Genomic DNA, 61,406 nt, shown 5'->3' on the forward strand with positions numbered 1-61,406 from the left:
AGGGGAGCAAGGGACGGGACCCCCCTTCCCTCCGCCGTGCCTCGGTGGTACTATCCCCTGCCCCCCCCCACACACACACACCCAAGGGGCCGGGCCTCCGCCCTTGCAGGGACCCAGAGCTGGTTCCAGGCCTGTTGTGGCTGGTAAGAGAGACCAGGATGCTGACTAGATGCCAAGCCAGCCTGGGAACGCAGCCCCGAGTTGGCTGTATCTCAGGCCTGCCCTGCGTGGGGGGGCTCTGCCCCTTAGAGCAGAAGGGCTGCAGGGCAGTTGTGGGTTAGCGCACAGGTAGGCCATTGAGCACCCAGCGTTGTGGGTCTGTCCCCCCCACTGGCCCCTCCAGAGCAGGAAGCCTGTCTCTACAGCTTGAGTTGAAGAACCAGGCTCTATAGCTGGGGCTGTAATTCTTTGCTGGGCACAGAGAGATGTTTAACTAACTGTTTAATGGGCTACAGACTCATGACTGAACGGCAGCGACAGTGGTCATAGCGGGGCACAGAACAGAGAATCCTTATAAAAGAAGGGGGTGGGTAGCCACTGACTCGATATTGGTCCATGTATTGGTGGGGATCCATTTTCTTAGAGTGTAAGCTCTCCTGTGAATGTCACGCCATCTGACTATTCTGTCCAGTACTTTCTTCTGGGGAGGTAATATGAAAAGGTTAGGGTTGCTACCTGGTATTCTTTCACATAGGCTGGTCTCTTGTTTACTTTTCTTGATTTTATTCCTTTCACTTAGTTATCAGATTACCATCTGATTTTACCTGTAGCTAGGAGACATGTTACAACACTTTCAGAATACTATGAATGTACACAGGCCTTTAAAAACATATGATTCATCTACAGTATACAAATCTGTGGGTGGTATTTACAACTTGTTTGTCTCCTGACAAGGTTAATACTCAGGGGACATGGTGGAGTCCCACCTTGAAGCATTGATAGACTAAACTGCTAGAGGCTTGGCCAGAGGAGCATTGTAGCAAGACGTAGTTAGCTCTTGTGCACAAGATAGAACCCTATTTAATGATGATGCTCTTCCAGCATGGTATGGTGTGGTGGTTATGGTGTAGACGTGTTCCAGAGTTAATGCATCTTTTTAGACGGGCTGTTTAAAAAAAAGCATCTCAGAGAATTTCAGTGGAGATTTTGGTTGGGGGATTTGATGTAAAACTTCAGCTAAATAAAATTCCACTTACAGAATAGTGTGTAGTTTTTGCCAGATTTCTTCAGCTGCAGAATAGAGCTCAATTCCCACAATTTTATAACTTTCTTCTAAAAGACGTAAAAATGAGAATCTGTTTTGAAAAGACTCCAGAAATACAGTAGCATAAAGAATCCTTAGCTTCTACTTTGAATCAGTTCCAGGAAAAAAAAATATTTTGAAAACAGCTTGCTGAATTAAATCTTAGTGAAAAATGAAAAAGGGGGGTTGGGCAAAATGTGTAAAATACTAGAAAGATGTCCTTTTAATTTTAAAGGAAAACTTAAAAAAAAAAAATTGCCTTTCCTGCTAATGTTGGTATAACTTTATCTACTGAAGTCTTTACGAAAAATTAGTTATAGCTGAGTGATATGTCTGCATTAGGTTTATATTGGTTTTGAGAGAATCTGTCACACTAGCACTGCACAACTGGAAAATAATGTTAAAGATCACACTTTCAACTGGATATGAAAAACAGTCTACTGAACACTAAGCACTTACTCTGCATTGATACTTTTAGGCTGAACAGTAATTTAAGAGCTTGCAGTCCCCAAAATGGTTGTTTGCTGAAGAGTTTGAATTTGGCTTGATATTGGATATCTGATTCGGTAGTAATTGACTACTAAAGTTGACCTCTCTGACTTTCCTCCTTTGAAATATAGTGGTGAGATGACTGGCATTGTTTGCCACCTACTGCTTTGGCATCCGAAGAAGTGAAGTTTTTACTCACGAAAGCTTATGCCCAAATAAATCTGTTAGTCTTTAAGGTGCCACCAGACTCCTTGTTGCTAATGCGTTTAGTCATTCAAGTGATGAGTGACTGCAATCGTCCCTCGTTTTAACACTGAACAAAGCAGTCAGGGATCCAGTGAATTCTTACATTATTTTTCTTAAAATTAACGCTTTGCAAGGGAATTCTTGCTACAATACCTTCCTAATTATTTCTTTTGTCTTGGCTATCTGTGTAAATATATTGTCTAGAAACTTTTCCCCTCAAAAAGTATGTCTCTAGTTTTCTATTTTAATCCAGCTTCTATTTCCTTTGTTGATAGCGTTTAGGAAAATAAGAACACACTTTTGTGTTACAACTAGAAATGATCAAAGTAGACTTACTTAAAGATAAGCTTGAAAGCAAAAGGGAAATTTGAGTTAAGCATATTTCTTTTCTGCATGCTATGCTAACTAGGTTGTGGGAGACTTTCAGCACAGAAATAAGTTTGTAAGTAACCTTTTAAAACTTCTTGCCTTGAAACTCTCCTAGTACTTTCTGGTTCCTTGGAGTGATATCAAATAGCATCATGCTATGACATCACAAGTATAGATTACATATGTTCAATAAGACTTCTGGTGTTTGTGGTCTTGCATTCTGGGATACATTGGTGATCCAGGAAGTACCAAGAGGATTTGAGAGGCAATTAGTTTAATTTTTGTTTAAGCAACTTAACAAACACTTCTGTGCAGAATGTCTCTGCAACAACCTGTCTGGTCGAGGGCATTCAGCACAGAAACTTATTTAATTCACAGTTACTTCGTGGTTCACCTTTAATTTTGTCAGTTTATTTGAGGGGTGTAATGATTTTGATTCATTGACCTGTTTGTGAAAACAGAGTTCCATGGCCCTGCCAGTTTTTTTAAATAAATCTCAGAATTAGGGCTTTCAGACAATGACTAAAGGTTATCCAGACTGTAGAAGAGTTTTTTTTAATCAAGTGATTTACAAACAAAGCCAAATACAAAAAGTGGTTATGAGAGGAGCATACTCTAGTATATGAAAGTTGACTTGGCTCCTGCCTATCTGTTAAATGTGGCATTAGCAGAGCTATTCTGTTGCTACTTGCTCGCCCAGAAAGGGCAGTTTGGAGGGGATGTATTTGTAGTTTTAACTGGTAAATGGTGCACATACTGAGTGATTGTGGTTTGCATTGTTGTGCAGTCCAGAAATGGTGGGGGAATGTAGAGGGGATTACTGGGAACTGTTTCTTGTTTTGTCCCCATGGCATTTCTGGGAAGATAAAGTTGCCAACTATTTATGCACGATACAGTCAAGAAAACTTGACAGAAATTTGAGCTTGAAGTTTCTGTTTTTAATATAGTTGTAGAAGAAAAACAAATATCAGATGGATCACAAATGGTAGCCAAACCTTCAACTAGGCTGTGAAGGCAGTATTTGGCGTAATGGAGCTATTCCTTTATTCCTCTGTCAGCCTTTGTAAAATATAAATCCTGTAATGGTGTAGGCTTTGAACTACCAACTAGTGGTATAGTAGAAGGAATGAATCAGGGCGGTAGTAGGAAATGATCTAATATTCCTGGTTCTTGAGTGGTTTATAGAACAGCTAGGTGATATTGAGTTACAGATATTCTGGCTCCAGGAAAATATTCTTAGAAGCTTCCAGAAACTTAACAGGTAGATGAACAAGTTAATTTAGCCTTTCCTGAGGTTTCTGTGACTTTCTTTACATAATCTCTTAGCTTTTGGTACATTACATTCCTAAAAATCAGATTCTTGCATCACAAATTTTCAGACTCCCTTAATGTTTACTATTGACAAAATATCAGACATTTCTATTCACTTGCTAAATCTTTTCATGCTGCTTCTGTCACTTACAGTAAACTACTACATTTACTCACTTTATTTTGGCTACCATCTTTGTATGCGGTGTTAAAAAAAAATCTCTTTGTGAATTCTAATTGTGTCAAATGATTATTAGTAGTGAGAGCTTAGGACACTAGGGATCCTTTGCCTCTTTTGAGAACAGCCACATGAGTGTTAGCACACTTTCATTGAAGGTAGAAATAGGAAAGACATCTGGATTATCAAGCTCATCTTCCTGCCAGTGCAGGATTGTTCCCATTAATTTTTCTAGTGGCTGGTTTAATTTGGCTCTAAAGAGACCTCAATTGAAATCTAATCACTCTAAAAAATGAGTTAAAAATAGTTTCAGGTGCTATACCTTCCTTTGAGTCTCTTTGACACTTCATCGTTTTGCAATCACACTTTCCCATTTTTAAAAATCTCTTTCCAGTTACTGTTTGAAAGACCCACATAAATAGGGGAAATTGACTGACTATAGGCGGGAAACAGTGAAACTAACTACATACATTAGACGACAAATGTTTTTCCATTTGTCTCTATAGTAATCTTGAGTTTTACTTGTAACATTAGTGGTAAGCAATCTTCAGACTGACATGTAATGTTTAAGTTGATGGTGTACCTTTTGAAGTTCCACCATTCTTCAGATGTACCGTAATAAAGTTCCATTCTTGGAGTCTTGTGCTTCCAATGTGAGATCTGCTGGGACATCCCCTTGCTAAGAATTTGGAGGGCTCTCCACTATAAACTAACCAAAGTGATTTGTCCATTGAGTGAAATGCCAGCAGGAATTGTGAAAAGTTAGTTTTAAAACGTCAAGTCCTTTCAGAATGGTCTCTGAAGGTTCCTTATCACTTGGGGCTGCATGTGCCATGACCTTGAAACCCTCGAGCAGCTACAAGCCTGTTATTTTTTACTTTATTTTTAGTAACAAGTAAAGTATGTAACTTTAACCTGACCGTTTTCATTAAGTTTTACTGCCACTTATATAAAAAACACTTTCATTTAGTGATTCTGATACCATGAATCAAGTCTCTTAAAATTTGTTCTTGTGGTCTGTCTTCAAAATTATTCAATGAAATACATCCTTGTATACATTATTCCTTTTAGTGTACTGCAGTTTGCTGCGTTTCTAGCCCTTTGAAGAAACCAGAATGCTAGGTAACAATTGGGGAAACAATTCAGTAGCCAAATTAGTCTTTTTCCTTCCACTAGAGGAAAGGGTTCTTCAATGATACAGTGACCCCCTTCCCCACCAGCTGACACAGTTAGCAAAATATCATGAAAATTTGCCAGTCAAGGCACAATTTCACTTACCTTCCTAAAAAAACTAAAGATTTTACTGAACCAGCTCCTGTTGGTGAGAGAGATGTGAGACACGCTTTCGAGTTACACAGAGCTCTTCTTCAGGTCTGGGAAAGGTACTCAGAGTCCAATCTTGCTTGTTGATTTCTGTAATGTGAATGACCTAGTCATCGGCAGAACCCTATTTGAACATGGTGAAATTCACAAGCTGACATGGTGTTCTCCAAATGGCAGAGATAAGAACCAGATTGACCATATCATGATCAATGGCAAGTGGTGATGCTTGCTGAGAGATGTGAAAGTGAGAAGGGGTGCAGATGTTGGCAGCGACCACCACCTTGTGACAGGCTCCATCAAACTAAAACTGAGAAGCGTGGGTCCACCAAACAAGGGACATATTAATTATGATATTGGCAATCTAAAGTCCCTTGAAATACAGAAAGTCTTCGTTCTATAGTTAAAGAACAGGTTTCAAGCACTTGCAGACCTTGATGAAGAGGAGGGGAATGCAGATGAGGAGATCAACAAGAAGTGGGGCAAAAGTAACAGCAATTTATAAACAGAGCAGTGAAGCCTGTGTAGGCTACAGGCAGAAGAGAAGGAAGGAGTGAATTACGCCCAGCACATGCAACGCCATAGAAACCGGACAAGCCCCGAAGACAAGTTGTAAAGACACAAAATCCCAGAAGCTAAAGGACAAATACCACGAGCAGTATAGCAAGGCACACTGGGAAGTCAAACACCTTGTGAGAGTGGACAAACGGCGTTATATTGATAATCTGGCAACACCAGCAGAGGATGCAGCTGCTCATGGTGAACAAGGAACAGTCTACAAAATGACGCGGCTTATCAGTGGTAACCGGCAGACACCAACAAACATTCTCATCAGGAACAAACAAGGGCACCTAATAACAACCGAAAAAGAACAAGAAATGCACTGGACCGAGCATTTCAAAGAATTGTTGATCAGGGAGCCACTTAAAGAGGAAGCAAATATCCAGGAGGCAGAAGATCTTGATATCAACACAGACACCCCAACTAAGGAAGAGATCATTCAAGCCATCAAATCCTTAAAAAAATGGGAAAGCTCTTGGCAAGGATAACTTGAATGCAGAATTGTTCAAGGTAAATTCTAAATTAGCAGCATCTGTCCTGGCCCCTCTATTTACATCAGTCTGGGAAGGGGAAAAAGTGCCAGATGAATGGACCAATGGGGTTATAGTGAAGATACCAAAGAAAGGAACTCTCAGTGATTGGAATAACTTGTGTGGTATCTCACTTTTATCTGTGCCAGGCAAAGTATTGTGTAGGATCATAGTCCAGCGTATATCAGATCGCATTCTCAGAAAAGAGCAAGCTGGTTTTTGGAAAGGGCGTGGATGCACAGACCAGATCTTCACTTTACAAAACATAATAGAACAGTGCTTAGAGTGGCAACGGCAACTCTACATAAATTTCATAGACTTTGAGAAGGCTTTTGATAGCATTCACAGGACCAGCCTATGGCACATTCTGTGGGCATTTGGAATTCCTTTCCGTATAATCAACATCATCAAAAGCTTCTATTTCAACTTTACCTGCAGTGTTGATCACAGTGAGCTCAGTTTTGAAGTCAAAACAGGAGTACGTCGGGGTGTGTCATGTCTGCAATCCTCTTCAACGTTGCCATCGACGGGGTAATGCTGCGTACAACAGAAGACATGCCAAGAGGCATTTAAATGGACACTCTTCTCATCCCTTGAAGACCTGGACTTTGCAGATGACGTCGCTATCCTATCACATACCCAACCCCATATACTAGAAAAAACAACTCGACTCAACGCATTCAGCCAGGAAATTGAACTGAAAATCAACCGCAATAAGACTGATATCATGACCTTTAATATTGCCTCACCATCACCAGTACGGATAGAGGATTATGTTCTCACCAATGTAGAAACATTCACATACTTGGGCAGCACCATCAGCCAGGACGGTGGAACAAGCCAGGACATCCAGAACAAAATCAATAAAGCCAGGAATACCTTCAGGAGCTTAAATATAGTCTGGAAATCATCAATATACAACACCAACACCAAACTTAAGATTGATCAGAGCTGCGTACTTTCAACACTACTTTATAGTGCAGAATGCTGGGGAATGAGAAAGTGTGTCATGTCCAAACTGTCTTCATTTCATACAACCTGCCTCAGAAAAATCCTCCGTATCTTTTGGCCCAGAACAATCTCAAACCAAGATCTATTGACATAGTGCAGCCAAGAGGATCTGAGCACCATCATTGCCCGGAGGCGTTGAAGATGGATCAGTCATGTGCTTCAGATGGAAACTGATTCCATCACCAGAGTAGCAATAAGATGGACACCTGAAGGTAAGCAAAAATGAGGCTGCCCAAAAACAACATGGCGAAGAGCTGTGGAAGTCGAGCTGAAAAACCCGGGGCACAGCTGGGGAAGTATTGAAAGACTTGCCAGAAACAGACAGAAGTGGAGGAGCGTCGTCACTTCCCTAAACGCCAGAGATGTTATAGGAACGTGATGATGATGACCTTTGCCATACCCGAAGAAGAGTTCTGTTTAGCTCGAAAGCTTGTGTCTCTCACCAACAGAAGTTGGTCCAATACAAGATATTACCTCACCTACCTTGTCTCTATAATATCCTGGGCCTGACGGACTTACATGGCTACAACAACTCTGCATATAACGATTTTACTAACTTATAAAGTACTCTGCATAAAATAATTGTTTAATTTGCTGAAAGGAACATCTTTTATAAAAAGGGAAATCTTATCAAAGTTGCTGTGCAGGAAAAGGGTGTCTTTAAAGATACCACGTACACAGAATTCACACTCTTGTGTCTCATGCCTTCTGTCATACAGAGAAGCTCCATAGGTCTTGAGACTTTTGGACCTCTGATGCACTGGCTGGGTTTGAGAGCTCTGTCGTATTGAGCATGCTTCAGCCTCAGAGGTTCCAGAACTTTCCAGCTTGTTTCCTTTATGACAACAGTTCCAGTCCTGTCACAGCTCCAGCTTTGCTGGTTCACCAAATTCTTCTTGGAAAGAAAACCTTGATGCAATATATGCACTTACTTTAGTGGTTTTCACTGTATTTGAGATTAGATTGCAACCACCGAGGAAAAAAGGATGAACTTGTCTAAATTTTTAAGTACATTTTTCAGAATTTAGCTTCTCTGACGCATATGGCAGGCACCATAACTTTCATATTTGCATGTTTTCTAATGGACCAAATACTGTAATTCTTAAATGTCTGTTTAGCTAGAGGTGCCTGTCAACAGATGAAGTTGGCCTGCATTTACATGAGAAAATTGTAAAGAACAGATTCTTTAGCATCTAAATTGTTTTAAGACAGCACTCCAAATTGATATTCTTCAAGGTAGGGAATGTGACTTTTTGTGTTCGTTGCAGTGTGACGTTATTGCAGTGTGTAAATGGTTTGTGTGTACCCACCATTACCACTTTGTGCTTGCATTTAAATATTACCTGGTTTTTAGGTTTATAATATAAAATTTTCAGAAAGTGAATAAGGAAAAGTTATTTACTTGTTCCTATAATATAAGAACTAGGGGCCACCAAATGAAATTAATATGCAGCAAGTTTAAAACAAATAAAAGGCAGCTCTTCTTCAAACAGTGCAGTCAACCTGTGGAACTCCTTGCCTGAGGAGGTTGTGAAGGCTAGGACTATAACAGGGTTTAAAAGAGAACTAGATAAATTCATGGAGGTGAAGTCCATTAATGGCTATTGGCCGGGCTGGGTAAGGAACGGTGTTCCTAGCCGCTGTTTGTCAGAGGGTGGTGATGGACGGCAGGAGAGAGATCACTTCATCATTACCTGTTAGGTTCACTCCCTCTGGGGCACCTGGCATTGGCCACAGTCGGTAGACAGGATACTGGGCTGGATGGACCTTTGGTCTGACCCAGTATGGCCGTTCTTATGTTTTTGTTCTTGTGTTCATTGGAGTTTGTGTGACCAGAAGTAGTAAACATCCCTACCGAAAATGAGACTGGAGCACTTTTTTTTTTTTTTTTTTTTTAATAGAGAGTACTAGGAAAGGTCGTTCCTCCCAGGATGCAGTGCTAGCCAGTCGGTGCTCTCCGCTGCTGAATATTTTTGTGTTTGATTTTTGGTTGAGTACAAAACTATGGGGAGATGAATACATTTTCAGACAGCTTGGAGGAGGATCTCGGTCTGGTGTGGAAGGAGCTTGCACACTTTCTTTTTAACTTTAAAAATTATTTTTGATTAATGTCTCATTTCTAGTGGGGAGATAAAAGGATGGAAAACAGTCTTGTTAAGTAAAAACAATGAGGCGGTATTGTGGCACCTTACAGACTAACGTTTATTTGGGCATAAGCTTTCGTGGGATATGCCCAAATAAATTTGTTAGTCTCTAAGATGCCACAAGGACTCCTAGTTGTTTTTACTGATACAGACTAACACGGCTACCCCCTCTGAGTCTTGTTAAGACTCCTTTTGGTTTTCTGGGTGTGATGCCCAGTATTTTAGCAAGAGTAATTAGGACTTTTAAGGTCTGGCTACACTGCAATTAGACACCTGTGGCTGGCCTGTTCCAACTTGGGCTCAGGCTAAGGGTCTGTTCAATTGCAGAGCCCAAACATTGGCACTACAAGTTCAACAGCCCCTTAACCTCAGCCCTGTGAGCCCAGTTAGCTGGCATTGGCCAGCGGTGGGTTTTTAACTGCAGTTTAGACATACTCTTAAGTTCTGTTCCCAGCTCTCGTGATTCAATGGGGCACCTTGAGTTACTTACCCTCGTTTGTACCTCCATTTCTTAATCTGTAAAATGGGTCTACCGCACAGGGGGTTACGAAACTGTAAAGGGCTTTGAGGTCCTCCAATGAAAGGTGGTACATAAGTGCAAACAATTACATTAGCACCGTGTATTGTCTGTTACAAAATGCATGAACTCTGGCTTTACAGGAGCCATAATATTTTTTCATTGCATGCTGGGCTGAGGGGGAGGAACTTCCAAATAGTAGTTTGCAACTTTGTCTGGTGTTAGTGGTAATATAGTAGTGCTAAGGCCTAGGATAGAAGTGGATTGCTTCTCAGCACTTGACGTTAGTACTGTCAACAGTAACTGATTTCCCCTTGGGATGGGTAGGGGGAGCAGAAACAAAAATGGGATTCCCCCCCCCCCCCAAAATAGCAAAATGTAGTTTAATGTAGGATTTTTATTTTTATTTTTAAATGTTAGGTTTGTGTTGGCTGTGGGCAGTGCGGTCTTCGATGCAATGTTTAATGGTGGAATGGCCACAACTTCTACAGAGATTGAACTGCCTGATGTGGAGCCGGCTGCCTTCCTAGCTTTGCTAAAGTAAGCCTCTTTTATTGTACAGTGTAACTAACTTCTAACTGGGCACAGGTAATTGTGAACAAGAATATTTCAAATACAAATAATCCATTGTATCCGTTGGTTAAAACGGAGATAGTCAAGTAGCTTATATCAAATTTTTTATCTCCATTGTTATCTGGCACAACATGGTCTTTAAATACTAATTTTTGTAAATCCTCTATTCCATAGCTGATAAACCTTTTTAAAACAGCCATTGTTTACGTAAGACCTACACAAATGTCTTGCACTTCTGCTGGTTTTGCCGCACAGGTTAACGAAGGACATGTCTAAATAGTGTTTATACCTCTTTAACCGTATTGCTTTAGAAGCTGATATAGCTGAAACAGTGTGACCCCCTGGCTTGAACACAATTACACTAGGATTGTAGTAATAAGCTATATTGATAAACACCTTTATAACAGTACAGTTTCTCAGGCATTGTCTACGCTGCCTCTTTATACCACTGCAGCTTTGTCGCTCAGGGGTGTGAAAAAACACCCCCGTGAGCACTGCAAGTTTCAGCGCTGTAAAGTGCCAGTATAGACAGTGCACCAGCGCTGGAAGCCTCTCCCTTCAGGGGGGCGCTTTAACGTTGCTAGTGAAGTCATATCCTCAGTGTTGAAAGATTTAACTATATCTGTCAAAAATCACACGCTTTTCTGAAATCATTAAATTGGTACTAAACTGTGTTTACATCAGGCCTAATGAATCCTGTTCCTAGAGCTGGCTAGATATGGATGCTAGCGCTCTTCAAAAGCAGAGGGAAGCATATAGCGCTCTTAGCATTGTCTGAGTTACAACCGAAGCTCGGTTGGAAACTGGAGGAAAACCTGTTTCCAAATGAAAGGATTTAATGGTTGGGTCTCAGCTGGTCGAGTTCTGTTGAAGTCAGTGAAAACATAACTGATGCCAGCTGAGGATATCTGGCTCCTAGCCTCTCGTATTGGATAATGGAAGTAAGATAAGAGAACCCCAAACCTATAACATGACTTGGCAGAATTTGATTTTTATTTTTCTGTAAATTCAGCCATTAATGTTTTTTAACTTTTTTTTTTTTTCTGATTTGTATCGATTTTAATACATTTTCATAGCAGGGCTGCAGGGCCAGTGCCACTTTGCGCTTGCAAGGTGGGCTGTGGTCCTGGTAAGGCAGACAGGACTGCGAGGAGGAGGAAGAAACCCCAGCTATGAGAGGAGGACTCCCTACTGCTGGATAGCTCTTGCCCCCTTTGCCCCCCTCCCCATGGGGGTGCAGATGGCTCCCTGCGTTTTTGGGGGTGGGGGAGGCTGTTTTTAATGACTGGTATATTTTTTCATCCATTTCTGTGTCAGGTGAAATTGACATTTACTGATGACCAACAGTTTAAATCAAATTCTGCCAACCCTACCTATAACCTAATGCTCGAGTGTCCTTTTTAAAGTTGCCAGAAAACATGGAAGCTCCTGTGGCTTTCGGGTGCATGCTCACAGCTCTCGCTAAAGGCATTGGGAGTGCTTTGTGCTTGTTAAAGGGCCACATTTTACCTGCAAAATTGACATCTTAGACCTTGTGTGAGTACTGATACCTAAGCAAAATGCTGTCAGATGTCCTAATGAATAATTTTTCATACGTTGGGTAAACATTAATACGGAACATCAAGTTTACACATGCAATGAACAGTAATTGTCTTGTTTCGGTAATCTGTGTTCTTTAGCTGACTTAATTGCTCCCATCCTCTCACTTTGACACACGTTTCATCTCTCAGGTTGTCAGGAACACTGCCTATATATAGCTTTGGAACGTATATATATATTTTTTGCTTCCCTTTTCAGAAAAAGTGCTTCTGCCTTAGATAAGACATCAGAGATAAAGCAGAGCCTTAAAGGCTAAAAATATTTCCCTAGAATGAAGGGTTAGAAATCCCCAGGACTCCCTTTCAACTGACGGATATGATTTAAGATGAAAGCACCTGGAAAACACCCCCACCCCCCCCCAAAAAAAGCGAGTGCTTCCTGCCTATGGAACTAAGACCCTTTGATTGGTTCAACTTCAGTCCATATCCAGCCAAACAAAGCTGGTGTTTAGTTTTAACATCTGATTTTTAAAAATAAAGCCAAACTAAAATAGCCATTGAGTTTTTAAGAAAAGTTAAAACTTGAGGTTATTCACTGATATCGTCTGAAAGCCTGAGATTTTAGTGTGGTTGCCGAAAGGCCAATAAAGTGGTCTTCCAAGGGAGGATGATTTGAAATGATCATTCACCCGATTCCTTGTTATCAATCAAATAACAAAAGAAAACACTTTTTTTCTTTTTTAGCTATAGAAAAGAAAAATAAGGCTTGGATAATGTAATGACTCTTAACACTTATAGTCATACTATAAGGTATGGATGAATAAAGTTCATGCTTTACTTGTGTGGTGCAACAGAGTTGTAGATAACTTTAGACATTGACGGGGTTCTTGCCTCAATGGGCTGTCAGTTTAGAAGTATCAAGGGAAGATGGGAGGAATGTTCCCACTATGAGCAGGCTGAGCAGTGAAGTTTAAGTGCTTTGTTTAACAATTTTCTTGGAATTTAGCACTTGTCTTCATGCTAATTTTGAAGTGGAAGCAAGTGGTCTCCTGGATGTGGTTCAGGGCATGAGCTGATACCATGAGGTCAGGAAGAATTTTTCACCAGTGTTCAGGATTGCACTTTCTGCGATCCTTAAAGTTCAGTTACAGGCCACTGTCAGGAGCTGGACTCCAAACTTGGTGGACTAATGATTTAATGTGTGGTAGTGTCTGCTGTGTCTGCATGGTAGACCTACTCTCTTGCTAATGTTTTCGTTAACTCACAATGGGCTCTTGTTTGTTTAGTTTACGTAGCCGCAGTCTGCTTTTCCATTTGGATATTGGCTATTTTAAATTTTTCTTGGCTCTTAGCAGTGTAGATACTAGAAGTAAGACTGACTTCTAAACTTTTCTCAAAGCCCATTATGTATCCTGGTGTTATTTCCTTGGCTTCATGCATTGTTTCTGGGCTTGGTACTAAAACAAAACAATTAACACAGCCACAGCACTGGAAAGCAGTGTTGTAGTACAAATAACTGGTCAATTATCTTTTTAAAACTAGATTGCAATAAAAGGATGCTAGCGTCGTAAAAATAAGTTTGATGTGGGAAAGAGGGACAAAATACATAAACCAGTGGCTTGATGGTGTTAATAACAAATATTTATTTATAGAGCACCTTATAGTAAATTCTCAATGTGCTTTACAAACCGCCTCAACCTACTTTAAATTACTGTCCAGGATCTGACTTTACACAATAGTTTAGTTTATATTCTTAGAGGAGCCTAGCAAATAAAAGGTCAGCTTAGTGACCCATTCTGAGTTTGAGTGAGGGTTTAGCTGCAGACATCTGCTCTCCGGCTTTCTTCAAGATGAGAAGGCGGAAGGCGTCCCAAGTTCTGCTAGAGGTGGGAGCTGGGAATAGAAATTTAGACCTTTTATAGCTGCCATCAAGGATCTTTAGTAGCTTTTTTATAATTGGCCCTTTTAACCAGGCAGACTGAACTTTGGTGGCTGTCTCTTGTGGCTAGTGCTACGTGCAGAGAGAGGTGTCTTCAGAAGTATTGGCATGAGCATTATAACGGCAGCACAGCACACTGATATCATGGTTTGGGTTCTCTGCCTGTCAGGACAGCTGGGCTGTGAGCATAGGAAATGCCTTACCTTAGTCTAGCCACCTGCTGTGGTGATGGGCTTTTTTTGAGCCATATGCTCCCCACCCTAAGCAGAAGGAGACTGGATTGTAAGTTCCCCAAGGCGTGGTCCATATCTGTGCGTTTGTACAGTGCCTGTAGAGGGGCTCTGATACCGAATGGGACCTCCAGCTGCAACTATAATATAAATAATGTCCATGGCACAGGGCTGCTAGGGTAAGTTTGGAAGACCTGGCAAGAGCCCACTGGAGAGGAGTACTCAAGCATTATAAATAAACTAACTGTAACTTCATGTGCTCAGTGCATATTTGTCACTAAATACATTCATGCTGTTGGAATAAATGTAAATAAATTCTGCATTAAACCCCTGAAGTTTTAAAGAAAATCAGACTGTTTTATTTACTACTCTTCTGTCTTAGGCCCAGTCCTGTGCTAACCTATGCAGGTGGTCTCAATGAATTCAGCAGGACACAACTCTCAAGTGTCTTCAGGATTGGAACCTCTCTTCTGTGCTGTAAATTCTACTAGACTGGAGCTCTACCTCCCTTGAGCAACTTGCTTGGCTCAAGAGTGTCCCTGTATGTCTAGGCAGTGTGTTTGTGTATGAGATGAGGGAGGGTCAGGTCAGACCTGAACCTTCATGAAGGCTATTGGTTTTTCGCCTTATGAAAGAAACTTACTTTCTCATCACTAACTCACTTCCCAGTAGAATGGGTTGCTTCCTTTGGCTAGGTTAACCTTCCAAGAGAGTCTAAAGCAGTGTGTTCCCAGCCTTTGTTGCTATGAAGAGTGAGACCAAATCTGAGATCTGACCTGGGGGCTTCATTTACTACTAAGCCATGGCTTGATTTTTTTCATTGTAACTAACTGTTTTGCTTTCTATTACCACTCGGTTAATTGAGTGATCTGACAATTGATACAATTTGCTAGCTCAGCAATAGTGAAGTGGAACATAAGGTTTCCCATTGAAGAACCATCACAGTAAGGGTGTGTGAGAGTAATGCGAAAAATAGGTGAAGGAAATATCACATTGCATTAGGTGTAAATCTTTGTTTGAATGTTTTTATACCACAGGTTTGACCAATAAAATCATTCTTATCCTCTGAATTCGACTTGAACGCGTGTACATAGCACCTTCTTAACAATTAGTGACTAGTCACGCCATGGTTGAAGCTCTGTTCTCATTTAGTCTTTTAATTGAGCAGTTTGAAACACTTCAGCTAACTTGGCATGAACAGGCCAAACCCAGGCCAGGCTAGAACAGTTTCTGACCATGCATCAGGCATACGTTTTTTTAAACCATTTAGCATGAGACGTGTTTATAGTTTAAAATCTCTCTTAAATGCTCCATGTATACACTACCTTTAATGGGATAGTCACAGTTATTCCAAACCGGAATGGTGGTTGATCATGGTGGCAGAGTGGGGAAGAGTAATAGCTGTAAAAGTAAGAAATTGCACCAGCATGATGAGAAAACACATAATGGTCTTTGTGAGTTAGAGTTTTCTGTCCTGGCCCTTACTGCTGTTTTCCAAGTAGTTAAAGAGGCTTACAGAGCAGTACTTGTTTGCGTACTTCCAGATTTCTTTATTCGGACGAGGTTCAGATTGGCCCAGAGACTGTTATGACAACACTTTACACAGCTAAAAAATACGCTGTCCCTGCACTTGAAGCCCACTGCGTGGAGTTCCTAAAGAAAAACCTCCGAGCAGACAACGCGTTCATGCTCTTAACACAGGTACGTTCTGAGGCTATTTGCATTTCAAGTTATTTTAAACAGGCGCAGCAGCTTTATATTATCTAGGATGATAAGGATGTTTTGGATACACACACAAAAGAGGTGGCATAGCTTGAAAATGAACGGCTTACTGTGCTCTGGTGTATTGTTTTAGTCCAGAATTCTCGCATGACTAGCAGGAGTTTTCTTGTTAATGAAGAATGATGTAGTCCTTTAAATAGTAAAGCATGAATTGTAAGTGCTTATACCAATTGCTGTCAGTATTCCAGAAAGAACCTTTTTGGTATGCCAAGTGCCTTGTTAATGCCATGATGGTGAGACAATAGTAAATTGCTCTGTAACAAGAGAGAACTTTACTGGGCTTCATCTGCCTGGAACAAGTGTTGTGGTCTAAAGAAGTGAAACTATAAAGTATTCACTTGTTCAAATTTAGGGCAACTCCAGGAATTAAATATTCACTGTATGGAGGCCACTGGCAGCCATCTAGAAGGCCCCTTCTTTGAAGGACTTCTTTATAATACCAGGATCCCCCCACTTCTGAAGAATGCAGAAAGCGCTCGGCCTTTTTCTCCTTAGGGAAGGAAATGAGAGGTGAGTAAGATGGAACAGTTATTTGTTGTTGCAAGTAACTGGATGGTGGCTTTTTTCCTCAACAAGTGCCAGCTCGGATCTCCACTGCAGGTGATGTGCACAGATGTGGAACCTGTGGATAGTGGGGTTGGTTGAGGCTGTGTGACCCTGCCAGTGTCCTCTTGTGAGGCTGAGCTGGGGCCTCAGCTGTTATTCTTTTCCTTCTGACTGCTGTAGAGAGCAAATCAGCCTTTAGTGGGTCCTTCATTACATCTGCTGATTTATTTTGGAAAAGTTAAGTCTTTCTGCATAGGAAGCTTTTTGTTGGTATAACTGAAAAAGTTAATATTTATAAAATTCTATGCCAGTTTTTAGCCCCATCAGGATTTTTGCTCCTGTTTAGGGATCTGAGCCTTTCCTGGGCCACTGAAGGCCTTTCTAGACATGGCTGAGGACAAATCCATGAGTTTCAAACCATAGTCCTCCTGTGATGTCACCCTGCACGTTCTGGATAAACACACTTTGCTTGTTCTGCTTCAGGGCAGGGCATGTCTGACTGCTGTTCTGTGCAGGTCTCTTACTGGTCACATATACAGTGGGAAAGCCGCCTTAAGAGAATGGGAGAAGGGATTACAAACAGAAGACCTCTCATGGTAGTCTTCATGCAATGATTTTGTGTCGTCCACATCTGGCTCCCCACTGGATGACTTCAGAGATTGCCAGGGCAGGATAAAACTTTGTCCCACAGTAATTTATTGATTTGGAGCCATAGATGTCCCTCTGCAGTACAGGAGGAAGGGATTCTGCTTGTATTAAAGTCTCAGACGACAAAAGATATTGGATACCCAAGTGTCCACTGTCTCAGCAATACATGGGTTACTGAAGTTTCAGATGGACACATTGGCTTTTCATATTCCTTTTTCCATTTCCACAAGATTGGTTCCTGGCTCTTGACTTAAAGCACCTTTCCTATCTTGTGATCCACCTAGGTGATCAGAAACTTCTTCCATTGTGTGTGGAAGACAATAATCACTAGTCTCTGTACTTTCCATTCACTCTCCATGGCCCCCCAGGCTCTTAAAATGTCTGTCAGTACTAGCAGCCTTTCTGCAAAAAACAGGCGTATTTATGTGGAGCTGTATCTTCAATGACTGGCCGATAAGAGATTCCTGGCTCCAAGGCCAGGTCCAGTCCTTGAGCCTGGAAATCAACCTCAAAAGTCCATTTTTACTGCAGCACAAATAGTTTTGAAATGAAAGTTCTAGACTTTAGATTTGCAAAGGTATGTCTCTCACAAGACAGGTTGCAAATAATTCTCTGGTCCTGGAGCCCCATTCATCCTCAGGCAACTATGATTTGCATCCGTGACACTCCTGGTCAGATTCTGTTGGAGATCATTGCGGGGTTGGATGAGATGACCAGATCAACAGGGGCTTGAAAACACTGTCAGTGTAGCTGAGCCATCTGTTGATGGCTTCATAGTTGACCATGATGTGCTGGTGCCAGATGTGCTTGCAAATGTCACTGAGCAATGAAGAAATGCAGAGCATGCTTCCAAACAACAAGACTCCTGTAAGTCTGATATGAAGCGACCTAGAGCGTGTCAAAGCCTAGGATGGCCAGGACTTGTCCGCATCCATTGAAAGTGCTGGCATGCAGGCCTTCCAGTGTGCTTAGCTGGGTTGCTTCACCACTGAATTTGCTGAGTCACTATTAAAGCGGGGAATTCTGCCATATTTCAGTTCTCTGATGCGCTTGAGGTCTCAACATTTGAAGCTGGTGTTACTAAGTTCTGGCTCAGAAAGCCTTGTGCAAGTCCGAGACAGGAGGCACCTAGAGAACCAGCAGCTCCTTGAATGCAACCTTGTCTAAGCTCCTAGGTCAAAACACCTTTTTATCCGTTATTTGTATTATGGTAGTGCATGGAGTCCCCGGCACGTTGTAGCACAATTGTGCTAGGTACTGTACGTATTTAGTAAGATGCGTGCTCTGAAGAGCTTAATCTAAATAGAAAAGAGAAAGCATGGAGGATAGGAAGTATTCTTCAGGGTGACCACTGCATATTCCCACGTGTTCTGAATGGCTCCAAGGATCTTGATAGTTATGCTAGGCATAGAGGAGGTGGTACCAGATGGATTCAGGACATTGGTGCTACGCATGCTGGACACAGAACCGCTCTGGTGCTGGGTCCTTGGCATTCAATCTGGCGACCTTGGTGCCACTTATGCTTGGCATAGAACCACTCTGAGGACTCTTGTATGACCAAACTTAGTCCACTTACACCATTGTGAATTTCCTTACTGTAAGTAAATCCATCTATTTACACCTCTGCAAACCCTCACGTAGACAAAGTGCACTGGCACAAAGCAGAACTTGCACGAGTGCAGGTTGCTTCAGTATGTTACTGGTTTCACTTTGCATCAATGTGCTGTTTCTATATTATGGCATTTTCACTCGATGTAATGACATTGGTGAAGTTGTACAGTGCAAATTTCTTTAATGTAGATTGGCCCAATTTACTCAGGCACTACCGTCCCCCTCTTCTGAGGTAGCACTCTCAGTTACACTTGCTCTCAGACAAAGGAAGCCCTGCTATAAAGGGCTTTCTTACATTTAGTTTGATTTTTTTTTTTAAATAAAGTTAACCCAGTAGAGTTTACCCCACTATCAGCTGACATGTTGAACCTGACTTGTACCTGTCTCTGCTGCCTGCAAAGTTATAGTTAACATGGTGCTAGTTAACAGGACTCTTCAGTCTTTCTAACTTGAGGTAACTTTTGAGTGAAAGATGTATTCAGCTAAATTGGAGCCAAGTTTTCTTCAAGTATGTGTATTGTTACTCTTCCTTAACTAGCTGTGAAAGGCTAAGCTATGTTGTCTGTGTCATGAATTCATTTGGCTTGCAAACTAGTGGTAAATCCAATAATTGGAAAAAGATGCTTTAAAATAGCCTTGATCGTTATATTGGCTGCAAATAAGGAACTGAAAACAACTTTTTCTTTGCATTAATGATGGATGCTTCGTTGTTAGGCAAGACTCTTTGATGAACCCCAGCTGGCCAGCCTGTGCCTAGAGAACATAGACAAGAACACATCAGATGCCATCAATGCTGAGGGGTTCACAGACATTGATTTAGGTAAGCTTTTTTCCTTTCTGCAGACTCGTGTAATCTAAAAGTCAAACTTGTAACAAAAGTTTCTTTACTTGGCAATTTGTCCTTGTGGTTTTGGCCCTAGCTGTCTAGGGCCAGCTTCTCAAGGGCTGGGACTGACAGTCCCTGGGCTTAATCATATAGGGGCAGGGGATTCTCAGCAGAACTCTTAGAACTAGACACTGGCATTCATGTCCCTTGGTGCTGTGACACTTTGATCTCTGGGGCATGATACAAAGTCTGTCCTTTCTGTTGCTGTTGGCTGGTGGGTTTAACATACCCTCTGTGGGAGGAGTTGGCAGTGTTTTGACTTGAAACAAGATTCAGGTGTTAAATATTTTTATGTCCAGAGACACTGTAGTCTGCACGTTTCATAAATGGAACTTAAGTCAAAATATTCACTTTCTATTGCCAGTGGGGTAAACAGTCAAATTAAGGCATGGATAATACAAACTTTTTGGCTCTTATCCTGTTTCTGTTCAAGTTTGACTTGTAGGTAACCAGAAATTCCTTAAAAAGAACAGGAGTACTTGTGGCACCTTAGAGACTAACAAACTGCACACCAGTAAATGTATCCACTCTGTAGGCACTGCTTGCTGTTGCAGTGACATGCCTACTTGTGGAATTACTCATCAGGTTGTGGGCATACAGTGCTTAGGAGCAGTCCTGCAGTTCTGAATTCCGACTCCTTTCCTCACCTTGGGATTCTGCATTGGGAACTTTGGCCACTTAAAAATCAGGACATATGGGTCAGTGCCTAAAGTTGTTGCTGTCCTGCCTTACAGACACCCTGGTTGCGGTGCTGGAGCGGGATACCTTGGGGATTCGGGAGGTTCGTTTGTTTAATGCAGTGGTTCGCTGGTCGGAGGCAGAATGTCAGCGGCAGCAACTTCAGGTGATTCCAGAGAACAAGCGGAAAGTACTGGGCAAAGCGCTTTCTCTTATTCGCTTCCCATTGATGACTATTGAGGAGTTTGCAGCAGGTAACTGAATCAAGGCGCTTCTGGGAGACCTGGTCTCCACTTCCGAATCTTAGAGGATCAAGTATATTTACAAAAAAAGGATTTTCATAGACTATCCTAAACTGCTCAAAATACTTGTTAGATATTTGTTGTTGGACATCAAAAGCTACAGGTACATCACACAGCTTATCAGTAATTCAGTTTTAAACATCCCATGAAGAACCTAAGAACAGTAGCTTTCTAAAAGTTAAGTCCTGTTGTCTTTGCATATTATCTGTGTGTTTTACTACTGACTATATGAAAAAGGAAATAACATGATATCTGAATAGGAATATACTTTTCCTGTTCCCTTGAAAGAGTAGACTGCAAAAAGTGCTAACATTTAGTATTGAACTGTGGTGGTAATGGTGGCGTATCCTATTCCGAAATGTGACCTACAAAGGGAGGAGGAGTTGTAAGCCGTTCAGGCTTTCATCATAAAGAAACACAAGAATCGCTTTTCTGCTTCCTCTTAACCATAGAAGGATCAGGAATATCTAGTGTTGGCATCCCTGTTTTGCTAATGGACTCTCCAGAGTAGATGTCTGGAATGGAAGCTTTCTCAGCCCTCAGTTGAAGAGAGAGAGGTGTTAGTTATTTCACAAATAACACTTTCCCTAAGCCTCCATCAGGAGTGCAAGTGAAAAAGATGTTCCCTTGGTTTAAGCTATCTGACTAAAAACGTCTTCCTTTCTCACTTGCCCACTTGTCTCTTGTGATTTCTTATCTGAGGTTCTCCAGTCCTCCAGAGAGTAAAGTCAACTTGACATTTCTAGTGTGGTTTAAAAAAAAAAAAAGGGGGGGGGGCGCAGAAGAAAGCCATTTAGAAACATCTAGAGATCACCTTTCTACATTATAAAGAAGCAGAAGGGTGCACAAACACAACCTTTTTTTTTTTTTTTTTTTTTATATAGGTCAGTTCTAAGGAGGGGGGTGGTTTCCATTACTTGATAATGAATTTTGACCTCTGCAAAATAAGTGAAAAATCAAGTTGATAATGACAGCCACGATAACCAAAAAAGTGTGGAATGTATATTTAAAGAGATGGCTATACTAAAAATCAGCAGTAACTGCCATGCTGTCTGTCTCAGAACTGACTTGGCCGTTGTCTGACATGCTAACCCTTCTGTTGGTCAGAGATTCAGTCCATTCTCACTGGGTGGCTCAATCCTGTTCGTCTGCTGTACATATTTAATGGCTTTCCTCCCCCTTGACGTTGATATCCATGGTCACAATGTGCAGTTTGTTCCTCATGTTTGAACCACTGCTTAGTTGGGTACAGGATTGTTGTATCAATTCCAAATCTGATGTAGCATCTGGTTGACTAAAGAAAGCATGTTTCTTCTTGACAGGGTCAAAATTCTCATCAGTAAAAGCCAACAATTTCTGCCTGTTCGGTCTTTTCCGTCTGGAAGATGCTGGATTTTTCTTCCCCTTCAGACTTTATGGATGACAAGTTCAGTTATGTAGGAGGCTTGCATGGGTTTTCGGTGTTCCAGGGTGAGAAGTTTGACTCTAGGGAAAGCCAGGACCTCTGTTCTGTTGTCTGTTATGACTGCTTGTTTGAGTTGTGGCCTCTCCAGTAGCAGGGAAATCACTGTTACTATCTTGCTTTGAGATTACGTATAGCAAATGTTCTTCCAGTGTCCATTCCAGTCTTTAAAATATCCTAGCAATTTATACTCTCCCGCCCCTCCTTCAATAAGGATGAATGGATTTGCTGCACTTTTGTCCTCTAAACTAACATTGTCAGAGCAATGCCTCTTGCGTCTGTGTCAACCACAGTGGAGGTAGGAAAATGTAACTGGTAGCCTAGATGAGAGGATTTTGGAAGCTGTTAGTTTCAACAAAACCAGTTTATAATTTAGTATAGAAAGTGGAGATCAACATAAATGCATCTTGGCTGGCTAGCAGGTCTGCCACACCCCTATTCCCTTAGAGCAAGGAATTTGAAACATTCCAGAACCAGGAATTGTGGCAACACTGGGTATGTTTAGACATGATCTGCTTGCAGTAATGTTTTGCTGATCAAGGTGTCTGTAAAGCCATTTAAATGTTAACAATACATATTTCTTTAAATTCTAAATTCTATTTCATCCTTGTCTCTTGCAGTCATGTGCCATCTTACACCTGACTTTCAAGACTATTTAAAGGGGCACAGTTAATTTAAAAGTCACTGAATGTAACCAATCATAGTTACAAACAACACTTAGGATAACTAACTGGAAAAGAGGTGGAGATTTTTTGTTTGTGCATTTGACAGCAACTTTGTGTGTGATCCACGTCATTGTTGTGTGTTATCTCTTTCTCACTCACACACAGAAGTTTCTTTGAAACACAGGACCAGAAAAGCTACTTCAGCGAGCAGTTAGTCAGGACATACTATTTAAAGAGTGCTTTGGCACCACTGGAACCATTCAATTAAACTTCTTTTGGAAATTGATTGAGTTCAGTGTCCCTTTAGAAGGAATGCCCAAGATGACTGTACAGAAAGATAAAAGGAATTTTTTGGTTTTTAGTTTTCTGTGTACTGTTACTATTTAACTATAGTCAGTTTTCTTTGTCTGTATGAGAGATGCATACTGCAACAGGAATAGAAATGTGGTGTGTGTTTTTGTTTTTTAAAAGTGGGAACAAAATCCCCCAGAATGGCAGGGAGTACACAGGTGTAGGTGGTATTATCTGAAACCATGTCCATCTCAACAGTTAAAATGGGCTACCTTTCACATTGACAGCATCTTTTTAATATCTACATCTCTTCCTGCTGTATTTATCCCATTACATCATCCCATCCAGGGTCTTCACAGCAGTGGTAATAAACTAAATGAGTGTAGATTTTGTAACTGTCACATAAAATATAAACACAGATATCTCAAAGGGGTAGGGTTGGGAAATTCGCTGCATGCCCTTGATATTCTTAAGTGTTTCTGGTAGAACCCAGGCCAATGGAATAAACAGCATGTTGGCTGTATGGAAGTGTGCATTTATAATACATGCCAGACCAGCTGCTGATGTGTAGCGACTCAACATATCGATGTGCAGGTAGAAAGCGGCCAAGTGTACTGTGTTCTCAATGAAGCTGGCTTACTTTCCTGAGGGAATTTAAGTATGTGTGGCATTCCTTGTGTACATTATGTAGGAATCACCTACTCGTATTCTCAGCATAAATTTGCCTTCCATTGTAAAACTTGCAGCAATTTTTGCCTTTTTTTTTTTTTTTTTTTTAAAGTGTTGACAGTATTGCTTTCTGTCTGCTCCTTTGCAGGGCCTGCCCAGTCAGGAATTCTGACTGACCGGGAAGTGGTTAGCCTGTTTCTCCACTTCACTGTCAATCCAAAACCCCGAGTGGAATTCATTGACAGACCACGCTGCTGCCTGAGAGGGAAGGAGTGCAGCATCAACCGTTTCCAGCAGGTGGAGAGCCGCTGGGGGTACAGTGGGACTAGCGACAGGATCAGGTCAGCTCTACTGTGACTTCTGCTGCGCGTCTGTTACTGTTCTATTGAGCTTTGAGCAGGCTTAGGCCTGGCCTGCACTAAAATGTTCTACCAGTATAACTGTTGGACAGGTGTGGCTTTCTTTATTGGTATAAACCCTAGCATGCATGCAGTTATGCTAGTTAAGGTGCCCTATACTGGTATAACATAATTTGCTTCCCAAACCAGAATAAGCTATATCTGAATAAGCTCGTTTATGCTTTGTATAAGAACTATGCCCACGTTGAGTGGTGGGGAGAGATTGTTGCTTTAATTACACCCGTGTAGTTTAAATCGGCTCTACTTTCTAGTGTAGACATACCTTAAATGCACCCAGACATTCTTCTTGATAGAGTAAGTATCAGACCCTTGTCTAATTGTTTCCTGCAGCCTTATGGCCAAATCATGGCTTGTCTTTGGTGTTGATTCACCAGTGCTCTGTTAAATCTGTGCCAGTTCCCTGCTACACTAAGATATGCACCAGCTTTTCTACTAACATCAAGGTATTTTTTGTAGCTCTAACTCGCTGTAGATGCCGGGGCCATTGTGATCACCTAGTCCAACCTGCTGCATAGCACAGGACAGAGAACTGCCCCAGAATGAGAGCATCTCTCTTAGAGCCACATCTGGTCTGATGGAGAATCTATCACAACCCTTGCTAAATTGTTCCAGTGGTTAATTTCTTACTGTTATAAATGTATACCTTATTTCTAGTCTGTATTTGTCTAGCTTGAACTTCCATCCACTGGATTTAGACCTTTCTCTGCTAGACTGAAGAGCCCATTATTAAATATTTGTTCACCCTGTAGATACTGATGGACACTAATCAAGTCACTCCTTAACCGTCTCTTTGTTAAGCTAAATAGACTCAGTCACTGTAAGGCAGGTTTTCTAATCCTTTAATCATTCTATAGATTCATGCAAGGTCATTTTAATGGGCACAGTGAAGTGAAGGCTGTCTCAATTAAAGGCTCCCCTTACTGATTGCAAGCCTTGTGGCCTAGTGGTTAGAGCAAGGCACTGGGAGTCTAGCAGAGCTGGGCTATTCCCATATTTGCTGCTGACTTACAGTGACTATAGGGACTATGTTTAATTTGTGTGGTTTAGTTTCCCCATCATGAAAGCAGGGTAAAACCTTGTGCTGGAGAGGCTATTACAGCAGGAAACTTTTAGAGCAAAGATCTAACATCAAGAAACCTCTTGACACCTATCTGTCTTTGAGTTAAAGTTGTCTCACTTATTTTAAGTGAAACGGTTTGACAGCATCATCTTCAAGGTGCATGTTGAGCCAGGCTGCTGTGCAGTTTTGATATGAAATATTTTACACGGCTGGCAGATCAACTTTGAATGCGCTCTGGAGGTGCTTTGCAAACACACGTTAACATTGCAGCTGTTGTCTGAGGAGGTGGTGGTGAAAATGGGGTATCTAATTTTGGTATCCAGGGAGGAGTGAAAAGCAATCTAGTGTTTTGGCAATGGGAAGGAGGATGTATTTCCTTTTCCTCCCTGTCTTGTGGGCATGGGGTGGGGGGGTGAAGGTAGCTTTTGAATAAGGTGGGGTGTGGGAGTTGTCAAAGTCCTTGTTCTCTATCCAGGCAATCTTGACAGCCGCTAGCTGCTCGCTGCAAATACACCGAGCAATTATGCACAAGTACATTAACTTAATGATTCTGCTTCAGTGATGAGGTGCAAAATATTTAATGTTAACATTTAAAGTATTCTTATTTGGCTTCAGTCTTAATCTCATTGAGGTGAGTAGGAGCAGTTCATCCCTCTTGGCTTTATTTTCAACCTCTCCAGATTCCGGCAGACCACTGCATCAGCTTCGACTCGGTTCACATCTTGGAAGCTGTCTTTGCAGTCCTATGGGCTAGAGAGTTCATTGCTTTTAATGAAAGCTCACATGTGACAATGTACATAGCCACTGAATCCTGTCCTGTGTGGGGTCAATCTGCATGTTAATGATGCAGCATGAATTGCTTATGGTGGTTTTAGGGATGCAGAATGCAAAATTCTATTTTCCTTTCGTGCAAATCATTAACTCTCAAGGATCTAAGACCTTATTGAACAGCACAGGACATAATTCACCAAGTCTTAGACCTGAAAACAGCCTCTGAGCTAAGGTCACTATGCATCCTCCGTACTTTAGCAGACCAGCTTGACATTGTTGTGCTCACTCTTCCCTGTTAACGTCTCTTTAAATCTTGCAGGTTCTCAGTAAACAAAAGGATATTTGTAGTTGGGTTTGGACTGTATGGATCAATACATGGCCCTACAGACTACCAAGTAAATATACAGGTATTAAACTTCCTCTTTTTACTGTGCTAAACATGCCCTTTTTTTGCTGCCATATAAACCTTGCAGGCTTTCAACTATACACTTAACTCCTTTTTATAAAAAGGCGCCGTCATGTTTTATAGAAATACTGATTAGCTAAGCAGGGTGAGTAAAGGGACACGCTGGGATTAGGAGGAATAGCTACTTTCATACTCCTGTTTCTGTTCTGCTATAAATTGCATCCATCGCTGTGGTATCTCAGTGCTGCCATGTTGGGAGTTGAGTGCTCATAAAAATGTATAATCTGACCGCATTGAGACAATTCAGGTGAACGTTAGGGTAGGGAAACAAATGTTTACACAGACTAGTCCACTCCTGATGTGCATGCGCCCTTGCATGCAGTTGTCAGGAATTTCTTCCCTCAAGTAATACCTGTCGTGGCAACTTGTACGCTACTGCGTGGTGTATAAAGGGCCCACCCGCCCCTGAGCCCTCTCAGTTCCTCCTTACTACTCGGGATTGTCCTTGGAATTGCTTGTCTGGCCTTAGCAAATGTTCTCTGTGTTCATTGTAAATTAATTGTGGACAGTTTCCTAGATTCATAGTGACAGGTTTCAGAGCGGTAGCTGTGTTAGTCTGTATCCGCAAAAAGAACAGGAGTACTTGTGGCACCTTAGAGACTAACAAGTTTATTTGAGCATAAGCTTCCGTGGGCTAAAACCCACTTCATCGGATGCATGTATGTAGTGGAAAATACAGTAGGAAGATATCTCACAGACAGACACACACAATGGGTGTTGCCATACTAACTATAAAGAGAGTAATCAGTTAAGGTGGGCTATTCTCAGCAGGAGGGGGAAAAAAAAACCTTTTGTAGTGATAATCAGGATGGCCCATTTCCAACAGTTGACAAGAAGGTGTGACTAACAGTAGGGGAAAATTAGCATGGGGAAATAGGTTTTACTTTGTGTAATGACCCATCCACTCCCAGGCTTTGTTAGAGCCTAATTTAATGGTGTCAAGTTTGCAAATGAATTCCAGTTCTTCAGTTTCTTGGAGTCTGTTTTTGAAGTTTTTTTGTTGGAGAATTGTGACTTTGAGGTCTGTAATAGAGTGATCAGGAAGGTTGAAGTGTTCTCCGACTGGTTCATAGTGTTACACTATCTACACCATTCAGTACGTACTATGTGTTTTCCTCAGGCCCCAGTTGGGTTTTTTCAAGTTAGTTGGGACTGAAGGATGCCTTGGGCCCTGGGCTTCAAGCTCTGTCTCTCTTGCGGAGCCTGAGGCCAGTGAGCAACCGACACTCAAGCTGCCCACAATGTTTCGAGGAAGCTCCTATTCAGGATTGTTGCCAGATCTGGAAAGACTTTAAGCCTCGGATGAGGAAAGACAGAAGCCAGGCTAAAGGTTTTGCTCGTGAAGGCGCTCCGTTGACTTGGCACTGGTCTTGGGCACTGTTGGGAGCAGCTCCCCCTTGGTCAGCAGAGGGGTAAGAGAAATTGGCTCCTTTGTTTTCCTGTGTTGGAACCAGTTTCACTACTCTCCACCAAGGCACTGCTACCCGCTAGGGAACCTTCCGCGGGAGTACCATCAAGTGTGTGGCCAGGGAGTCTCTGGCACTAACCCCCTGTTCAGTGGCCTTTTTGAAACCTGTGGGGTTCCCCCTGGTTTCGAAGGTCATATGAGGCATTCATGCTCTGTCGTCGGAGAGAGGTGAGGAGTCTACTCGTCAGCCGCGGCCTGTTCCTGAGCCCAGTAGCAAGCAGCAAGAGGCACTTCACAAGGACCCTGCTGGACAGCTAATGAAGGAGCTGGGCTGGCCTCTTCTTCATCTTCTCCTGATGAGGCAGTCTGCTCAGGGGACATTCACCTGCCCCAATGACTGACAAGGTGAATCAAGAGCTGCGAAAGAGGGTGGCCTTAATCGTGGAGATCCTGGTGGAGGAGGTTAAAGAATCCTCACACCACCTCGTTGACATTTGCAGTGCTCAGGGCTTTCAAAAGAGTCCAATAGACTTTACAAGACCTGCCCTTTGAAGTGGCTTTGCTTTTTTCAGAGAAAACTGACTCTAAGCCCCATGGCTGGAAGGACTCTAGATCTACTTTACAGTCTTTGGGGCTGTAGGCACCAGCCCCATCCAAAAAGCACTTCCACCTATAACAGACTCAGTGTTACTCTGCTGCTGCTTCTCGGAAGAACCTGCAGAGAAAGAAGAGCAAGGGTTATAGACATAGACCACCCCTTCCGTCTGCCTCTGCCCCATCTAGACGCCTAGTGGGTGCTAAACAGCTATTCTGATGGGATGCTCGAGGCTGTCACGCCAGATTCCATTTTCCCTGTATTTGCAAACGGCTTTCCCACTTCATCAGTGCTTGGTTCTGGATTACTTCAGCCTGCTGGGTATTAAGATCCATAGAAGTGGGATATACACTTCAGTTTGTTTCTGCCGCTCCCTCCTCATCCCTCGTCAGGAGCCACTCTCCCAAGGAGCTCTTCCTCCAGCAGGTTCAGCCTATCCTTTAGGTAGGAGCCATAGAGGAGGCTCCCCAGTGTCCCAGAGGGAAGTGGTTCTAATCTGAAAGCAAAGAGGTCTCAGATCTATTTTGGACCTGCACCAGCTCAACAGATCTCTCAAAAAGAAAGTTGAGCATAGACTCATAGAATATCAGGGTTGGGAGGGACCTTAGGAGGTCATCTAGTCCAATCCCCTGCTCAAAGCAGGACCAATCCCCAACTAAATCATCCCAGCCGAGGCTTTGTCAAGCCTGACCTTAAAAACCTCTAAGGAAGGAGATTCCACCACCTCCCTAGGGAACCCATTCCAGTGCTTCACCACCCTCCTAGTGAAATAGTGTTTCCTAATATCCAACTTAAACCTCCCCCACTGCAACTTGAGACCATTACTCCTTGTTCTGTCATCTGGTACCACTGAGAACAGTCTAGATCCATCCTCTTTGGAACCCCCTTTCAGGTAATTGAAAGCAGCTATCAAATCCCCCCTCATTCTTCTCTTCTGGAGACTAAACAATCCCAGTTCCCTCAGCCTCTCCTCATAACTCATGTGCTCCAGCCCCCTAATCATTTTTGTTGCCCTCCGCTGGACTCTTTCCAATTTTTCCACATCCTTCTTGTAGTGTGGGGCCCAAAACTGGACACAGTACTCCAGATGAGGCCTCACCAATGTCGAATATAGGGGAATGATCATGTCCCTCGATCTGCTGGCAATGCCCCTACTTATACAGCCCAAAATGCCGTTAGCCGCCTTGGCAACAAGGGCACACTGTTGACTCATATCCAGCTTCTCATCCACTGTAATCCCCAGGTCCTTTTCTGCAGAACTGCTTCCTAGCCACTTGGTCCCCAGCCTGTAGCAGTGAATGGGATTCTTCCGTCCTAAGTGCAGGAGTCTGCACTTGTCCCTGTTGAACCTCATCAGTTTCGTTTGGCCCAATCCTCTAGTACTTTCCTACCCTCCAGCGTATCTACCACTCCTCCCAGTTTAGTGTTATCTGCAAACTTGCTGAGGGTGCAATCCACGCCATCCTCCAGATCATTAATGAAGATATTTAATAAAACCAGCCTCAGGACTGACCCTTGGGGCACTCTGCCAACTAGACATGGAGCCGTTGATCACTACCCATTGAGCCCGACAATCTAGCCAGCTTTCTATCCACCTTATAGTCCATTCATCCAGCCCATACTTCTTTAACTTGCTGGCAAGAATACTGTGGGATGGTCACTCAGGTTTCCATTATCCCTCCCTGGATCCTGGTATACCGCCCTCGATTGAAAAGACGCTTAATTTCACGTGGCAATTTATCAAGGTCACAACATTCTTTGGGTTTGTAACAAAGAAGTCTCATTACCAGTTCACGGTGCTTCCTTTTGGCCTGTCAGCAGCTCCCTGGGTTTTCACAAAATGTATGTCTGTGGTAACTGCTTTCCCGATGAGGCTAGGAGTACAGGACTGCTCTGATCTGGGCAACTGGCTAGTCAGAGGCCGATCCAGGCTCAAGTACTGTCCAGTGTACATCTCATCCAATCAACTTTCGAAGCTCTAGGTCTGCTGATCAACTTCGACAAGTCTACATAGACAGGTCTACAGAGCTTCATTTGTCAGCCCAGCTGTTCATGGCCATAATAGACAGAATGAAGAGTCTCAAGGTCTCCTTGCAAAGAATTTCATCTTGCATAATTTCCTGCCTTCGTGTGTGTTAACGATGTGGCAGGCATTTCCTTGCTGAGCCCCAGAGTATCGCAAGTGTCCTCTGCGGTGTTCCTTGCACAAGTTCCTATCCTGGCCATTTGTAGGGCGGCAACCTGGTCTTCAGTTTACACCTTTGCACCCCAGCGTGCCATCACTTGGTACTCCAAAGACTGTGCTAAATTTGGACAAGCTGTACTCCAGTCTGTGTACATGAACTCTGGTCCCTCCTCCTACTTTATGGCCTGAGTGTGGCCAAGAGTGGAATGTACTTGTGCAATCGCGCAAAGAAGAAACAACGGTTATGAACCGTCTGTAACTGTTCAAGATGTGTTGAACGTGTCCATTCCACAGCCTGCCCTCCTACGCCTTTGCCTTGGGCTTGTCCAGCAAGAAGGAACTGAGAGGGGCTTAGGCATGGCTGGGCCCTTACAGCCAGCACCCAGTGGCGTGCAGCAGCAGAGGGCCCTTGAGCTGCCCCAACGGGTACCACTGAGGGAAAAATTGCTGACGAGTGTGCGTGGGGCGCACTCACGCCAAGAGTGGGATGGACATGCGCGTCACCTGTCGAAGCCCAACGCTCGCGGAAGGTTTGTAACCGTTAGTTTTATACAGGTACAGCTGGACCGGCCCATTTCTGCTGTGCTTGGGTCTGGCCTTCTCAAGCAAGGATAGTCAATGGTGACAAACTGGGTGGCGAGCGCTGGGTGACAGCAAGCTATCTAGCAGGAAGGGAGGAGACCAACAAGCTAACTCAAGCATTAGGTGAGCACATTAGCTTTTAGTACATATTTACATCCCATATGTAGCCATAGTAACCAATGGAATACATTTGCCTTTGCTCGTTTGAACTCCTTCCTATCTTCCACCAACGCTTTATATGATGTTTTTTTAAACGCGATTGTTGATCGATACCCCCACATCCAGGCAACAATCAACCTGTGTTTCACAGGCAGCAAGATGAAATACCAGTTAAGAGACTAACACTAAGGCGTTAAAGATTCTCTTAAAATGTGGCATAAGCCAAACAATGGGAGGGTGAGGTGATGTGGCAATAAGGCATTGATGGGCACTTGTTCGGAATGAGCAACCTACGGTTTTACCACCATCAGCCCTGGCGTTGTTCCAAAACAGTGCCAGTAGACAGTTAGCTCATGACCAAGTCTGTTCTTTCAGTGCAATCACTGTGCGAAGTGCTCTAGGATCCATTTGGAAGAAGTGAGTTGGAACAACACATTAATACTTGGCTCAGCAAAGCTGAACACTGCTTATCCTCTGGGGATGGGACCTCAGCTTCAAAGCACTTCGACTCTAACCATAGCAATCAAAAGAGCAGGTGTAAAGAAATGGATGTCCAGTTCCGTTGCCAAAGGGCAGGAAGTACATAAGCTCCATCTGACCAGCATTTGCATTGAAGGGTCCCTTCCTGAGAACACTGTCCTCTGTCCCCCACAGCTCAGCACTAGAGACCTCAGCAAGAATATCCCAGCTGAAATCAACTATCAAGTGCAGTGTAAAGGGAGAGACGGTCTCAAAGATTGCTGGGATCCAAACCTGTGAGACTGTGTCAATCCATATCCGTATTTAAATTGGACCCAGAAATAACTGGAAACCAGTGCAGGCTGCCTAGCACTGTGGAGTCTCAGACCTCACTAAATCGCCTAGTCCCAATGACCCCCATTTTGTTCTGATTAAACAGTTCTTTTCTCTTTGTGAGGCATATTCAGTCTTGTAACGTACTGTTTGTCCCCGTCTACGAGTTCACTCTAATTTTATAACAATGAATTTGACTCTTAACAAAAGGCCCCTTAAATCTCGGAGTATGATAGGCATTAGGGCTCCTCATCTTCAGAATCTTTTTCCTGTTGTCTCCCTGTACTGACTTGTGTTGATGCGTTTGCATTTCAGTTTAGTTGTATTTTTCTAAAAGGTCTGAGTGGTGGAGTCAGCAGACGTAAGGCAGCTAACTTCTGTACCAAAGAAGCCTGTGTAAAGCTACCTTATCTCTCTCCACCAGTCCAGATAATGAAGATCTTCGCTAATGGTCCTAACGTGCAACTCGGAGAGGAAATAACTTAATTAAATGCCAATTCCATCTTTTTTTAAAGAAGCTAACTACACAGATTTTTACTTTTCTAATCCATCTTCCAGATCATCCACACAGACAGCAATACAGTACTGGGTCAGAATGACACGGGGTTCAGCTGCGATGGATCCTCCAGCACTTTCCGGGTCATGTTTAAAGAGCCTGTTGAGATTTTACCCAACGTCAGCTATACAGCGTGTGCGACACTAAAGGTACTGTAACGGGGTTCTAGCTCCGGCATGTGGCTGGGAGGGAGAATTCATGGCTTTGCTGGTCTCGTGGGAAGTAACATTGATCCTGTTTTTAGACCTCCAGGGTCTCTTGCTGTTCTTTGAAATTTTACATTTATTGTTTAGCTCCTTAACCCCTGACGTGCCACTTTGCATATTGGTAACATTCAGAGTTAGTTTTCTTTAGTAAATGTTTGCCAGGCTAGCTAATGGTGCTGGCTGCATTAGTGCTGAAATTGCGTCTTTCTGGCCAGTGTAGATAGTCTTGGTTTTGTGAATCTATTTATAGTTATGCCCTTTCTACGCGAAGGAAGCAGCATCGGTACATAGCTATCAAGAACTGATAACGTAGTTAGATGGGTTAAACCATGCAACAATGGCCCTGTATACACTAGAGTTCAAACATAGAAGCAGTTTTTGAAATAAGATCTAAGGTAGAATGAAGGCCCCATTCCTATGAAAGACTTCGTTAAAAATCTTCCTGTCGCTACTTTCACCCTTGGTCTTTCTATTCCGTTTGGAAACTCTTCAAGGCAGGATGCTCTTCCTATGTGTCTGCACAGCCCCTAGCCTAGTGGGGCTTCATGGTGGTGTTGGAATACAGTTGTATGCAAAGCCTTTATTGTCGTAGTGCTAGGAATACTTACGTGCAGCTAGTTTTCAATCTGAGAATCCTCTTTGCGTGCACGTCCATACTGACAGAACACATGGGAAAGCCTCTAAAACTTGTCTCTGGTCTTAAACTAAACAGTGCCCCAATTCCCTGTGGGAAGGTAGAAATGTAAATCTAGCCACGGGTTTCAGATGAGACCAATTAAGCGTGGCCATAATGGGTCAGTAGTTGGATGGGTGATGGAAAATCAGGTATTGCATGAAATGGTTTAATAGTGTGGACATTTGACCGGTGTCTGAATACTGCTAGTGGGCAGCATGGCTCTTGGAGATGAGAATACCAGGGTCGGGAGCATTTGTCTTACAGCACTTGGAACTTTTTGCAAGACTTAGCCTATTAGCAGCCTAGTTCTGACCAAAATTCCATTAAATGGTTATATTTTGTCTACCTAATTCTGAGTTCTTTTCAACTGGACAGTGTTTTCTTCACTACAGGAAGCCTGTGGCAGAGGGGAGGTACAGGAAGAAGTGACAAGCCTTCACGTAGGGGGAGGGAATGGAAGATGTAGGAAGGGTTGAATATGGTTACAGGAAGAAGAGTGGAGTTTCTAGAAGGCAGGGAGAGAAAGGGGGTGGGGTTGGCAGCAAAGAAGTAATGAATAAAATGAGTAACAGCAGCTGCCCAGTGAGGGCGAATTAGCGCTGGAGGTCTGTGCGTGGCCTTTTTTTTTTGAGCCTTCCCCTTTGAAAAGGAAAAACATCTTCAAAGCAAGTCAGCATAAAAACCTCGGACTGCAGAAAATAGCTGCTTGCTGTTGGTCTATTAAAATACTGGAGATTTAGTTGCTGAACGTCCTCTGTTCCTCAGCACTTCGCAGAGCTGTAGGGATGCTCGTCACCTAGCAAGATCAGACCCTGAGTTTGTAACCTAGCAATGTGACTGAGCTGATGTAAGCAGCCTAGTTTCGCTCTGGTCTGGCCGTATTCCCAATCTTACTAACTAGCCTGCCCCTGTTTTCTGTTACTAATGCAGGGTCCAGATTCTCACTATGGAACCAAAGGACTGCGCAAAGTGATCCATGAATCCCCAACAACAGGAGCCAAAACCTGCTTTACGTTCTGTTACGCAGCTGGGAATAACAACGGCACTTCTGTGGAGGATGGACAGATCCCAGAGATTATCTTCTATACATAGTGCAGCTGTTGGAATCAGCTGTGCTGGGTGAACATTTGTCCCCCTCTCCCATGCCCTTCTAAACGAAATCTCTGGCTGAGTTAGACCATGCCAGTGGGAGCCACGCTAGCCAAAGGTCTCAGTAAAATAATTGTAAAGCTCATGTTTTGCCTTGTGCTAGTGATGCTGCTGCTACCACCGCCATCTAGAGACTAACTGGTTTACTGGTGTCATTTGTAGGTTGCCTGTGGCTAGTGACTCTTCATTTTACTGATAACCCTGTCTAATTTCATGGTTTCTTTTATTGTAATGAATGTAGATGCTTTTACATCAGTTGGAAGCATGGAAACAAGTGGCTCTGATTGTGGTTAAATTCTCCACTAGGTGACGATCCTGCAGAAAGAAAATTCATATTGAGGGTCATGTTGACTTTCTTCTTCCTCGGCCCTACTTGGGATTGGGAGGAGAGGGGTTGCCAGGCTGATTCCGCAGTACTGCCAAAATGGGGAGGTTTCACGAGAACGTGCCAGCCATATTGCCAGGCTGTACATACCGTCGCTGTTTTCAGAAAATGAAGGAAACTGGTGTTCACGGAGGTTTTCCTATTTCAGCACTACATATTGTGGGAGACCTCAGAACGGACTCCCAGCTCCAGGACAGCACCTCTGCAGAGACTGACCGGCGTTTTTTTGCTAATTTGAGACAATCCTTTAAGTTGGACAGTTAGTGCAACCCACCGAAGACCCCTTGTGGCTAGATGATCCTGTACGTAGGTGGAGAGGCCCAGTAGATCAGCACTTGGCAGAGCACCTTTGCTACCTACATGCAGGCTCCCCTGCTCTGTCTTGGGGGTGCTTTTTGCAACTTGTTCTGTATCCTGTTTAAACAAATGGGGGAACTAAAAAATATCCCCTGAGCAGTGTTTAGCAGCAGGGAATCCATACTGGGAGCTGCCACGCTAACTGAATCCCTTCAACTTTGAGGTAGCAGTTGACCTTGGTTGCTTCTACCTGACAATGTGCCTCACTTGGCTCCAGTGTAAAGTAGATTGCTGCTGTCTTCAGGCAAGTCGCAACATGTCTCTACTGGCTCGTTTTCTTTGCATCACTGACCGTTTGTATCGGATCAGAGCTCTGCTGCCCTGATGCAAAAGAGGAAGGGGTTTGGTGTTCAAGTGTCACTTCTTTAATAATCGGCAGATGGAGCGGGATTTATGAAACAATAGAAAAAAACACTGAAGAGTTTCTGCTTGTCCACGTACATTTCTCTGGCCCCTCACAGCTAGAGCCTGTTCACTGGGTGTTTGGACAGAGTCTCAGAATGATGCTCTTACTGGAGACTTCCGGTTGACTTAAACAAAGCTTTAGCACCAGACTTCAATGGGGTGGTTTAAGGGCAAAAAAGCCGCCTCCCCCCCCCCCCCAATCTCTGTTCAAAACTGGTTGCCTTTCACCATAACCAGATGTGATTTCAGCTAAGCATGACCTGTTGCTTTGATGGGAAGTAGCTGTGACACTTCGTTTTGTAACTGCCTGAATGGTCCCACCCTTGTCCTGACTAGCAAAGACTAAAGGGATTTTTACTTCCCGGCAGTCTGCGGAGGAGGAAGGTATTTGAAATAAAGGCTACCTTTGTAAGCTGAGATGGCCAAACCATTCAGAGGTGTTTGTGTGGAATTAGTGCATGATGGTGTTGTCTTTGATAAGTTGGGATTCATTAAAAAGCTTCTCTCTCTCCCTCCCTCCACTGCAGGGCTCCCCTTGTTAAATTTGCGATAGCAGTCCCTGATCCAAGCATTACATGCTGGTCATCCTCTACTGGAGTGGATGATTTGATGCCTGTTACCAGTTGGGAAATAGTATCCCATTCTGACACCTCCTCCTCCCCCTCCCTCTGGGCTGCCAGAGAACTCGGGTCTAGGTTCTGTGGCTGTCTTAACTTTCCACCGAAGAGATGGCAAAAATAAACTATCAGGAACCAACGTCACCTAGAAATAATCAGTGTAGATGTTAGATACTGTTGTCAGTGTGTTATGTTCTTTAGGAAGACAGTGTGAGATGTATTTTGTAAGCCTGCTTCAGGGTGGGCAGTTTTTAAAATACGGCCAGTACGAAAAATGATGGGTCCACTACTCACGTGATTGAACCTGATTCTGTGCAATGCAACTATATTCTGAAATGGATGAACAGACTGGAGATGCTCCTTCCTCTAAGAGGGAAATTGCCTTCTGTTCGAATGTACATAGCTGACCTGCCTGCTTCTGCGCTCCCCTTTTCACCTCTTCTTGTCAAAGGTTGTGGGAATGCCTGCATCAGGGTTTGGGGCTTCCTTGCCCGTTTATTACCTTAGGTCTAAACGCTTTGCTGTGAATATAGCACTCCCTGAGCATTTCTGTATATAAGTGGTAATAGCAGAAATTATTGGACCATGAAAATAGCAGGACATGCAAGTCATTTAGGGTCAAGATCTTGTAACATAGATGAGGTTGAGGTATAAACCTGCCTGGTGGCTTTTTCCTTTTAAGGCTTCTGTTTTTAATACTGCTACTGTCAGACGCCCTCCCTCCAATCTTGCTTTCAAGCCACCGGGCAGGTCGCTTTAGAGGGTCCTGCTGAAAAATGTTTTTAAAAGAAAACTTAAACGCTGGATGACATCTGAGCAATTTTTGTTCTTACAGCTTTGTGGTTTGAGGCAATTCTGGCTTTTGTAGATAGTATGAATGTAATTCATTGTGGAACATGCCCGTCTCCAAAAGTATGAAGTTTCTAGTGTATCATGTCACCTCAAACCGAGCTGGCAACGGCTAGACTCTAGTGCTATATTAATGAATGTATCAAATGCTCATTCGGTGTTCACACTCTGCTTTTTGCCAGCGTTGTGATTTGTAAATAGGAAATCAATAAAGACATTGAGGTTGTCTTTAATACAAAGTTTCATGATTGGAAGGGAGCAGATGGCAAAACAGCACCTGTCGTCAACCAGTGTGGGAAGAGGACTGAGGTATCTGATAGTGGCAGGGTCCTTAATTTGTCTTCCCTGGGTGCTCTAAATTGCTGTAAAAGTTTGCCCTTTTGAAGCAGTGTACAAGTATATCTTCCTTTGTTCCCCGGGAGATTCTCCCTCGGAGAGAAAAGTGTTCAGTGAAAGACAGAAGTTAATGCAGGGAGGTGGTGGTCTGAGAACTACATCTGACTGTATATGTAGACAAGTAAAAACTGAGGTGCCCTAATGAGTCTTCCTTACCACCTCCCCTCGTCTCTTTCATTGAAAGTAATTTTGGGGGTAGTTGCTTTAACCTTGCCCCTAAGAATTTAATGATGAAGTAGCTGCTACACTATCTTCAGTTCCTTTCTCAAAGGCAGACTTGAAGCTATTTGGCTAAAGACAGGTTTTACTGCCGCTCTGCCAGGAGCCCAGAGGGGAGGAAAGGAAACAGGGCCCCTAAAAGGACAGGGCTCCTGCTCAGTGCCTGGGGGGAAGAGAAGCCAAGGTTGGGCAGGCCTAGCTGAATAAACAAAAGGCAGCTGTAAGGGCATCTCTGTTAGACACCCCAATCCTGTAGGGCGCAGTCTAAGAGAATTGTGGGCCATGCAGTGTTAGTGGAGGGCTTTACCCAAAGCACGGTGCAGCCAGCGCTTCCCTCCAGGCCGGGGAGGCAGCTGACAAAGGCAGACTGACTGCTCCAAGCTCATCAGCCTATTCAGAGCAGCAGTTTTAGACCTCAGCACCTCCTGTCTCCCTCCTTGATTCATTCCTCCAGTACACACAGCCTGGCCAGACTTCTCAACCCCGCTTCAGTCCAACCCCAGCACTAGCCCAGGCCATCACTGATCAGCTATGCTGCCCCAGCTGTCACTCAGGCAGAGCTGGTTTGAGTCAAGACAGCAGCCATCTGTGCCAGCAGCAACTCAAAGCCTGGCCTATAACGATTACCTTGACCAGTGCTACTCAGAGGGCCTGGAGCCAAACTAGCAGTCACCATCACCCAAGAGAGCCCCAGTACTGTGAATTAATTGCTTCATTTAATACTATATATTCATAGTTAAACAGTATGACTTGCATCTGAAGAAGGGAGGTTCTTACCCACGACAGCTTATACTCCCAATACTTCTGTTAGTCTTAAAGGTGCCACAGGACCCTCTGTTGCTTTTTACAGATCCAGACGAAGACGGCTACCCCTCTGCTACGTGACAGTATGAGGGGAAATATTTACTTTACAGAGATATTCTCACAGCAAAGAAGTTAATAAGTGAGTGCAAGTTGATTAAATCAGTATTGTAAGAGCGGGTGCTGCAGCCAGCAGCAGATGAGACAATGCACCACTTGCAGACCTGACCCCCAGCCTGTGTATCACTGATGGTGTGATGGGTCCTACTGGCCTGGAGCACTGAGGTGCAGCAATGAGAGGTAGGGCAGGCAGGTAAACAGGCCTGAGGTGCTCTGCTGGTGCCTGTTTCTATTGAAGGCAGTTACATAAGTGGAACTCAAGGAATTACTCCTGCTGCGAGGAGGTGCGAGAGCAGCAGCCCTGGTGACTGGAACACCGTAGCCTTTGCTTAAAGCCAGCATATCCCTACCTCATGCATGGGCTAGAGCAGGGGGCTGCATTCACGAGCCCCCCGCCCTCCCCCAGTGTTTACCAGAGCGGCTCTGGCTGGACGTGCACCGGGAGCAGGGCAGGCTCCCTGCCTGCCCTGCTCCGCTCCGGGAAGAGGCTGGAACGTGGGGAAGGGGGGGCAGAGGGGCTGTGTGTGGCTGTTGCTTCAGGCAGCGCCCCCAGCATCTCCCAGTGGCCAGGAACGGGGAACCGCGGCCAATGGGAGCTGCTGGGGGCGCTGCCTGAAGCAACAGAAACACACAGCCCCACGTTCCAGCCTCTTGCAGGGGCAAGGCAGGCAGGGAGTCTGTCCTGCCCCCCCAAACCCTTCCTGCAGCCGAGCCCCCTGCCATACCCTGCACCCTAACCCACTGCTGAGCCCCATGCTGCCATATGTGCTGGGCCAGATCCTGCTCCCCAAACAACTCCAGCCAAACCCCCTGCTGCACCCTGCACCCCAACCGCACCCCTCCTGCATCCCAACCCCTGCCATATGGGCCGGGCCAGATCCTGCTCCCCAAACAACTCCTCCACCCCAACCCACTGCCCTGATCCCCTTGCTGTACCCCTGCACCCCCTGGGGGCAGGGAGGGGGCAGAGTTGGGGTGAGGCTTTCAGGGAAGGGGTTGGAATGGGGGCAAGGGTAGGGCCTCATGGAAGGGGTGGAGTGGGGGGGGGGGTGTCAGTAATGCAGCCCTCGGGCCAATGTACTAGTCGTCCTGTGGCCCTCATGCTCATTTGAGACCCCTGGGCTAGAGCATGTATTCCTTATGCTATAGTAAAGCTCCCCCACAGTAGCGATGTAAAATGACCTTGTTCCTGGTAAGCAGGGACGCTGTGAACCAGGTGCCTTATCAGCCTGTGGACTCCATCTTCTAGGCAAGCAACCAGCTCCGATTCTGCTCTTTCACTCATTCCCGACCCCTGGGACTTTGCCATTGCTTCACATGGAGAATGAGGAGTTCTTGTCAAAGGACAACTCAGCACCAGGTGCTCACCCCACTCTCTTGAGGCCCCCCCCCAACCACACTGGCTCCTAGCAGGATGTGCTCTCAACTCACACTTACCCCTTCAAGTTTCACATTCTCTGCTCTGTCTGTCACGCAGGGGCCTGGCTGGCTCCAGCTCGATGCACCAAAACAAGAGCTCGGGGTGGTTTGTTAAGCGCTGTCGCAAGTTGTTAATGGTGCCACAAGCCATCCCCTTCCCACAGCACCACCCCACAATAAATCCTGAGGGAAACTGGGGGGGTTGGATTTTTTTTATTTTTATTTTTTTTTTAAAAAAAGCCCCTAAATTCTATGGCTTCCAGGAAGCATCAGAGAAATGTAAATACCAGGTCTGTACACTTTTATTTAAAGCCATAACTAAATTCGCACTGGAACAGCCACCCTTCTGCTCTGGAGCAACACAAGTACGGACTCTCCCTAATGTGAGTAAGTCAGTCTCCTCGTGTCCTGCTGCCCCCTCCAGCTCAGGCAGCCCTAGCGCCCGCCCGCTCCCTCGGCCAGGAAGAGAGGCCGCAGACAGAGTTGGGCAAACGCCCTGGCCTCTTTCCCTTGTGTTTAGTTCCTTGTAAGCCTGCCCTAGGTTTGTCTGAAAAGACACATGGCAAACAGCAGTCCAAATACTCACCTGCACCCACTCACATACATACTTTTATTTTACCCCTTCGGGGACTGGACGTACAGTTCCAGTGAAGATTTAAGGCGGTTTCAGTTGCATTGTTTGGGAAACAAGGTCAAACATTGCACATAACTAAATACCCTACACAGGGCCTGATTTGGTGGAATTCGTTGAGTTGTCAAGAACCAAGCGCTCTCTAGCAGCTGGCTGTGTGCTCCTTGCCTAGCTCGCCCACCCCCTTGGTTCTCTGGAGCCTGACAGAGGCACTGCTGGTGAAGTCAAACCGCAGACCAGAAGAATATGAGGCAGCGTCTGAGGCAGAGTCCCCAGGCTCTTTAAAGGGGCACCGACCTTCCAGCTTAGGGCGGATGCTAGGGAAGGAGGAGGCCACTTGACCTAGCTTCAGCCTGTTTTTAACCATTCAGGGCTGATTTAAATGAAAGGAAGTTGGTTTGAAGAGTGACAAAGCTGCTGTATTCCAGCAGGAATGGGAGAGGCCTGGGCTAGGCTCCCCCTGCCTGTGGGCCCTAGCCCCCGCAGCCCTCTCTTCCTACCCCCAGCAGCCCACCTGCTGCAGCAACGATGGAGGATGGAGGCCACAGGTGAGGAGTTGGCCCGGCTGGCCGGTGAATCATCACAGGGCCCCGTTCCATGGGCCTCTGTAGAAGGGTTAAGCAGGACGTACCTAGCCCAAGTGGCGTTTGAGGACCTCCCACACGCTCCCCCTTTGCGCCAGCAAAGCATGGCCGTGTTTATTTCAGACAAAGGCTTGGAGGGTCTCAGACACAAACTTCCTCCTCCTGCACAACCTCAGAGCAGCTTCCAGCTCCTACAGTTCAAACATTACAAGTGTCATAATTACACGGAAAATAAAAAAAACCCACATGCTACTTCCCCGCCCGCCCTGTAAAAAACAAACCACCAACCCCAAGTCAAATTGTGTTGTTGTGGTAAATACGCACAACCAGACACACATTCTCAGTCGTTTTACACTGAATTAAGGTTGGCTGTTGTGCCCCTTGTGGCTGTGTCTGTGTGTGGGGGTGGGGTATAGTTTAAAAAAAAATCCACAACTAGGAACTGCCACATGTGATCAGCTATGGAGTAAGCACACAGGCCTCTGATTGTTGGATGAGCCGAGTGGGCCAAGCCTAGGGCTCCAGCCTGGTGATGGGACTGGGAAGCAGGCAGGTTTCAACCTTCATAAGGTCCCCTCCAGCCCTTCCCCCTCAGTATCCTCCAGAAAGGAGAGTCAGTGGACAGAGAGAACAGCCGAGCTCGGTCTATCCTCATGAGGGCTGGTATTTCCCAGCAAGCTCCAACTCTGATTTACTCCACGCTGCCCCTTTCAGGGGGGACACAGAACCCCAAGGAGTTTTAACCATTCCTCCCCGGCTAGCCTCCCCTCCTCCCCCCAGGGAACATGCACACTGCTTCCTTACTGCACTGGCTTGGTTTTGGTTCATTTAGAAGGCCCTTGGTCCTCCTGGGAGGTCCCTGCTGATCAGAATATCAGCTAGGGGGAGTTTCACGGGGCTGGGGGCCTGGACACCAGGAAAGTCTTTTTAAAAGAGTCCAGTTAAGCAACTTTACATAAAATGAGGACACTGAACTCTCATGCCAGGAGAATAAGCAGGACTCAGCTATCCCGTGCTCAATAAAAACGTCCTAGGCTGTCCTGGGCGCCAGGAAACAAAAAAAGGCTCATTGCAGGGACCATTAAGACATCCTTTTTCTACCTTCCTCTTCAACATCAAGTTTCCCTTTGGTCTTGGCCAGGTGCCCCCAAGGTAGGTTGCCCATTTCAAATGGCCAAGGGCGTGGCTTCAGGGTTCCGATAAGCTCCCAACCATTCCTGAGACCCTAAATTCAGCTCCCCTCCCCTCCCCCCCCCCACCTGCTTTCCCCAGTTTAGTAATTAACTGTTAATTTCAAGACCAAACATCGCTTGTATTGCTAGCAAAAGTGCATCGTAAAACGAAAGTGTCGACGAGTCCCTCCTCCACGCGTCACCGTACCAGAGACTCGGCTAACATAGCGACTGATCGCCCCCACAAGGAAAGAATTTTAACCAAATGGGGGAGGGGGAGCTCACAGGGAAAACACAATCTTTAAAAGAAAAGCAGAATTTCGTAACACTAAAAAGAGGAAGGTCAAAGACTGACAACTCAGCACTCTGCACGGAGACTTAAATTAACTTCGGAGATAAAGAAGCGACAGGGAAAAAAAAATTCTCCATAGCCCACCGCTCTTGAAATTATCTTCGGCTTCTTCTACGCCAGCAACGTTTTTCGAGTCTGTAGAGTTGATCCCCGTTTTCAAACTAGTTAATAGAATCAAAAGAAATTCACGTTGTGGGTTTGGTTGGTTGGTTTCTGTTTTTAAATAGCTTAATGCTCTCTGTGGACTGCACGACAGACGGGCGTGGGAACGTCGGCAAAGTCTGACTTGGTTTGAGTAAACGATCACTGGGTGGATGTGGTGGAGGAAAAGTAAAGCAGTTTGGGAACTTCCCTCCCCCCCTCCCCATCCACACACGTGGTGCGGGGCGGTGAAGTCATGACGGCTCTTCCCCCACCCCCATCAAAATCAGAGGGCAGGAAGGCCTTGCAGATCTGATCAGGAATCTAGACCCATCCGTAGCCAGAGTTGGAGGCGATACGGCACAAACTGATCCGTGATGTCCCTGGCAGATCACTTGTGGCGCTGGATGGTTTTTCTCTTCCTCCTCTTGAAGAAACAGCAGCACCTGCGGAGAAAGGCAGACAGGCTGTCATGGCCCCAGACCTGCACTTGGCCTCTTGAAGGCCAACCGCAGGTTCCTCCCGATTCCAGAAGGGATTGGACATTTCAAGGGGGAATGAGACTATCTGGAATCATCGCAGTTCATGATAACAGATGGGTTTTTTGGGGGTGGGATGGGGAGGGTGTGTTCTTGAACCTCCTGTCTCGGGGCTTAAGCCGATCTCTATTAGCGACCAGGAGGTGGCCTGTGTGGGGGGCAGATTCTCCCACATCTGCTGCTGGGGGATTCTTACACCTTCCCTCCAAAACAGCTGGTGCCGGCCACTATCAGAAGGGGCTATTGGACGAGATGGACCATGAGTCTGAACCCATCTGGCAAGCCCCCCAGACCAGCAAGAAGTGGGTTTGGGTCCCATCTCTCTTTTGTTCCCTGGTCAACGAAAAGCCCAGACCTCAAGACGCTGGGGGTGGGCACGGTAGGTTTCACAGGAGTTAGGGGGCACTAATGAGATCATCACCCTTAGGAAACTGACAAGTGCTCTGGCAGATGAAGATGGAATGCTGGTCAGCGCATGAGCCAACGATCCCGCCCGTGGCTGCAGCGTCCAGGCTGGGATTTAGGGGAGAACCTGTGTGACAGCACAGGCTGCGTTCCTAGGACCTAGAATGAACCCCAGGGTCTGTCTCTGGCCAGCACCCTCAGTACAGCATCCCCTGCAGTTCCAAAATAGACAAGTCCTGGCTCTTGGGAGACCTGTGGTGACATTCGGGAGAGCAGGCTGGGAGCTAGAGAGAACAGCCTTGGAACGGAATCCCCTGTAGAGTCATTAGAACTCCGTCCCCTCTATTCTCCACACAGGGGAGAAGGATACCAGCGCTGCAGCCAAAGACAGCAGCAAATAAACCCCAACGACCCATCCAGCACGACCACTGCAGCAGCTGCCAATCCCCCCCAAAACAAATAAAGCAAACCAAATGCACAGTCAGGTCCTTACTTTGTATCATCCGCTACCTCCACCTCGGCGGGCGCCGTGATCGGGGCATTCGAATGTCCCGCGGTTGGGTCGTCCGTGTTCAGTTCTCCGTTGGTGGAACTCATCACCTGGGAGGAAAAGTTGGACAGTCAGAGACTGGATGTGTTCAAGCAATACAGAGGCTGTTCATTGGCCCTGTTCCATCGGACACTGAATCCCTGCCCAGAGTAGGGAAACGGGTACACACCGACAGTGCCCGATCCTGCCTTCCCCACAGGACGCGTTCTATAGCGCAGGGGGCAGATCGAAGCAGCAGCCCCTTAGAGAAACTGCCACAATGTAAGAGAGCCAAGTTTCCTTCCGAGTACCCGGCCTGGGAGGCGACCTACAGGTACCAGCGGTCGGGGAAGGGAAATGCCAGTACCCGGGACTGCTTTGCCTGGAATGGCAGCATTGCTGACTCATACCTGCCCCGGGGCAAGTTGGCAACGAGTGCCATAGGCGCTAGACTAGCTAGAGCCTCCCAGCCATTGGGCGAGCTCGCATCGCTTGCGGAGGGTACCGCCCTCCTGTCTCCTCGCAGCAGAGGAAGGGTTTTCCAGAAGGCTATTCGGCAGGGGTTGCCACACAACACGCCTGGAAAGGGCCCAGATTTCATTTCTGTAGCAAGTTTTCAAACCCGGCTCTTCCTGTGCGATCAGATCAAAACTCAGCGAGCCTCAGAAACCGCCTGCCAATGGCAAGCCAGGCAGCGCTTCGCTCCATGGCCATTCGCATCCCAGAGAACGACTAGACCAGTGGAGCAGCAGTGCACAAAGGTGGGGGAGTCTGTTCTGCTCCCAGCACCTGTTTTGTTACTTAGCAGTAAAAACAAGCCGGGGCAGGCAAAGCCCCTGGGGCTGCCCTGAGGTTTTAGCTATTCACATGCCCTGGATTCCCACCAACTTCCACTGGCCCAGACACGTTGTCCTGCCTTGGACCCACGTGCTGTGGATTGACTCTCCCTAACTCTGTATCCTTCGCTCACGCGCCGTTCGTTACTATCCTCAGTGCTGGCTCTTCCCTGTGCAGCAGCTAACGCCGGAGCAGATGGAACAGAGAAGCGCCACCAATGGCAGCGACACACCAGGGCCAAACCCCTCGCACGCCAGCAGGTCCTGTGACCACACCGCTACAGAAATGAAACCAGCAGCTGCTGTTCTTGCTACCATCGCCAATGGAGCCAACGTCCCTGGATAGGGATCGCGTCCGATTTCACCGCCGGTGCTCCTGGGGGACGGCAACAGGAGGGGCCAGGCCAGCATTGCAGCAGCTGAGCAACGCTGATCCCCTCACCGCCTCTTCACACGGCCCTCCAGGCAAGGCCAGGCCACCTGGCTGATGTCCAGGCCTAGTACTTGAACTCTGGCTGTCCCCAACCCTTCCCTGGGCAGGCCGAACCAGCCTCGCCCAGCAGTGGGGGAAGCGGCACCATGCAAGCTCACGCCCAGCCGCAGTGACACAGGCTGTGCCTTCACTGCAGTGTAGTACGGTCGGGTCAGCATTGCTGGAGGGAGAGCGGCACAAAGCGACTGTCACCGCAGCCATGGGGTGGTGCCCCCCGCCGCCACGTTGCACCAGCTCGAGTGGCAGCCTGCACACACCCCCCGGGGGCCAGCCCACTGGTGTTAAAAGCACCCCCACATTGGAGCTATAACTCGAGTTAACTGCAGTGAAGACAAGCCCCGAGACTAGAGAGCACAGGAAGCAGAGTTGTGCGGCGAGAACGGCGGGGGATGGTCTGGGTGTCCCTTGCCCACTCCCGAAGGCCGGTGGTGGGAGCAGGAGCCAGGGAGAACACAGAGGACTCGGGAGAGTTGGGTGAGCTTTGCGCCAGGAGCCCCGTGGCGGGGGACCAAATCAAGTGAGGACAGACAGACAAGCCCAGGGACTAGTGAGGAACTAGGACGTTTGTGGGAAGAGTTACATGGAACAAGGGTGAAATCCACAGAGACCCAGCACACAGTCCAGGGCCCAGCTAAGCCTCTGGATTTCTCCCTGTCACCATGAGACACACAAAGCAGAGTTGCCCCAGTTTGTGGTAGGGGGATTCTTGACCCTAGCAGAGATGTGCTTCAACACACCTCCAGGACAGTTGGCAAGGGGCTGGGGTCACAGAGAGCGGGAAGACTACGGGGCAGGATTAAGGATGGCCTGCAGATCTGAGAGCTGACATGGTTTCGAGTTCGACTGATGCTGGAAGTGGAAGAGGGGATGCGGAGGAGCGGAGGGTTGTACCCGAGCACCAGAAAGGGAAGGAGAACCAGGGACGGGCTTACGGGACAAAGCCAGGGATTCCACGTCCACGGACAGAAACAAAAGGCTGCAAAGCCCCGATCCTGGGGATAAGCACAAATTGCGCCCAAAGGATGCTGCTGCAGCCGGAGTTTTGTGGGACAGGCCCCTTCCCCGGTGGCCCGTCCCCCTTTGGAAATGCCCCCTCCACTCCCACGCAGCACACTGCATGTACCTGCACAGAACCCCCAAGCCTGCTGGTCGCTAGGTGAGTTCCTAGAGGTTCCTCGGCAGGCTGCTGACTAGCCTGAGGATCACCCAACTCGTTCCCCTCGGGCGACTGCTAGTGACCGGCAGGACAGGAAACAAAACAGAAGAAGAAGAAGGATGGAGACGAGGGGGTGGGAACGGTGGGGGAGAGGAGTCAAGAAAATAAGACATGCAAAAGCAAAAATATAAACAGAGCAGCACTAGCGTGTTAAGGCAAATAAACCAGTGTGGTCCCTAGTGAAATCCTAGCAGACTGGAATGGGCTGGGACTCAGAGCCATTTGACTGGCTGCGGGTTTGCTGTCTGGGTTCACGCTTTACTCACCCCTTCGCTTGTGCACATGTGTGCACGTACACCTCCCTCCCCCGCCCCCCCACCATAACACAAAGATCTCACGGGGTCTCTGGTGCACTAGTCCAGACAGATCAGGCATTTGGTCTGCTGCCCTTTGCTTTGGCCAATGCTGAGACATGCTGCTGGCTTTTGGAAAACGCTGGCGACGGAAGCGGTTTCGCCATGCGGAGCAGTGCCTCTTGGAGGGGACAAGCCGTGTTTTAAACAGAGGTGGGGGAACCGATGCTGCCGGATATGTGATTTTGCAGAATGAGGGTTGACAGAAATTAAAGCTACGGGTCTATCTTCCCATCCCTGCAGTGTTTAAAGCCGGAGGATGCAGGAAAGATCAGGGCTTGGAGTAAACTGGGTGATCACTAGGAATCGAGATACAGCGAAGAACTGGCACCTCCTGTGTATCAGATCCTCTGGGATTGCACTGGACCTCTCGTTCTGTGAAGAGCCTGGTATAGCTACCGCACTGCGGATAACCTTCCACTGGGGATGTTACCAGTCTCCCTTCTTCCCACCGCTGCTGACGGCCCGTCAGAGAGAGAGAGAGAGAAAGAGAGAGAGAAGATCCCATGGGTAACTGAGACTAGGGGATGAATCAGGAGTCCTGGAGAATTTTCCCTCTCCATAAAAGCAGTGGGACTGCTGGGTCGGCCTGTGCTGCCCGCACCCAGCTGGTTCTGATGTCTGCACCAGGTCCAAAAGCCGAACCCAGCTCCATTTGGCCAAGGTCGTGGTGACCGGAGGTCCCAGCCCTGCTTCAAGAGGATTTCTTTGGTAAGTGAAGGCAAAGGGAACCCAGTTCTCTCCAGCTGCTGGCGGAGGAGGCTGAGCCTTGACAAAGGCTGGGTGTGAAACCCGCTGGTCCCTACGTACTTGGGGACGAGCAGTTTTTAAACTAAGTCCTGATCGTGCAGCATCGCCTGGAATCAACCCCCTTTGTCAGGGCACTCACGGGCAAGAGAACAAGTCACAAGAGAGAGCGCCGATTATTCGGAGCTCGGTCCGGTCACTCTAATGTCCTCCCCACTCCATGGGTTTCCCTTGGCTGTCCCATCTTCTGGGAGCATCACAGCAGGAGACCAGTTACCTGGGACTCTGCCCGGCTTTCCTAGAGGCTAAGCCAGGCAAAGTTCTCCCTCCCCCCGCCCCGCAGAGCCAGCACTGGCACCCTCTCCACCTGGCCATTCCTCACTGGCCCCTGGGAAGAGCCACCTCAGCAAAGTGCCTTCCTGGTCCCTAGGGCGAGGCTGCCACGTGCTGTTCTCCTGCCGGCAACAAAGTTGTGCTCCACCAAACGGATTCCAGGTCAGCCCGGCAGTGCCTCTCAGACCTGAGCTGTCTTCACCCATGTCTCTATGCCCCTCCCGAGCAAGAGAGAGAGGCTGAGTCTCCTCCACATAGTGTCAAGTATCAGAGGGGTAGCCGTGTTCGTCTGAATCTGTAAAAAGCAACAGAGGGTCCTGGGGCACCTTTAAGACTAACAGAAGTATTGGGAGCATAAGCTTTCGTGGGTAAGAACCTCACTTCTTCAGATGCATCTGTTAGTCTTAAAGGTGCCACAGGACACTCTGTTGCTCTCCACATAGTGGTGACTGCGGAGACCGCATCACCTGCAGCTCTCCACACGGGGCAGTATGGAGAGACTCAAATCAGCAGGCTGGCCCAGCTCCTCAGAAGGGCTGGTTTACTCAGCTGAGCACCCTACGGTCCCCTTCATGGTCCCCCAGGTGGGGCGACAGAATCAGGCTGCCCAACTGATTCCAGCGTGGCAGGCAGCACCAGCAATCCCGCCACAGCCCATTCCCTTCGCCCACCGCACGGGGTTCTAGGACCAGCTCAGGGCCTCTGGACTCACCAGCAGGGCCTTTCCACCGACGCCCCAAGGCCTGGACATGTGCCGGGGCAGAGATGTCATGGGAGCCTGTCCTGGAAGCCACAGCTGAAGGCCCATCACCAGTGAGCCGGTCTCACCCATGGGCTGGGTTCTACAGTCAGGTCTGAGCCCAAGAAGGACGAAGTCCTGACTGATCCCCAGCCCAGGCTCCATGATGCACATGGTCCCACCCTGCCGTCCAAGCCCCATGGTGCACTGAGAGCACTGGCCCAGCCTTTCCCACCCAGCCTCAATGGTCCCGCCCTGCAATCACTGCTGGAACAGGGGTGCAGAAGCAAGAGACCCTACAGACATGCACTTCCCATGGGCCTATGCCCCACCTCTGAGGAATCTGCCACATCCCTCCTCAGGGCTTTCCATTTCCCCCGCACCTCCACACCAGCCACCTTCTTTCTGGCGACAGAGAAAGGGACCGGCCAGCTGATCGGCCAGAGGAGATGCCTGCCTGCACTCAGCCTCCCAGGCCCCACGGGAATGGCTAATGGTGTCTAGACCCCTCCTCCCCACAGCTTCCGCTATGAATCGGTTGGTTCTGCCTGTGCTCAGACGGGTTCGCTCCGCCCCACCAAGGCCAAGCTGCTCTGTCGCTGGGACTGGGCCCAGCCAGCATGGCTGGGGGCGGGCAGGCGGCTCACCTGGTGTTTGGCGTGTGGCTGTGCTTTGTCTCTGTTCGGAGGCTGCACCTGGACGTCGCTGTGGATTGTGCCGATTGGAGTTGGCTGTAATCAAGACAGCAGGAGGAAAATCATCAAGAAAGGCCCAGTAATCTCCGTGCAGTCCGTGTGCACCTTGGGCTTTCACTACCATCCGGTGGGGAGAGGGCCCGGGAGCTGGGGGAGGGCGGGATTGTGGCTTATGTTAGGAAGGGACAGATCTCACTCCTGGGGGCTGGGATAGGGCTGGCTTGGGCCGGCCCCACTAGTATGAAAATGAAGCCTGGGGTCCGAGTGGCTGAGCCGACGTGTGTGTTCTGGGTGGGGGCAGACAAGGCACTGAACCGTGGAAAGGGACCAACGGGAGGATGGGGGGAGCAAACCTCTCAGAAGCCAGAGGGGAACTAAGCAGCTGTAATCTCACACAGCCAAGCTCTGCCTGCTGCTCCCGTGTACTTCGAGCCAGAGGCAGCCATCCAGCCCCTCCCCACAGGGGCGCCCCCACCCCTCCGTTCAGCGGCACTTACTAGCGGCTTCCCGGCCCAGTCGTACTCGTAGTCGAAGACGTAGCCACTCCGGTCGAACAGGTCCGTGAAGAGCTTGCGCAGGTAGTCGTAATCCGGCTTCTCGAAGAAATCCAGCCGCCGCACGTAGCGCAGGTAGGTCGCCATCTCCTCTGCAGAGGCACAGCGGACTCAGTGCGGCGTGCGAGCCATGGCCAGGGAGCACCCAGCACCGGGAAGGCACCACAGCGAGGGGAACGGGGGCAGCAGGGAAATACCCTCCAGCCTCTGTGGGTCTCAGACCGAAGGGAGGTGGCTGTAGGGAACAGCCACGGGGAGAGATCCTACCCCGCTCCAGCCCCCCGGTCCACTGCAGACAGAGGCAGGGGGAGAAGTCCAGCAAGCCCAGCTATAGGAGGTGGGGCAGGAGGGGGCGAGGCTGCAGTGAATGGTGCTGCAGGGGACCGAGCTGTGCAGTAACCCATAGGTGGCAGTGTAGGTTAGTAGATAGTGCACCAGACTGGGATTCAGGAGACCTGGGTGCTAATCCCAGCTCTGCCACTGACCTGCTGGGTGTCCTTGGGCAAGTCATGTCTCCCTCTGTGCCTCAGTTTCCCCTTCCAGATTCTGGCTGTCAGGTCTACTGAATGCGGGCGCGAGCGCGGGCCCCTCCCGGCTCGAGCAGCGCCCTTACCTGGGAAGTTTTCACACAGGACTTCGACGGGGGTGGCTCTTTTGGTGTCTCCGATCTTCTGATACCGCTCCTTCAGCGTGTCAGCCTGGAACGGGGAGCACGGGTGAGAGCTCGGCAGGGCACCGTGGACAAGCGCCAGGCACGCCCGGATGGCTGGCAGGAGCACACTGGCCAAAGCCCTAAGCCAGGGTTTAGGAGCTGACCTTGGGCTCCCCCTCCCCCTCCCTCCCATCCTGGCAACTCTAGTACCATCCCAGCTATCCCGCTGGGCCATCGTGGGTTTCAGGAGGAGCAGGGAGACTGGGCAGCAGGATAGCCATGCCCAGAGCGGCAGGGAGACCAGCAGAGAGAGGGTGCACATTCCACTCTCCTGACTACCATATGGCACGAGGAGGGAGAGCCTGGCTGGCGGCAATCAGGGATTGACACAGCCGAGCTCCCAGAGACACAGCTGTGCAGACCTCGCTGGGCACAGCATAGGTGTGAGAGTGAGGAGGGGAACAGCGACGATTGGCTTGTTACCAGGGCCTCTTGGGCTACCAGGGGGGTTTGGTTTCCAAACAGTCTGACAGTGGCCAGGGCGGGATTCGTCAGAGAAATGTTAACTAAACGCCCATAACAACCCGTGCAGCGATACAGCCGCCTCTCCGGGAGCTATCGGCACAGCACAGCCTCTGCTCCCCGCTGCGGGCAGGACAATACTACAGCAGCCACCTGGCACCCAGGGAAAGCGGGGACAGAGAGAACAAGGGGCTGGTCCAAGGCCACAGAGAAACAGCGACAGTGAAGGAAACCCCCACCCCTCGGCCAGCGTGTCTCAGCCTCCGTCCCGCCCCTGGCAGAATAGCTGCCCTAAGGACTTGGACTTCGTTAGGACGCTGGCCAATGCCAAGCACATCGGAGCCTCCCCCACGCCACGTTCCCTCCCAGGAGCCCCCCACGCCTCCAGCAGGAATTTCCACACGGAAGGAAATTTAAAATACGAATGATGATTTATTGCAGATTGAAGGAGCCCGGGAGCTGGGGCTGGTACCGGCTGAGTGAACTCAGCACTAAGCTGCTTGGTGACTGACGGATGGACCGAGTCTGGGAAACCCTCGGGTTCCGATCCTGCAAACACCCGCGTGAGGAGCCCGCTGGCTCCACTGACATCGCTCGTGTGTGAAAGCGTTGGCAGGATCAGGGCCCAGCTGTCAGTGAGGGGAGCCCACCCGGGGGAGAGGTGTAGATGGCCCCTCTCCGGACAGTTCTATCAAGAGCTTTTTTTGGTCTGGGCCCATTTCTGAGGGTAGGAGAAAAAGACGGCTATTTACCTCTCGTAACTGTTGTTCACGTCCATTCCAATTAGGTGTGCGCGCGCCGTGTGCACGGACGTCGGAAACTTTTCCCTTAGCAGCTCCCGTCGGGACGGCAGGGGAGCCCCCTGGAGTGGCACCCTCATGGCAGTGTATAGATTACCCTGCCGGCCCGACCCCCCTTTGGTTCCTTCTTGCTGTTGACTCCGACAGAGGGGAAGGGGGTGGGTGGGTGGGTGGGTATTGTAATGGACACGAACACCACATCTCGAAGAACAACAGTTACAAGAGGCAAGTAACTATCTTTTCTTCGAGTGATTGTTCACGTCCATTCCAATGAGGTGACTTCCAAGCTGACCATTGCAGGAGGGTAGGAGTCATGGAAGGACTGATTGAAGAACAGCTCTGCCGACCGGTGCATCATCTCTGGCCTGTTGGTTAACAGCATAGTGGGCTGTAAACATGTGCACTGAAGACCAGGTGGCTGCTTTACAGATCTCCTGGATAGGGACCTGAGTCAGAAAGGCTGTCGACGATGCCTGTGCTCTGGGTTGAATGGGCCGTAATCGCTGGGGCTGGGACCTTCGCTCATAGCACGTGCGAATGCAGTCTGTGATCCAGGACGATATATGTTGCACAGAAACAGGAAGGCCCTTCATTCTGTCAGCTATGGTGACGAACAATTGGGTCAACTTGTGGAAAGGTTTCACGCACTCTATGTAGAACGCCAAGGCTCTCCGGACATCCAGCGTGTGTAGGCTGTGGTGTCTCAGACTCGTGTGGGGTTTTGGAAAGAACACTGGTAAACAAATGTCCTGACCCTTGTGGAATTGGGAGACCACCTTGGGGAGAAATTTAGGGTGTGGTCTAAGCTGCGCCTTGTCCTTATGAAACACCGTGTAAGGTGGTTCGGAGGTGAGGGCTCTCAGCTCGGACACCCTCCTTGCCGATGTAATGGTTACCAGGAACGCCACATTCCAAGAAAGGTAGAGGAGGGAACAGATGGCCAGGGGCTCAAATGGTGGGCTCATGAGTTTGGAGAGGACCAGGTTCAGGTTCCAGGTTGGGACTGGCGGATGAGAATACAGGAACACCCTCTCCAGCCCTTTGAGGAATTGCCCCATGATGGGATTAGAAAACACCAAGGACCCAGACTCCCCTGGATGGAAAGCTGAAATGGCCACCAGGTGTACTCTGATGGAGGAAAGGGATAGCCCCTGATGCTTAAGGTGTAGGAGGTAGTCTAAAATAACTGGGATAGGAACCTGGAGCGGTTGAAGGCGCTTGGGTTCACACCAACAGGAAAACCTTTTCCATTTTGCCAGGTAAGTAGTCCTAGTGGAAAGTTTCCTAATGCCGAGGAGAATTTGTCTCACCGACAGAGCACTAGCTCTCCATGGGATTTAGCCATGGAGTTTCCACGCCATGAGATGTAGAGATTACAGGTTCGGGGGAAGGAGGCTCTCGTGGTCCTGCGTAATCAGATCCGGGTAGAGGGTCAGGGCAATCGGGGCGTCTACGGACAGCTCTAGGAGGGTTAAGTACCAATGCTGTCGGGGGCAAGATGGGGCGATCATGATTACCGTCGCCTTCTCTCTGCGAATTCTGAGGAGGATCCGGTGGACAAGCGGGATAGGAGGGAAGACATACTTCAGACCCTCGCCCCATGGTATTAAGAATGCATCGGCAATGGCGCCCAGACTGTGGTTTTGGAATGAGCAGAACTGAGGGCACTGTCTGTTGCTCTTGGTGGCGAAGAGGTCTACGTGGGGATAACCCCACTTTTGGAAGACCGACTGTATGATGGCCGATCTGATTGACCACTCGTGCATGTGGTATGACCTGCTGAGGCGATCCGCCAGCTCGTTCCGTACTCCTGGAAGGTAGGATGCTTCGAGCTGAATGGATCGGGCTATACAGAAGTCCCAGAGAAGAAGAGCCTCGCGGCAGAGAGGTGAGGAGCGGGCTCCGCCTTGTTTGTTTACATAGCACATGGCGGTGTTGTCGTCTGTCAGGACTGTCACACTGTGACCTTGCAAAGTGGCGTGAAAGGTTTGGCAGGCCAGATGAACTGCTCTGAGCTCCTTCTGGTTGATATGGAGAGGTCTCTCGTCCCTCAACCACAAGCCTTGTGTCCTCAGATCCCCTAAGTGTGAGCCCCAGCCCAGATCTGACGCGTCTGTTACTAACGTCAGAGAAGGTTGGGGCTTGGCGAAGGGGACCCCTGCCCAGACCACTGGTCGGTTCAGCCACCAGCACAGGGATTCTAGATCCTGTCCAGGGACCATCACCACAAGATCCAAGGGGGTCTCTGTACAGACGGTAAGACAGTGCGAGCCACGCTTGCATGGGTCTGAGTCTCAGTCGGGCATGCTTGACCATGTACTGCATGCTGCCATATGCCCTATTAGCTGCAGGCAACACCTGACTGTCATGGTGGGATACTGAAGCAATGATTTGACAATCTGCTCTATGGCCTGGAACCTGGGCTCTGGAAGGCTCGCTTTAGCCAGTACCAAGTCCAGGACTGCCCCTATGAACTCGATCCTTTGGGTAGATGAGAGAGAAGATTTGGGTACATTGAGGAGCAGCCCCAGTCTATGAAACGTGTCCATGACCATCGTCACGTGGGACTGGACCTCGTCCGTGGAACGACGTGTGAGTAGCCAGTCATCGAGGTAGGGGTACACTCGGACTTGCCTTTTCCGCAGAAAGGCTGCCACCACTGCCATGAATTTTGTGAACACTCGGGGGGCTGTGGACAGGCCGATTGGGAGAACCGTGATCTGGGAGTGATATTGGTTTACGACAAACCGGAGAAAGCGTCGGTGCGCCGGATGAATGGCAATATGGAAGTACGCATCTTTCATGTCGAGGGCAGCGTACCAATCCCCCGGATTCAAAGATGGAATGATAGTGCTTAGGGAGACCATGCGGAACCGGAGTTTGACCATAAATGTGTTGATTCCGCGAAAGTCTAAAATGGGTCGAAGACCCCACTTTGCCTTGGGGATTAGAAAGTAACGGGAGTAAAACCCCTTTCCCCTTAGCTCCTGTGGAACCTCCTCCACTGCACCTATCTTGAGGAGCGAACGAACCTCCTGCATGAAGAGTTGCTCGTGAGAGGGGTCCCTGAAGAGGGGCGGGAAGGTGGGTGGGTGGGAGGGAGGGAAGGAGGAGAACTGGAGAGAGTATCCCACCTGTACCATGAGTAGGACCCAGCGGTCCAATGTTCTATGGGACCATGCATGGTATAAGTGGGATAGCCGATTTAAAAACCGTGGGGATGGATCCGTGAACTGGGTTGGTACACTGTCCATGGTCGTGCCTTCAAAACCCTTGCTTGTTTCCAGGCTGGGGTTTATTCTGGCCTTGGTTAGGCACATTGTTCTCTCTATGCCTGTTATTTCTGCCCCGCCTGCGATACGGCTCCTGCCTGAGGGACCGGAGATGGCCTCAGAGCCGGAGGATGCCGACAGAGCGGACCAGGGCAGTGCCGAACGTTGAGTGGCCGCAGGGTGCTGGGGAGCGGTGCCTGGCTGGCCAGGACCACGAACAGTACCGGGAGTCTGGGGACGGGAACCGGTGTCTTGCACTCGGTGCTGGTGAGGTTGTCGACGCCGTACGCCAGTGCCGGGCGACCGATGGCGTCATGGACCAGCGTGCAGTCACCGTGGGCGCTGCTGGCAGGTTCGCCTCCGGTGCCATAACCTCACGCTGGGTCATGAGTGCCAGAGAATAGCAGGATGCCGAGCTCGAACGGGAGCGGTGTCGAGACAGTGACCTCAAGCGACACCATTGCCGGCTTCCCTCTGGACAGCACCCTTTTGGGTGGTGCCAGAGGCTTCTCCCTGCATGGGAGGGGGTTTGGCGCTGACAACTCAATGAGGTCTTTCGCTGCCTCGAAAGTGTCGGGCATGGAGGGGTGTTTGAGGACCCTCCTCCAGACATTCGTCAGCACTGAATCCGCTGGGTACTGTGGCGCCGGAGTCGATGGTGCCAGTTCTTGGCTTGGGCCCGCAATCTGTCTTTGCGTGCCGGGAGCTTTTTTGAGCGGCTTAGTAGCTCTTTGGGGGGAGCGCCCTCTTTCCCCTTTCTTGTGATGCTTAGTCGGTGCCAGAGAGGTTAGTCGTCCCGTCTTGGTGCCGGCGATTTACAGTGCCTGGGCGGTGCCGGGTCACGCACAGATGCCGGGGCACTTTGCACCGAAGAAGCCGGGGCCGGGGCCGGTCAGTCGGGGGCCGGTGGTTGTAACACGGCCTCCATGAGCAACTGCTTAAGGCGAAAGTCTCTTTCTTTCTTAGTGCGCGGCTTGAAGGCCTTGCAGATTTTGCAATGCTCGGCCTGATGGGACTCTCCCAGACTCCGGAGACAGGAGTCGTGGGGGTCGCTGTTAGGCACAAACTTCCTGCGAGCTTTGAAACCCTTGGTTTGCGGCATGCCCTGGTAGTCCAAGGCTGGTGCTGGAACTAGCTTCCAGACACCTGAATACGATGGTATTTAGCTAATGGATAACTATCTAAGAACAACTAACTAGAAGACTTGAAGGCTAAGGGATCACTCGCAAGCGAGAGAGAGAACGTTCCAACGCCGCCACGGACGGTAAGAAGGAACCGAGGGGAGTCGGGCCGGCAGGGTAATATATACACCGCCATAAGGGCGCCACTCCAGGGGGCTCCCCTGCCATCCTGACGGAAGCTGCTAAGGGAAAAGTTTCCGACGTCCCGTGCACGCAACGCGCGCGCACCTAATTGGAATGGACGTGAACAATCACTTGAAGAAGAATTGACAATTAGTCACATTTTCCTCATTTAAGTCCATCCTACAGTGCCCAGCCAGCCAGCCAGCCACCCGGGCTCGAACCAGAGCACTCATACGAGCGTGTGTTGATGCTGTCAGCGCCCGTGTTAACTTTACTCTGCCCACAAGCTCAGGGCGGGATCCTGCCCAGCCTGGTCTCTGCGGCTGCTCCGCGCCCCCCTGCCAGCCGCGTGAGACACACACTCAGGCCCTTGTGCTCTCTCAGCACCCCAGCACACAGCGAGGATGGCAGCCGGCTGGCACTTACCTTGAGTCCTTGCCAAGGGAGGCTGCCCCGCAGGAAGTACATGAACATGTGCCCTAGCGCTTCCAGGTCATCCCTGCGGCTTTGCTCTGGGCAGGAGAGAGAAACGGTAAGTGCCACGTGCAGATTCCTCGGAGGGCAGAGCTGCCCCGCACCCTGTCCCCAGCACCACCACCCCTTCGCACCCTATGGCAGCTCCATCAGTGCAAGAATCCCAGGGCAGCTCACGAGAGGGAGCGAGCCCAGACTTGCTGAGCTGCTCAGACGAAGCAAAGTTGAACAAAGGGCCTTTCGAGCACCAACATAACCCCTTAGTATCACTGCATCTGGGCTCCCAGGGGGGCCAAGGGCTGGTACAGAATGAGACCAGGCTCTGGGGAGCTCGCTCCACCAGGACCAGGAGAAAGGCGCTAGAGGCAGCCGGACTGGGGTGCATGGCATTAGCGGCTGGGTTTCATCAGGGTGAATGAAGTGAGCGATAGCAGGCTGAGCGTCTCATGGGCTCTCCTGCCCTGGCCCCGAGGAGGCTGACACACCACGTGGACTTGCACAGAGACACCCCCTGTCCTGCCCACGGCAGTGCTGATCTCCGCTGCGGCAGGGCCCAGCAGCCGGCAGTGGATTAGCTCACTGGTGGTCGGGCGCTAGTGCTCCCTAGCATCGTGCTCCAAGCGCACTCGGCTGCAGACCTAGCTACCCCCAGCCCATGACACCTCGCTGTCAGAAACCAACGCCCCCCTAGCTGCAGGCATCTCTCTCGCAGGTGCCCTTTACCCAGAGCAATATGGGGGACAAGAACATTCCTGGGGCAGACGCCGGTCAAGACGAGACCCTAGTGGAGCAGGACAGGTTTCCCCCACAGACCTGCCTCACCTCCAGTTGCCTATCAGCACAGAGCCAGGGAAACACGGGCCTGGGGCAGTGCAGGACCCACTGGCTTATCTACCCCCCGTCTCCCTCTCCCTCGGGCAGTGCCAGCGAGGGCCGGGCACGGTACCTTTCCCGAGGTGCGTGTTGATGCTCATGTATCGCGCCGTCCCCGTCAGGCTCTTGTGCTCTCGGTAGGGGATGTGTTTTTTGGTCTCTGGGTCAATGTACTCCTTGGCCAGGCCAAAGTCAATGATGTGGATGGTGTGCTGACGCTTGCTGCCCGGCCGCCCCACCAGGAAGTTCTCCGGCTTGACGTCTCTGTAGATCAGGCTTTTGGTGTGAACGTACTCCATCCGCGTGATCTGGGGGGGAGGGGCTGGCATCAGCGGGAGGCCACAGGCGGGCTTGCTCTGCTGGCATGGACAATGCTCAACCTTTCACTCCGGACTCCTGGGCCCCGTTCTGTTCTCGCCCCATCTCAAATCGAGGTAACTCTGCTAAAGCCAGCAGCCACTCTGCTTGGGCTCTCAGAGCCAGGCCCGTTGGATCCCCACCCGCCCACCCAGCTCCAGGAGAGGAAGGACAGTCAGGGCACTAGCCTAAGCCTGTGGGGCCTGGAATCCAATTCCCTGCTCTTCCACAGCCTTCCCAAGTGACCTTGGACGAGCGTCTGTGTGCCTGGGTTCTCCACTAACAGCCCTGCCCTGCCAGGGCCAGGAGGATAAACATACACACTGTGAAGCGCTTTGGGACCTAGCCAGGAAAGGTGCTACACAAGAGCTTGGCCTTATTACATTTTAAAGCCCAAGCAGGGGATTGTTTTTAGGGGTGGAGCTTTATAGATCCCAGGAAAAACCTCCAGCGATCCCAGGGCCGAGCTGGTAGGTCACCAGAAGGCCACATGCCGCACCCAGTGCTCCTAAACCAGAACCAGCTGCAGCCTGCCAGGACTATGGTTCCCAGCACGCCGTGCTCCATCCTGAGCGGGAGGCTGTCTCCATGGAGCAGTGCAGGCTGGGCGGCGGCGTCTCTGTGGGCGGTAGCGCCCTCCCGACAAAGGGCAGGCCAGACAGGGTCTGTCAGCCACATGCGTTCTGAGCCTGGATTTGCTGCTGACTCCTGCCAACACCTGGGAGTTTTGAGCAACATGAAGCTACCTCCGGTTCACAGAGAAATAAAGCACCACTATCTCTGGTTTGCAGATGGGGAAACTGAGGCACGGAGAGACATGACTTGCCCACGGACACCCAACAGGCCAGCGGCAGAGCCAGGAATAAAACCCAGGCCTCCCGAGTCATGGTGCAGTGATCTACCCAGTCTCCAATTCAACACGGCCATCCAAAGAGGGAAGACTTCCTGAGAGGGGGCTCCCCAGCAGGAGTTTCCCGTCAGCCCACACATCTCCTAAGACTTCCTGCCTGCTCTCGGATCCCCCTGAATCCCCCCATCGCACCACTCCCTCCAGGGCCATTCGGTTTGGTGCGGAACATGCAGCCTGCTGATCTCCTGCCAGGAAGCTGCCTGCCAAACCCTGACTGCACCCCCAATAAGAGTTAAACATTGGGTGCTTTTGCCTCCTTCTTCCTCTTCACCCCCCACCCCAACAGTATGTTCTGGCTGGGCCCCTGGGGCATCTCTTTTGGGATTGGGGGGGCTGGTCCCTGGGGATTCGACGGCAGGGCATGCCATACTTCCCAGCTGCTCGCACGCACAGGCGGAGCCCGGGGCGCTTACCAACTGTATCGCTATCATCAGGACGGTTTTGAGCGTGAAGGTCCGATCGCACAGGTCAAACAGGTCTTCCAGGCTGGGTCCCAGCAGCTCCAGCACCATGGCATTGTACTTCCCACAGGGCCCAAAGTAATAAACCTGAGGAATTCCTTCTGCAAGAGCGAGTGTGGGGGAGTCAGCGCCAAGCTGCAGCCGAGACGGGAAAATCCCTTCCCTCCCAGCGGCAGCACCCCGGCCAGGGGGGCCTCTAAGGCCAAAAGCAGGGGGCCGGAGAACCCAGGGCGGTAACCCCGGTACCAGGGAGGTGCGGCTAGTGCTGGAATAGCAGCCAATGCCGGGGGTTATGAGGCAACGAACACCTCCTCCCCTCCCCGGGCAGAACATTAATTGGGAATTGTTAGCAACGGGGAGTCTGCCCCTCCTTGCACCCCCACAACTACTCTGCTGCATTATTCCCGAGCAGGGCTGGGTTCTCCGCATGCTCTCACCCTGCCGGAGAGGCACAAGCTGCCCCTGTTCGGGGCGGAAGGAAGGGGCTGAGCTCAGCTGGGGGCGAGACCTGGGCCGGGATGGATGTTGGCACCCCTGGCACTCACTAGGGGCCCTCATGCCATTTTTACAAGCTGTGTTAACAGGACTTGCCCCTCTGCTCCAAGGGGTCGGGGGAAAGCTGGTTTCTGTGAAAAACAGCTGACAAGGTGGAACCAGAAAGATGGCAGCCAGGCATTGAGCAATGCACCCTGTGCATAACGACAATGTCCCTCACTCCCAACCCGCAGCCCCCCTGTTATTCCAGCCCTGCCCCCCCCACTCTGCAATGCCCCTCACTCCCCACCCGCAGCCCCCCTGAGCTCCCCCCCGACAGCTCTGCGATGCCCTTCACTTCCAACCCGCAACCCCCCTGCTATTCCAGCCCTGTCCCCCCAGCTCTGCGATGCCCCTCACTCCTGACCCGCAGCCCCCCTGCTATTCCAGCCCTGAGCTCCCCCTGACAGCTCTGCGATGCCCCTCACTCCCGACCCGCAGCCCCCCTGCTATTCCAGCCCTGCCCCCCCAGCTCTGCAATGCCCCTCACTCCTGACCCGCAGCCCCCCTGCTATTCCAGCCCTGAGCTCCCCCCGACAGCTCTGCGATGCTCCTCACTCCCGACCCGCAACCCCCCTGCTATTCCAGCCCTGCCCCCCC

At 48.3% G+C, this 61,406-nt stretch overlaps 2 protein-coding genes across 7 annotated transcripts in view; one reads left to right on the forward strand and one right to left on the reverse strand.

Moving 5' to 3' along the window:
* The first annotated feature begins 10,309 nt into the window (after nt 1-10,309).
* On the forward strand, nt 10,310-35,031 carry BTBD2 (BTB domain containing 2). Of its 2 annotated transcripts, XM_034755150.1 has the most exons (8): nt 10,311-10,456; nt 15,741-15,897; nt 19,498-19,603; nt 20,404-20,601; nt 23,885-24,077; nt 26,306-26,393; nt 32,732-32,878; nt 34,542-35,031. In XM_034755150.1, exons 1-8 carry the CDS (start codon nt 10,374-10,376, stop codon nt 34,701-34,703), a joined length of 1,134 nt encoding a protein of 377 aa, XP_034611041.1. In that variant the 5' UTR covers nt 10,311-10,373; the 3' UTR covers nt 34,704-35,031. The 2 variants fall into 2 exon arrangements, with proteins under 2 accessions (XP_034611042.1, XP_034611041.1); XM_034755151.1 differs by lacking the exon at nt 20,404-20,601 and having other exon boundaries at nt 10,310-10,456.
* A 7,803-nt stretch (nt 35,032-42,834) lies between these two features.
* CSNK1G2 (casein kinase 1 gamma 2) overlaps nt 42,835-61,406 on the reverse strand; it is an 89,976-nt gene continuing 71,404 nt past the window's right edge. For 2 of the 5 annotated variants that reach the window (XM_034755179.1, XM_034755180.1), the window contains exons 5-14: nt 60,225-60,373; nt 58,618-58,852; nt 57,624-57,709; nt 51,261-51,345; nt 50,591-50,739; nt 50,046-50,129; nt 47,911-48,033; nt 47,134-47,241; nt 44,646-44,752; nt 42,835-43,654 (exon numbers count right to left, since the gene is read on the reverse strand). In XM_034755179.1, coding sequence (XP_034611070.1) covers nt 43,600-43,654; nt 44,646-44,752; nt 47,134-47,241; nt 47,911-48,033; nt 50,046-50,129; nt 50,591-50,739; nt 51,261-51,345; nt 57,624-57,709; nt 58,618-58,852; nt 60,225-60,373 — 1,181 coding nt within the window. In that variant the 3' untranslated portion in view covers nt 42,835-43,599. The remainder of the gene's footprint in view (nt 43,655-44,645; nt 44,753-47,133; nt 47,242-47,910; nt 48,034-50,045; nt 50,130-50,590; nt 50,740-51,260; nt 51,346-57,623; nt 57,710-58,617; nt 58,853-60,224; nt 60,374-61,406) is intronic. The other 3 variants (XM_034755181.1, XM_034755182.1, XM_034755183.1) reach the window with 3 other exon arrangements.

Source organism: Trachemys scripta, chromosome 22 (genome assembly GCF_013100865.1).
Source record: "Trachemys scripta elegans isolate TJP31775 chromosome 22, CAS_Tse_1.0, whole genome shotgun sequence".
Lineage (NCBI taxonomy): Eukaryota > Metazoa > Chordata > Testudines > Emydidae > Trachemys > Trachemys scripta.

Excerpts from the sequence above, each read along its gene's own strand:
- BTBD2 (XM_034755150.1), top strand. The coding sequence starts at position 10,374 with ATGTTTAATGGTGGAATGGCCACAACTTCTACAGAGATTGAACTGCCT. Across the intron at positions 19,604-20,403 it reads GTTCACAGACATTGATTTAG|ACACCCTGGTTGCGGTGCTG; the intron begins GTAAGCTTTTTT and ends CCTGCCTTACAG. Across the intron at positions 20,602-23,884 it reads TATTGAGGAGTTTGCAGCAG|GGCCTGCCCAGTCAGGAATT; the intron begins GTAACTGAATCA and ends GCTCCTTTGCAG.